Consider the following 72089-nt stretch of genomic DNA (forward strand, 5'->3'; position numbering starts at 1 on the left):
TTATTTATATGCAAATTTTATGATCATGTAACAAGGTACGCATAAAGTAGAACTATTAGGGCTCGACCGCCGCAAGTCAGCTGTCTGTAAACCTAAGGGAAATCAACCTGTTACAGTTTTTAAAATCAGCCTGAAGTCTAAACCTGACCTAATCATGCCAATAAATTATAAATAAACAAGGATGACAACATCCATAAAAGCGAAGCACTGAAACGGTAGGACAAACGGACATTAACACTTGTATAGTGTCTGAACTGAATAATCAGAATATAAAAGTATGATAGTCGAAGAAAATTTGTAAGTAAAATTGTTGAAAAACTGCTTGATACAGGATAACGTTTATGGACATACTTACATTCTTAGGACTTGATTATAGAGTTGCTTCGCTTATATTATCGTTCTTTGTTGTCCCATGAATCAATATACCAAAAATCAGATCAAACGGATATTTAGATCACATAAAATTTTTAAAAGCGAAGCTTTTCTATAATTAGGGTCGGTCCGTCCGTCCGTCCGAGATAGATAGCTTTTATTCGTTAATTTAGGCATGTTAGAATTGCCCTATCGATTTCAAACTTTGCATGATGATTCCTGTAGTTTTTAGGTACGATTTAGAAAGCGTAGCAACTCTATAATCATTACCAGAATGTCCGTATGTCCATTTTAAACATGTTGATTTTTCTACTTTTTTAACAACAAATTTTCAAGTGTTCTAATTATCCGTTTGATCTGATTTTTGGTATATTGATTCCTGGGACAACAAAGAACAATATTATAAGCGAAGCAACTCTATAATCAAGTCCAAAAATGTAAGTATGTCCATAAACATTATCCTGCTTCAAGCAGTTTATCAACAAATTTACTTACCATTTTTGCTTCGAATCTTATACTTTATATTCTGATTATTCAGTTTAGACACTATACAAGTGTTAATGTCCGTTTGTACTACCGTTTCAGTGCTTCGCTTTTATGGATGTTGTCATCCTTGTTTTGTTAAAAAGTAGAAAAATCAACTGCTTAAACTGAACGTAGGAACATTCTGGTAATGATTATAGATTTGCTACGCTTTCTAAATCGTACCCAACTACTAGAGGAATCATCATGCAAAGTTTGAAATCGATAGGACAATTCTAACATGCCTAAATTAACGAATAAATGCTATCTATCTCGGACGGACTGACCATAATTATAGAAAATCTTCGCTTTTAAAAATTATCATGGTATCCAAACGAGTTTAATTTTGAGGTTTACTCGCAGCTGTCGTGCGGCTGCCGAACACTCATAATTATCCTGAATGCACTACAAAGCCTTTTTACTTTTTATGCTAATATAACGGTTGCCTCCCTAGCTCCTAGGAGCTCTGACTAATTTAGAGAATATCCAGTCCTTCAATCCCTTCCAACGAACAAGCTTATATTGCTTGATTCACTTCTATAAGAGACAAAATGAATTGAAAATGATTGCTAAAATCGAAAAATATACTAACTTTAAAATAGAAATAGTCTTAAATTTTATATTTTAGATTAAGACTAAACATTGGAAAAATTTTCCAGAATGGCTCAAAACTGATTAAAATACATTAGATGGGGAAGCTGTCCTGGGCCATACTGAAAAATCATGTATCGTAACGTATTATAGACAAATTTGCACGAAAAGTAAATGAAAATCATAAAATCATTACTTTTTTTACTGGCTCAGGACTGACCTCTACGGGTCAGCAAAAATGGTATTAATCCTGTAATTTTCATTTCTATACCTGCGGAAATATTCAGCTTTCAATCTTAAAAACTCAAGTTACCATCAAAATGTCTGAGACAGACAGTCGGACATTATAATGTAGCTTTGCTTCTAGAATTTGGATTAATTTTATCGTTCTTGTTGGTATGACCATAAGGTTTGCATATATAGAAGTGATTATACTGTATATTTTAAAAGGGGAGTATTTGTTTTAATTTTTTAAGCTATGTTTGTGATTATGATTTTTCTTAAAGAGAACAACATGCTTTTGCTTCCTTTAAAACTGCGGAGCCCTATCTTTGAAGGGTTCTATTCCACTTAATTGGATAGCAGCCATTTTATTATTGTATGTGCTTTTTTCTAAGCTAGGGGGTACCAGGCAGGATCTAAAATTAATATTGTTACTTTTTTGTTTTGATATGGTGTAATAAGTTTTAAAAACACAAAAACTACTTAGTAACCCTTTAATTATGTGCATTTTTGTACTATATTACTTGTTCTTTTGTTTAGAAACAAATATCCGCAGGTGGTTGGGGTGATAAATACTACACATTTTATTAGGCTCTTGTGCGGTTTCCCTTGATGTGCCTAGTCGAGCATTAGCCCCCCCCCCCCCATCGCCCCCTCGTCTTACTCGCCTTATATTGAAGTGAGTTGTCTTGTAGTTTTTCGTGTGTTTTGTTTTGCTTTAGGTCAGGTAAGGTTAGGTTAGTTTGTGTACAGGGTAGCAGAAGATGATTAAGGTCCCCTCAACAGATTATGACGTCATACGATAAAATAACCAATGAGAGGCCAGCATATTTTATCACTTAAAGAAAAATTACCCCCACTGTCTTAATTTTCAACCTATTTAAGAAATAGGGGGGGGGGGGTAGAGGGCCGCTCGCTAGCCACTTTAAGGGATATCGCCGGCTCTTTTGTGTTCTTAGTTTATGGTGTAATTGGAAATAAAGTACAGATTTGACCATAACTCTGGTTTAATCCCAGGGAGGGTGGGAACATTGGACTGCAAAATTTACACACTAATTGTTATCTTATTCTTTGGCTTAAAAACTTATAGATCTTGATTGATTGGTAGAAACATCAAACAAGCATTGTTTTTTAATTAGTTGAGCTACTCATGAACGGTTTTAATCCTTGTTTAGTTATTAAGATACATACTCTCTCTAAATCAGCCAATAGAAAAATAGTGGGAAAAAAACATATATAATAAGTCAGCTAATAACCGTTGAATTTCTTAGGATGAAGTTAGTTAGCGGGAAATTACCTCGTCAAGAAATATCGTCGCTCGTATTATTGAAATATATGGTAAATAACAAAAGTTTTTATCTGCCAAAGTTTCCTTTTGAGATTTGGCGAATAGTGAGGTCAGTTTGACCATCTAGATCTACTAAATCTATTTTATTTTGAGAGTAAATAATAATACCCAAAGTACTTATTACTCAGAAACAAAACTATGTTGTATCACGCCCTCCAAAAGTGTAAATTTCATATATTGCTTAGAAACAAGGATGGCCACATAGCAGAGCATAAAAAAGTTACAAAAAATACAAAAAAAAATGATTATATGCAGATGTTAAGTGGAATAAATTTATGGAAAACATGCACGAAACCTTTCAAATGTATTTTGATATTTATATTTTTGTAGCTTGACTGACAGACAGACGGACCAATTAAATCATAAACTTGATTAATTAATAACAAAGTAAATCATAAAATAGCTGTACTACTAAAATACTATATTACAGATTAGTCATTTCTAATTAAAAAAAAATATTCTATAACATTTTGATATTATTCATTAGAAAGTATTAATTTGCTACTATGCTAAATTGCTAAGAAATTAAAAGAGAGGTACAATTAGAGTAGTAAGAGGTAACTTAAAATGTCGGTGCTTATTAATCAAACATATTTCTTGACAACCGACCCCCATCCCCTGTATCTGTAGCGTAAAATCTCGCTATCTGCTCAACTGATATGCTACTCTTTTACAGTGAAGCTTCTTATAGGTCCAGTGAAGCTTGATAACTCTTTTGGTCGAACCTACCGCTACGAAAAACGTACTAGGGTAAACAAGTCTATGTTTTTTATTAGTTTAGAACGTAATTGAAAATGTCGAATGGCTTGGGGAAAAAAGTAAGTTAGATTATATTATCTTGTAGTTACTTTAAACTGTACCTCTATTGTGATGATAATAATCTTGGAAATTGTCCAAGGTATGCGCTGCGCGCGTGTCAGCTTGTGTTAGCGTGCGTGTTTGTGTGTGTGTGTGTATATTCGTGTGACTAAGCATGCGTGTCAACTTTGCATCCTGTGCATGTGTGTGTGTTCTAACTTCTGTGAATAAGTTTGTGTATGTGTGTGAGTGTGTATGTATGTGTGTGTGTTTTCTGTGAATGAGTGTGCGTGTGTGAGTGTGCATGCGTGCGTGAGTTTTTACTGCTTAAGAATTTAGTAGTAATATTCATTCTCATAGCGGTCAACCTATACTCGAGAAAAACAAATCAGCTGATTTTATTTATTTATAAATAATAATTGTTAAAATAAATAACAAAGTTATATTTGTTTAAAAGTGTAATTTTTACGTATTCAAAGTGAGTGGAAAAATGGTAAAACTTCCGAATGACGAGCGGACAGTTATAGTTGCAATAGGTAATTTTTGCTTTGGATAGTCCTTTTACTTGCCAATATTGGCTTGGATAGTCCTTTTTTTGCTAAATTTGGCTTGGATAGTCCTTTTTCTAGCTAAATTTTAAATTTGGATTGCTAAATTTTTAAGATGGACAGTTTTTAGGAACGTAGCTACTCTATATTATTACTAGCGGGTTCGCCCCTAGCCTCTAGGGGCTTTGACCCAAGAGGTAATTAAAAAAAATTAGGATCCTCATCTTCATCATATTATAATTATACATCATCAAAAAAAAGAAAAAAACATGAGGGGGAAATTTTCATTTGTGGGGGGGTTAGGGGTGTCCCACCCCCCAAGAAAATAGCTTAAAACCACCACAGGACCGATAGGTATATATTCTGAAGAGTAGAATCCAATCGGTTCAGTGGTTACCGAGATCTTAAGCTTCAGACGGACGGACGGACGGACAGACAGACAGACATCAAGCTACTTTGTATTATAGATTATAGATTATAGATTATCAACTAGCGTCAGCGCTTTTTCATCTAGGAGAGAGTACAGTAAAATAGCCCAAATCCGTCTAAAGATTTAAGTTTAATATAAAGTAGTCTAAACATTTCCGGGGACCTATGTAAAGATTCATTAAAATGGAGAACTTAATTAGTTTAGTGCTTACCGAGATTTTAGTGAATTAAAAAATTATAATAGAAACATAGTTCAACAAATAAGACAGTCTGACGAACAAACGAATTTTTTTTTCGGTTGGGGGGGGGGGGCATTTTCTATTGGGAGAATGGAGATTCGTTCCCGAGCCCAAAGTTAAATTGGTCATTACTTTGTGCGGGTTGAACATAAGCAGGTTTTTTCTAGGGAAGGATTGTTAGCCCCACCCAAACCCCCTGGACTGGGGGAAGTGACCAGAATTTAGTCTGGCATCTACCCTGGGACCTTTCCAGCACAGTAGGACTCTTCTGGTGTAGCTCCTAGGGTCATTGATGCACGGTGCAGGATGGACGGCGTGCACGTACCTGGTCTCCCATCCCAGAGTGGAGATACCCTTCCCTAAAATAGTTTAAAACCTTCCCTGGACCTATAAGAAGCGTCACTGTAAAGAAGATCCATATCGCTTCAGCGGTTATCGAGATCCTTCGCTACAAACAAAAAAGCTTACTACTTTATATAATAAGATTGAGCTTTGCTTTCATGTATGTTGTCAATCTTGTATACTGTAGAAAACAGGTGCAACTTGTAATCTAACTTCAATCATCGCCCAAACAATGAGTAATACTCTGTTATTTTTAATTATTTTCTTTTAAATCATATCCTTATATAATAAAGTAACAGAATGTATATCTGTGTGTCTCTAGCACAAGATCTTGCTAACCACTGAACCGATATTGTTCTCCTTTACAGTAAAGCTTTTTATAGAGGTAGAGGGTAAAAGCAACAACTTTTTAACCTTCATCGTAGGGGTCGATATACCTTCCCCCAACTTCCCGCAAGTGCTCGAATCCTAGAATTGGGGCGTAGTCTTTACATAAAATAGAAAGTAGTAAGGTTTTTATATAGTCCGTTAAGTCCATCTAATCAATAAACCGATTCAGTTCTCTATATCAAAGATGCTTTACATAGGTCTTATAGAGTTATTTAAAGTGTTAGGTGCGGTTTTATGCTATGTTTTTGCTCCTAGTTGCTAGCTAACTAAAATACTGTATAAGCTATCTCTAATAGCAACTTATGAATTCTTGTTTTTAAACATTTAAAATTTTGCCTAAACTATTCTTGTTTTCCGAAAACTTCCAAGTTTGATCAAAATTAAATTCTTAATTGTGTTTGTTTGACTTTTACAAAGCATTAAATAGAAAACAAGGTTACTCAAAAACAAGGAAGACAATATCCATAAAAGCAAAACTCTAAAATTAGACAGTATGAGAAATGAACATTCTTGCATTTTTAGATACTTCTCTTATAGTATTATACCTTTTTATCCTAGGAGTCAATATTCTAAAAAAGGGACTGCCGTATGTACAGACACTAATTAAAGAAAAGATTCGCTTTTAACAAGGATAATAAATAGCGCACCATTCATAAGCCTACGATTTTTAAAATAGAATATTTTTTAGTAAGAATAATACATTTTTGGCAAATTGTTAATATTAGATCAAGTTTAATTTTTGGCATTAAAAAACTAGACATTCTAAATCCTTTATCAACCAAGGAATAATAAATATATCTAGTTTACTTTTCTAAAGTGTTCACATTTTTAGGAGTGAATAGGTATTATTACAATTATTTGGTATAGTCCCTTTCATGACAACGCCTCTTAGGGGGCGTTTTATCGTATTTTCACAGTAGCTTTTCCCCTATTTCTGGCCCCTGTGTGGGGGGGGGGGGCTCTATCCATTCGGGGCCAATTGCCTAACCCTGCAAGGCAATCACCTAACTTAACCTAACCTAACCTAAAATGGCCTATCAAAAGCTACTTTGAAAATATGACGAAACGCTCCTTAAGAGGCGTTGCCACGAAAGGGACTATGCCCGAATTATTTTTTTTTCTTAAATTTCATATCCTATAATTCCTGAAATTTAGGATATATTGTTTTAACAAACAACAATTACTAATCTAAATTCCTTTAACACATTTCAAACAAAATTCAAGCGTCTAGAATTTAGGAATAGGTAAATGAAAAATAGATATTATGTATGTCCATTACATGCATGGCACTAAATAGTATTAGCTGACAACAGTGTGCTTGGTTCAGATATTTTATCTACCTAATAAAAACTGTGCCCCATGCATATAGTGGCTATGTATTCGGAGGGATTTATTATAGGGCAGAAAAATAGCCTAAAACCATCCCAGGACCCATATGAAGCTGACCTAAACTAGATAACCCAATCAGTTCAGTAGTACAAGTTTTGAGCCTTCGGCCATTTGGGGCTAATACAACTGAGATTAAGCTTATAATTTTTAATTTCACTATCTGCGGAAAACTGTCTATAATACGTTGCGATAAATAACTTTTCTTTCTCCCTGATGATTTCTTTATTGGCCTGCCTGAAATGTTAAATTGATATTTAAGATTGAAAACGTCTACATCATTAATTATGTGCGTGAGATTTTTAAAGCGAAGCTTTTCTTACATCTTTAATCTGTCTGTTAGTATTGATGTAAGAGTATTTGAATCAAAATGTATTTTTGTGATTTACTGATAATACCTACAAATTTTATTAATAATACAATTTAACAGGCAAAAGTTAATACTGAAATTTATTTTTGCCATCCTATTTTAAAAGTTAAAAAAAATAAAATAAGGGGGGGAGGCGTAATGACATTTAAACTTAAACCGTGAGAAAAATGGTCTAAATATTGAGCTAGACACTTGAAACTTGGTACATAAGCCTAGTCCTATAGGGACTACATCTAAATTGCAAAAAAATCAATTTTTTTTATTTTCAGGTTGGGTTAGGTAAGAAAAACCCTGCGGAAATGGGTGAAAATGGGGTTTTTAGGCCTTTATAGACCAAAAACTTGATGTACAAACTTAATTTAATTGTTTTTTATAAGGTTTTTTCCCTTGAATACACTGTGTCTACACAAGGACATTATTTAAGTTTATTCAGCAAGTCGAGGACCGACCACAGCGGGCTAGGTGGGTGGCTCGCAGGAGTAAAGTGCATTTTTTCTAAAGTTTGTTTGTCATATTTCAAATATAGGTTTTTTGAGTTTTGGTCCCAAACTTGCTGAATCATCTTAAATAATGTCCTTATGAATAGATATTTTAGATATTTAAGAAAAAAACTTAAGAAAACACAATCAAAAGAGAGTTTTACTTTAAATTACACCAAAAAAGGCCAAAAAATCCCATTTCCGCAGGGTTTTCTTACCTAACCTTAAAATAAAAATTTTTGATTTTTTTTTCATTTAGATGTAGTATCTATAGGACTAGGCTTATGTACCAAGTTTCAAGTGTCTAGCTCAATATTTACACCATTTTGCTCACGGTTTAAGTTTAAATGTCAGTACGCCCCCCCCCCCCCCACCCCCCTTTAATTTTAAAAAGTAACAGGATGTTTTTTTTGTGTTACTAACCACTGGATCGATATAGTACTCCTTTACAGTGTAGCTTCTCTATGGTTCTGGAAAGGCTCTTAAATATTTTAGCTTAGGATACCTCCTGCTCCACCCTCCCAAGATAAATCGCCCCTAGTGAAATAACTAAAATAACTCCCCGTATAAAAATCTATTCTTTTTCTTCGCTTTGTTGTCATCCTTGTATTTTCCTGATACAACTAGCCGTCTACTATATAGAAGAGTTTAAAATTAGAAATGACATAAACGAGTGCAGCACATTGCACACAATCATTTGGATAATTCCTTTTTTTGCACCATTTGACCACTCTTCCCACCCTCCCCTATTTTTTTTTTGTCCAGTTTTTTTATTAACAAAGTTCTGTTCTTATAGAGGATAAAATTAAACAACTATCAACCTATTAAAAGGGTATAGTCCACTGAAAAAAGAAAAAAAATCCTGAAATATATTTTAATCAACTCATGATCGGATCAGATCAAAACATCCTGCTAAGATTTGAAAGAAAATATAAACTCTTATCTAACTTTCTATAATAGCAAAGAAAAATGAAAATTTATGGCTCACTTTTTGTTTGAAAAGCATTGGACATACTATACTTTTTAAAAAGAATGAATAGAGTGGCTTCGCTTGTGAAAGAATTCTCAGCTGTACGTACATACGTCACTTCATGGCTGATTCCGCAACAAACATATTTAAAAGAAGGATGTGCATTCACTTCTGCAAATTCACATTAGCAAGTATTTAGAACTAGGGGCGGGACATTCCCTTTAAACCATAATCTAGGGATGTAAGATTTGGAGGAGATATTTAGGAGATTTGCTGAGATATTTAGGGATGAGAATACTCATAAAAGTATTTGAACCCCCCTTCCCCTTAATTTCAGAGTTCAGAATTATTACAACAAAACAAAAACTTCTACCTTTCCCAAAACTTTAATATAAAATATTTTACTGAATTGCAAAGACATACAAGAAAAAGAATATTTGCCTTAAGTTGAACAAGATAAATGTGGCAGAATTTTAACCTTAAGCAAAGAGAATTAGTCTTATGCGCATATTTATCTATCTATCTATCTATCTATCTATCTATCTATCTATCTATCTATCTATCTATCTATCTATCTATCTATCTATCTATCTATCTATCTATCTATCTATCTATCTATCTATCTATCTATCTATCTATCTATCTATCTATCTATCTATCTATCTATCTATCTATCTATCTATCTATCTATCTATCTATCTATCTATCTATCTATCTATCTATCTATCTATCTATCTATCTATCTATCTATCTATCTATCTATCTATCTATCTATCTATCTATCTATCTATCTATCTATCTATCTATCTATCTATCTATCTATCTATCTATCTATCTATCTATCTATCTATCTATCTATCTATCTATCTATCTATCTATCTATCTATCTATCTATAGAATTTTAACCTTAAGCAAAGAGAATTAGTCTTATGCGCATATTTATCTATCTACCTTATATCCATCTATCTATCTAAAGAATTTTAACATTAGTCAAGGAGAATTATTCTTATGCGCATATCTATCTATCTAACTTTAGATTTTTAACCTTAAGCATATTTATCTATCTATCTATCTATAGAATTATAATTATTCCTATAAACATATGTATCTATCTATCTATAGAATTTTAACCTTAGGCATATTTATCTATCTATCTATCTATAGAATTATGATTATTCCTATAAACATATTTATCTATCTATCTATCTATAGAATTATGATTATTCCTATAAACATATTTATCTATCTATCTATCTATCTATAGAATTATAATTATTCCTATAAACATATGTATCTATCTATCTATAGAATTTTAACCTTAAGCATTTTTATCTATCTATCTATCTATAGAATTATAATTATTCCTATAGAATTATAATTTTTCTTATAAACATATGTATCTATCTATCTATGGAATTTTAAACTTAGGCATATTTATCTATCTATCTATCTATAGAATTTTAACCTTAGGCATATTTATCTATCTATTTATCTATAGAATTTTAACCTTAGGCATATTTATCTATCTATCTATCTATAAAATTATAATTATGCCTATAAACATATGTATCTATCTATCTATAGAATTTTAACTCTAAGAAAGGAGAATTAGTCTTATGCGCATATTTATCTATCTACCTAGATCCATCGATAGAATTTTAATATTAGGCATATTTATCTATCTATCTACCTATAGATTTATGATTATTCCTATAAACATATGTATCTATCTATATATAGAATTTTAACTCTAAGCAAGGAGAATTATTCTTATGCGCATATTTAGAAGCTCAGCTATTCTATGAGTTAACATGACTGTCCTACTGTCTTTCAAGGCAGTTAAGTTCTTTTCTTGTTCTCTTTTTCTTTCGTTCACTCTCTCTCCCTCTCTCTCTCTCTCTCTCTCTCTCTCTCTCTCTCTCTCTCTCTCTCTCTCTCTCTCTTTCTATCTTTCTCTTTTTTAGTGTTCTTCTTTCTCTTTCTCTGTCTTTCACTCTTTTTCTCTAACCCTTTCACTTACTCTATCTGTATTTCTCATTATTTCTATATATTTAGATATCTCTCAATTTCTCTTTCTTCTCTCTATCTTTGGAATATAATTTAAAATAAATTTATGCACAAAACTTTGCATTCCAAAACTGTGTTGCAATTTGTAAATTCTATGTTTTTTAGAGATTTTTTTAAAAACACAAATGGTAAGCAACATCCATAAAAGCACAGATCAATAGACTAGGACAAACTAACATTCGTTGAAAAATTGCTTATTGATAAGAACATCTTAGATTTAAATCTATATATCTTTATAAAAAAAAACAGTAAGCTTCAATGCAGTAATTTAACTTAATAATTTCAGGTGAATCTGGAAGTGGAAAGTCCAACCTACTCAACCTAATCCTAAATACTCCTGGGGAACACAATGATTTCTTCCCGGAGGGTGACGGAGCAGAGGCATGTACTCTGGAGCCTGCAGAGGACAGTGGCTGCTGGCGGGGGGATCCTTCCAGACAGGTATAAAAAATCATTTATACAAAGGTAAAATAATGTGTATCTGTCTGCCTGTCTGTAGCAAAGGAACAGGAACTGCTAGACCGTTATGGTTCTCCTACGATAAAGCTTTTAGGCCCAGGACAGGTTAATAACTATTTTAGAGGAGGGTACTTTTACCCTGCCGAGAGAAATCAGCCATTGAAAAATGCCCCCCCGGCATTTTTTATATCACTGTTTTAAAAATAAAATTTAAAGGAATAGTCTACTTATCTCATTGATATTCCCCCCCCCCTCTCTCTTTCCGCCAAGTTCCCATAGAGGCCTCTTAGAGAAGCTTAGTCATTAAAAAATATATTTAAAAATACTAAATTGACAACTTTTAACAACTTTAAAACTAGCCAACTCTTTAAAAGAAAAAGACAATTTTAGCTTTAAAATATTTTAGGTTACGGTGTTTGACACCCCTGGGCTGGGATCAGACGATATTGAAGACGACCTTCACAACCTCAGACAAATTCTTAATCTGGTTAAAGATCTCAGGAACTTAAAAACAGTCATAATAATTTTTACAATTATTTCAAAGCACACCAAATATACAATTGCGATACTCCAATGCCTACTATGTGATATTACATTGAATAACATCCAACAGACAAGTAATTTTTTATTGTACGACTATTGTCCTAACAATGCAAGGTTACAAGTTGCGCCTGTTGACGGGCTAAGGAATTCTCACTACCCTTACTTTTAGAGCCCCGCAGATATTTATTTTGGATCATTCATTTTGTTTTCTTTTCAGAGTTTATTTTGTAATAATATTTGAATTTCTTGATAATGACTCACTTGCTTAAAATTAACTTGACTGAATTCTTTATTTGTAAAATTAAAGACGAGGAAAGCAGATAAATTGCTTAAAACCACCCCAAGACTTAAAATCTAGAAATTAAATGGACTTAAGCCATCCTGATATCTATGTTAAGCTCTCCCAAATTAAAGAACTCAATTGGTTCCTTAGTCATCGAAACCTAAAGCTTCAAACAAAAACCTTACTACTTATACACTATACACTACTTATATACTAAGAATGTCATATTTTCTAATTTCTAGGTTTCCTATAAACAATATTATTCTTGTTGTATACTTTACTTGATAGAAATTGCGCAACTAAAGTGCAGCACTTTTTATTTTTAAACTTTGAAATTCATGTTTTCTTTTGCTAGCGTCAGAAAAATTAAAGGTCAAAAAAATATTTCGGTGTGCGTTCATATTCGCTCATGACTTACATTATCAAATTACCATGTCTGCATATTATTACAACAGCACAAATTATTCCTACTCCTATGATTTACTTTCACTAGTATATTCTTATCACAAGCATATTAAAGTAAAAAAAACATTCATGGCGGTCAGACTGCCTTTAGGCAGCTTTTTATGAATACCACATATCTTTTGTGTTTGTAGTCTTATGATCATTAAGATCCTTGTGGATAAAAGTATCAGAATTAAATTTCACCTCATTTTTAGCGTTTTTTGTGTTTATAATTAAAGGAAAAAGTAGCTTTATCTTATCTCAATCATATTTTTGGGAGAAAAAGTATCAAAATAAGGTTTCAATGCCTTCTGGAATTTTTTTTATCCTTTATATTTAAGAATTCCCTACATGTGGATGGTGTCATGTTGAGCATTCAATAAAATGCGGATTTGGTAAATTCGGAATTGATTACATGCGGAAATGATTGCACACTATATATTTCTGACATTATCTTTTACTAAAGCTTCTTCCTAAATTAATATACAACTTTAACTTTTTTTAAAATGAATTTTTGTAGCGCAGCTTCTCCATAATACTTGTATGTTGTACATTTCCCCATTGAATCATATGTGTATGAATATTTTTTATGCAAAAAAAGAAGATTTTTTTATCTCATTTGTTACATTTACGCTACATACAGGATATAGCTTTTCTTCTTTTTACACTACTTTAACCTTACATAAAAGTAACATTATTTCTGTGAGTTTGTCTTTTAAACCGCTGAACTAATATGGTTCTCCTTTACAATGCAGCTTCTTATGGATTTTGGGCGGTTAGTTATATTGGGTAATGAGTACATCGCCGCAGGGGTTAGGCATAGTAAAAGTGTTTTAAGATAATTTATTTCAAGGTAAACATGAAAAAACTATTAATTTAGTACATATTAAAAGTAACAAATTACTCTCCCACATAAAAGTGATTGGGGGTAATTGCTCTACAGACAATTTAAGGGATAGCACTTTTATTGTATTAATAAAATTTAATATCATTGACGTAATGATCCTTGTTTTCACATATTTTCTTTGTTTAAATAATCGATTTATTATTATTTGGATGTTGCATCAGATTTTCATATACTCTGATAAAGTGATACTCGCAGCTGGCTTAAATATATAGATAAACCCCCATACCCCCCTTACCTATTTCCCTTCTCTCCTACAGGATGACGATGAATAAATGAGGTATGGACAACAAATTTTCCCCTGTCAATATATCCACGTATATAATATATCCATTTTAAAAATATTTGAAATGTCAAGTAAATATGCAATTTTGAGGTTTTCTATATCATGCACTTTATGGGATGTGCAAATAAAAATTTGCAGTTAAAGATCATGTGCAATATTATTCACTGCTCTTATGAAGTTGTTTTCAGCTATAGAAAAGATATCAAGTAGAAAAATTATTTAGTATCAATTTAGTATCATGTATTAGTATGTCAAAATGTCAACAAAAAACGTGGAGTGAGGGGACATTGAACTGTGAATTACACTGGTATCCATAGTTTAATAAGCATGTTATCTTATTCGTTGGGTATATTTTAATTTAGATTGGTTGGTTCCAAACATTTAAATTTAAATTTTAAAATCATAAACCAGTAAATTTCATCTACAGTAGAAATAATTTTGCTTATCATCATTGGAGATGTATATACATTTATCTTCCATTGTTTTATCCCTTAAGATCCATGCAAAAAAATGACTATCCACTTTTAGATTAATTAAAAAATTTGTATAATTTAAAAGTAAAATTTAGCTAAAAAAAATTCTAGCAATTTTTGTCAAGAAGGAGTTGTTATATTCAGTTTTTTTGCTTTAGTGATTTTTTCTTTAGATGCATTTCCGCTTTTAAGCTTATGAAAATCATTATATGATGTGATCTTTCTTAACACTGAAAACCCCTTTCTGATAGCAGTGTATTTGCAATGCCATTGTGTTAAAGTGCCAAAATTTCTAAATTTCAAGTTCAGGCAAACGGTACCCTACCCCCCACTGTTTATTTTGTCAGTAAAAGAATCATATGTTTATATTCAAAAGTAGCGCAGCAAAATTTAGAAATTTAGTGATGACTGCGTAGACACTATAGAATTTACTCAGGCTGTATTCTTACCTGTAACATCAGTGAGGTTGGTACTGTTGTACCAATAATTTCTCGTGCACCCAAAGTTTATAACCGATATTTCAACGAATGATTAAATCTACAGAAGGGGTATTTTTGTTAATAATCAATGAGTTTGCATAGCAATGTTTGTATAACGGTCTAACATATCTCAATGATGGAGCAGATGGGTTAAACATTAAAGTAATATAATAGTTATTTCTCGCATCGTATTATAAACGGCTTTCCGCGGAAATAGAATGTACAATTTTGAGATTAAAACTAGTTTTTTTAGCCTCGAGGTTCCGAAGGAACCGGCTAAAAAACCTGGTTTTAATCTTATGATTGCACATTTTTATATTCGTAGAAAGCTGGATATAATACGATGCTAGACATAGTTTTTTCGTATGGATGAGAACCAGTTCCTATCCACCGGATTCGACTGAATACGAGAAAATCTATTCGTTAAACATTTAAAGAATCAACTTAAACAAGTTAAATATTAGCTGCGCTCTAAAGAGTTATGTCAGCAAGCAGCAACAAAACAAAACAGTGAAGTTACAGGTTCGCTTACATTAATTTACTAAAGTTATACTATGTGTCACAAAGGTACGTTTCAAAGGCATGCGGGAGGATCGTTCAGGATATGTGTATAATTCTTTTGTGTATATTCCCTAACCAAAAGACATGTTTTTTTTTCTTCAATTAACATCAATTTCGATTTAAAGCAGGTGTCAGGAACATAAGAGGGAGGTCAGGTGCACTTCCCCTAGGCAAAGCCATATTTTCTAATAAAATGAGAAAACCCGTTAGAATCTATAGGGTAGTAAAATAGCCTAAAACATCCCGAAACTAAAATTTGAAACAATATTGATTTAAATCATCCCGGGACCTATGTAATTCTCGATGCTATCACATTTCTAAATTATGTATAATTCTCGAATAATGTTTCAATATGATGTACAAATATCTAAATTAATTATGTCGGTCGTGTTTACAAGGTTAAAGAGATCATGTTAAATATTTTCTTTTAAATTTTTGACAAGAGACCGTTTTAACTAAAACATACCCTTTTCACATTTTTTAAAGTTTATATTATTTCAATTAATCGATGAAATACTAATACTTGCAATTAAAGTGAAAATCTTTGACTGTTTTTAATGTTTATAATTTCTTAGTTATATCAACTGTATCCTAATTGTTGTCAAGAGTGGAACATCCAGGTTTATTTTATTTTTATAAGCATTTTAGGTTTTGACAGAAATTTTCATTTTATAATGGTGAAAATGATCTTGACTGGGATCTTAATGAATTGGACCATAAAATGATTCACCAATGATTGGTTGAAAAGTTAATCCCTACAATTAGGAACCAACCAATCAAAATTCATTGAAAGTATGCAAAGTTTTGAACTAGCAAATAAGATAAAGTGGTTATACAATTTTAGGTATTGCAGTGTAATTTCTAACTTAACCTGACCTAAAGTAAAATATAAGTAAAAATTATTTTTAATTTTGTTCCAAAATCATGGGGATGTGGTAGGGGGGTTACGATGCTCAACAAGACACTTTATAGGAAAATGCCAAAAAATAATTCGTTTTTCTAGATTTTTGTCACAGCACCAGAAAATGTTTGAAAATCTAGAGAAAGTATTCGGCTCCGCTGTCTGGGCAAATGTTGTTCTTGATCTCTCTTGGACCTGTTCCCCTAGGCATGCTTGATTATCACAGGCTTATTGTAAGCCTTGTTTTATCTTAATATGTAAATAAATCAGCAGAAAGAATTTTGACAGTGTCCTTCATATTGCAGAAAAACATATTTCAATGCTTCTTTTAATTTAAATTATGTTAGGTTTGATGATAAGAGGGGGGGGAGGTGGTTAAGTGGTCAAGAAATAATTAATTAATCAATCATAATATTAGAGATAAAAAGAATTTTGAGAAATGGGTTGAAAAGTTGAGAGAAAAATTTCCAGAAGCTAAAGAACATCCGTTACATACGGTAAGCTCTAAACTAAAGTGCTATTCTAAGGGATCTAAAGGGATAAGACAATAACCGATAAATTGATGTATGTTCCCATTGATGATACACAAAATTACCCATCCTATAGATTACAATTAGTGGTTAAAACGTGTGGACACTTAACCAATCAAAATTCTAGAAAAGTCCACAAAGTTGATAACCAACTAATAAGAAAATACATCAGGAGATTTTTTTGTGTATTTCTGAACCAAATAATGTGCATGAATAGATTATAGTCAATCCTACAGCAAACCCTTTGATTTTATGACCAGTAACATGGTAATGAATTTCAACTGATTTTGGCCAAGGCATTCCCCTTTTTCTAACTGGCTACTTTACTGCGCTTTGATCCCTACCCCTTCGAATTCAGATACTCAAGATGCTAGGGGCGAATGCGCTAGTTGGCATATAAGGCATTAAAAAATCAACGCCCTTTACTAAGCAATAATTTAACAAAACTGGATTGAATCTTGTAATTTTTCATTTTAATATCCGCGGAAAGCTGTCTATAAAAATATGCGACAAATAACTATTGTATAATTACATTTCAGGTATATATAGATACACTGGACCGTGAGTTTGACACACTAGAGGAGTTGTGGAAGCTTATAAATGAGATGGATAGATACAGCTTTCATGGCAGACAATGTCAAGATAATAATAATAATAAACCTATTGAGAGTCCAGGTATATTATCTTTACTAGCGCAGCTAATCTGTAAATAGGGTATATTAGCATGCCTGTACATCATATGTAAATGTAATATACACTCTTTGCCATGGAATACAGGGTGCCATTTTAAAATACATCAATATACAGGGTGCCCCTTTTATAGAGCACACATCATACAATGAGATACAAGTTGGGCAATTTAAACACAAATGACACAGATTGCACTAAATAGCTAACCATAGGTGTAGAGGCTTTTCTTAATCTAGAAATTAAAATTCTAGTTTAAAAGTTCCAACTTTGCATATCAATTAATAATGCCCGTTTAAAAGACAAAGCATTTCAACAACAATCTTGTTTATGTTAATTGGCTTTCAAACAAAAAACTTCCATTCTATTTATATTTCAGATATATCTATTACCTCCTACGATTCAGCAGGATCACTGGCATCTGGAAGCCTTTCTCAGGAACCTATAATTTATTTTATTTGAACATACAGCAAATATAAAATGTTTTAAGGAAAGCTTTCTAGGTAGAGAATGACTGCATTGGATTTAATTAACCCACTTGTAATGTATACATCTAAATAAATACATTATTGGTATCAGAGTTTACAAGATCTACGGTCAGCTAGAAACCACAATTCAAGTTGGAGCGAAGGAGGTAGTAGATCTAGTAGTGCGCGGCATCATAGCGGTCCCGTAGACCGACTTTCCAGGCACAGTGCAGGCAGAGAGAGTGTGTCACGTGACAGTGTGAGCAGAGACATGTTATCCACGCGCCACAGCGCTAGCAGAGAAATTATGTCGTCACGTGACAGTGTGAGCAGAGACATGTTATCCACGCGCCACAGTGCTAGCAGAGAAATATTGTATCAGCATAGTAATAGCAGAGATATTTTAAACAGAAGCAATGAACTTTTATCAAGGAAAAAACTGTTTTAAAATATTTCCTAAAATAATTTATGCCATAAATATTTAAAAATAATTTAAAATTGTTATGATCAGTCAATAAATCAGGAATCAGTCCATTTTCCAGTATAGTAAACCTATAACATAGAATTATCTGTTTGTAATGGCTTAGATAATCAAATTTTGCTTTTAATGGAAGGTGCTTTGAGCTGTAACCCTCTTTAAGACCCTTGGATAGAAGATGTCATAAAACAGTAAAAAATTGTAGACACAGTGCAAGCAGGGAATTATTATCTTCTCCAATCTCAAGAACAGAGACACCAAGTTATAGGACAGAAACCCCGTCATCCAGAATTAGTTTGAAAGTTGACAACCTTGATCTCCTGGGGCTCCCACCAATGCTACCATCCAGGTAACGTGGAAGGAGGGAGGGGATATTAGATTGTAAATTGTACTGGTACCCAACGTTATACAACATTCAATGGCCTCAAAACTTTGATTAACTTAATTTAATTTTAATTGGTTATTTCAAACTAGAATTGTATAAACTTTTCAACAAATGATTTTAATTTTATCAAAGGGTTAGTTTTGTTTACCATCATTTATTGTCTTAACCCTGGTAATGTGCCATCTTGACATTTTATACTTTATTACTAGTGGGATGTTCTATGTAAGTATGATCAGAAAGATCTCAAAAAATCAATTGGTAAACAATTTTCAGGATAGTTTATTTTCTGACCTAGAAGATTTTATCTGACGTAGTTAGTAGGTTTCTACTTTGATAGATATTTAGAAGCATTTGAAATAAATTTGATGTATTTTTAAACAGAGGACTTTTAATTGTCTGAATTATCGAAAAAGCTATTGACATCTCCGTGACCTATATTTTATTTTATGAACATTTATTTGCTTGTTTAACAATTTTATTTGCTACTTAAGATCTCCAACAAGTTTAAGCAGAACCAGACGAACTAGTTATCAACCACCAAGAACACCAGCAACACCAGGTATGACACCCGCAGAAAGTGCTACGTGACTACTGGTTTGAATATTGTCCTTCACGTCGGCATAATAGAGACATTAAATACTATTTGCAGCTTCTAAGTCAGATAGGTGACACATTTAAAGGAACAGGTAGGATGAGTTTGTCTGTAATAAAAAGCAACTCTTGGTGGTTCGAATTGTATTTACTGCATCTAAAACAGATTTGTATATTTGTAAGAATGGAAAGGAAGTTCTTACTTATTGAAACCAGGGCCCTTTGAGACTTTAGGAAGAGAGAAAGAACTTAGTTTTGGGAAATCTTCACTAAAAATATTTACGTCTATCTTGTGCACATTTATTAACAAAAAAGTTGTGAAGCCTTGTGACGTGAAAATAGGGGAAGGCAGCCCAACCTAATTTCTTACTTTACGGGGATCTTAATACGAAAAGTACATTATTAACTTATCTTTACAAACATACTATCGTAAAAAAAACAAGTTATATAGAAGTTGCGCTACTAACACATATTTGACTATTTTGTGTGTAGGTCGACTGCCAAGATCCTTTATGCCAAGTACCACAGCTACGGAAGGTAATACATTTCTTTATTTGAAATTATACAATGAACGCTTTATTTTCAAAAGAGATTAATTGCTTGATGATTTATGAAGCAATAAGGTAAAATTTAGAACGTGTAGCAAATCTATTGCATATTTAAAACCAACTTACTATATACCGGATTTTTTTATTTTGATTCCTAGGATAACAACTTAAAATGTTGAATACCAAGTCCTATTTTTGTTGAGATCAGTACTTTAGTTAAGTGTTCATCTCCTTTTTTTAACTGAACGAATTGTTGAGTTTCGTTTCCTTTATATATGTATGTTATTTAGATTATTTTATATCAAAGTAACTCACAGACAGGCAGACATACATACAGCCAGACAGACAGACAGACAGGCAGACAGACAGACAGACATACAGACATACAGACAGACAGACAGACAGACAGACAGACAGACATACATACATACAGCCAGACAGACAGACAGGCAGGCAGACATACATACAGTCAGACAGACAGCCAGACAGATAGGTAGACTGATAGACATAGATGCAGAGAGACAGACTGTAAACCAACAAACAGATAGACAGACAAGCAAAAAAAAGACGTACAGTCAGAAAGACAGACTGACAGACAGATAGATAGACAGACAGAAAATTAACCCGAATTTATTTAGATTATTCTACATCCAAGTACAATTCACACAGATATAAGCGAAGATCATTTAATACCCATAGAGATACTTCACCAGTTTCCTCCTACTCTTTGAGGTAAATTACTTATTAGTAGCGAAGCTCATATATATTGGGATAACTCTGTACGTTCGTCAGTACGTTACTACATTGAAAATTCCCCATTGTAAAGGAATTAGCAAGATCTTTCGGTACAGACAAACAGATATACATTCTGTTATTTTTCAGCCGACCACTGCTTTATTGTTCTTCTTAATTTTATTATTAAGAGCTTTGCTACTTATTTATGTTTTAATCCTCGTTATTCAGAAATTCCCGTGAAACCTCTCCGTCTGGCTACAGTGGAACTTTTCGTACAGTTGGAATACCTACGTATCTCAGAACCTGTACAGCATATAAACAACCATTTGTTAAGGTAATGTTTTTTTTTTCTAACAGAGCTGGATCTTTAAATCATTTCAATGGTGCGCCAAATTGGGGTGAGCCAACTTTCCACCAATGAGAGCACAGCATTTTACGAAATGCCGCGCTGTGATTGGCTGAAATTCAGCGCACCCCGATTTGGCGCACCATTGAAATGATTTAAAGATCCAGCTCAGACTAAAAACGTTTATTGTTATTTTGTATCTAACTAGCGGCTTCGCCCCTAGCCTCTAGGGGCTTTGCCCCAAGAGGTTTAATCAAACCAATTTTTCGTATTTTAGATTTAAAAGAAAAATTTTAAATTTTTTTTTTTTGGGGGGGGGGATTTTTCATTTTTTGGAGGGGTTTGGGGTGTTCCACCCCCCAAGAAAATAGCTTAAAACCATCACAGGACCAGTAGGTATAATCCCTGAAAAGTAGAGCCCAATCGGTTCAGCGGTTACTGAGATCTTAAGCTTCAGACGGACAGACAGACGGACAGACAGACAGACGGACAGACAGACAGACGGACAGACAGACATCGTTCTACTTTGTATTATAGATAATAGGTTCCAAGAAAATAGCTTTAAACCAGGGAAGGCATTTAGTTGCATATAGGCCCAAAGGATTGTTTTTTTCCTCTTAAAGATAAAAACGAATCATTATTCTAACAGAAAAACAAATTTTTACCTGTACTATATGTCTAAAATAGCTTCAAACCAGGGTATGACAAGTAGGTATTATCCTTTGAAATCGAAGCGGTAAACCTTAGCAGGTAAATAGACATGAAATAGCTTTCTGCTCCTATGCTAAAGATAAGAACTTTTCTCGATTAAAGTCCAGTTACGTAACAAAGAACATAAAGAAATCTGGGAAATATTACATTTGATTACAATTTTCCTGGATAATAGGAATGAGAAAATGGATTTAAAATTCATTGTTTAGGTACTTAAACTAAATCAAATTTACTTCTTTTAACAATTTTTATAAATTTCTTGAAATTCTAGACAATATTTGCAAATTAATTTTTAGGTTGAAAATACTTAAAAGAGTAAAATAAAGTACAAAGTACATACAAGATTTAAATTAGGATCAGACAAATGAAATCACTTGTAAAATAGTTAAACGCTTATCTAATACAGCTTGTATTTTAAAGTAGAAACACATGAATCATTTTTATCTCAAAATAAAGAAAGCTATTTCATTACAAATTTAAATCTATTTGAGTTGTGGGTTATCTCTTTATTTAGTGGATTGAATCCTTGCCAACAATTCAGCATAATAAATATGTTTATTTGACAGTTGGGCTTCGCTTTCATGGATGTTGTCATCCTTGTTTATGCTATTATGACTTCAAAACCAAAGAACAAAAGAGATAAGACAATAGCCGATAAATAGATGTAAACCCCCAAATACTAAAAACAGAATTACCCCATCTTTAGAATACAATTAGTGGTTAAAACTTTTGACACTCAACCTGATGAACCAACCAATCAAAATTCAACCAAAGTTCCCAAAGTTGTTAAGTAAACGGATAAGAAAACATTAGCTAAGCACAAGAGGATCTTGTTTTCCTTGTAGATAATTATTTTTATCTAGGTTATGAGAGAGAGTATGCTAGCAGTGAGCTATGCACAAGAGGATCTTGTTCTCCTTGTAGATAATTATTTTTATCTAGGCTATGAGGGAGAGTAGGCTAGCAGTGAGCTACGCACAAGAGGATCTTGTTCTCCTTGTAGATAATTATTTTTATCTAGGCTATGAGAGAGAGTAGGCTAGCAGTGAGCTACGCACAAGAGGATCTTGTTCTCCTTGTAGATAATTATTTTTATCTAGGCTATGAGAGAGAGTAGGCTAGCAGTGAGCCACGCACAAGAGGATCTTGTTCTCCTTGTAGATAATTATTATTATCTAGGCTATGAGAGAGAGTAGGCTAGCAGTGAGTTACGCACAAGAAAATCTTGTTCTCCTTGTAGATAATTATTTTTATCTAGGCTATGAGAGAGAGTAGGCTAGCAGTGCACAGGTCTCCTTAACAAAACCTTAGATTAAAAAAAATCTCCAAAGAAACGGACAACGGGGCCTTCAAATAGGGCACAGTGGTGGTTAGAATCCGTTGGAGATTAAATCTTAGCTGCTCCTTCTTGCCAGATATTGCAATTTGAAGTTTTTTGGTAAAAATGCCTAAAATTACAAGAATTCCAAGGATATATGCATACATGAACACCTTAATTCATCAAATAAAAAGGTGAGTTTAACATTTGAGGAGTTTAAATGTCTCTGCATATGTAAACTACACAGTCCCTCCCCATTTAGAAAATTTAAAAACTTTAAAAAAAATTTTTTAACAAGAGTAATGAAAAAGGTACAATGTCTAGTTTATAACTTTAAGCTAGAAGCTGTTACCCTGGAACCAGTAGAAAAAACCTCAGTTCAAGTTTACATATAGCTAAAGTTAGTTTTTAAAATACCCACAACCCCCTCCCCCCCTTTAACCCCACCCCTTACAGCCCATAAATTTAAGAGGGAAGAGGGCGGGGGGACAAAGTAATAGTATTATGTTTTACTCAAAACTACTTGAAGTATTGTGAGAAAAATTTATATGTAAGATTCTTAGGCCCCAAGTTTCTGGAAATATTGTTGACTATCCCCCATCCCCCCCCCCCCCTCCTAATGAAATCTAATAGGAAGGGGGTGAAGGGGCAGAGTTCTTTAGATATCACCAAAGAAATATATAAGCTTTAGTACATAAACTTTAGTAGGCATTAAAATCTCTTACAAATATTGCTGCAACCAACCCCCTCTATCTGTTAGAAATAGTGGCTAGTGGCATAGGTAAATAATATTGTGCATCATTTAGAAACCTCTAGAGATATTCAGGGTTATTATTTTAACTTATATAGATCTATATTTACTTTTTAAATATCTATTCCAACTACAACCCTAATATCTATTCCAAATACAATTATTTTGCTGCATAATCTCCTCCAACCTATTGTACTAATAAAAGAAATATTGTCAACCCATTGCTCCTTCCCCAAACATTGAATAGGTAATACATATAGAGCAATTTGGAAATCTAAAAGCTTTATTCCAAAGTTTGCTCCTTAATGCTTTAGTGGTTCCTGAGTAAAACACAGGTGGTAAGATTTTATGGAGGGTAGCTTAAGAGTGAGGGGGAGGGCAAGCAATAATTTAATATCATTTTTATGGGGGTGCAGTGGAGGGAATTGTGCAGCAATATAATTTTTCTGGATGGGGTTGGTTGAAGTTGGGGAAAGGTCAGCAATATTTGTTCAAGTATGAAGTAATTATGGACCTACTAAAGTTTAAATCCAAAAGGGTATTGCTATACTTGCTTCTATTACTTAATTGGAGGGGGGGGGGGAGGGAGATTGTAAAGCAATACGGAGGGAAGGGGGGCTTGGAGGGGGGGTTTCAGCAAATTTTGTAAAAGTTGCTTTTGACCTACCAAAGCATATCTCAAAGGTTTGCTTTGCTGCTATAATTCTAGCAGTTTCTTAGTAACACAACAGAGTAGTACTCTTTCAGCTGCAACCCTCCCCCCTTTCTCTCTTTGCAAAATGTTATGTTTTTGATTAATGAGGGGAGGGGAAGAGGTCAGCAATATATGTAAAAGTGCTTTGGGTCCTACAACAATACAAATCCAAAAGCTTATATATATCTAATAGTTTTTAAAAACATATTAGAATGATCTTCTGCCCCCCCCCCCCTCCATTATGTTAGGACAAAGGGGAGGGGGGGAAAAGGTGGTCAACATAATTTCTACAAACTTTTGGCCTAAAAACCTTACATAAAAATTTTTCCCACTATACTTCAATTAGTTTTTGAGAAACATTATAGCATTACTATGCTTCCCCCCTCCCTCCACCCTAAAGTTTGTAGGTTGTGAGAGTATGGGGGGGGGGGGGGGGGGGAGCAATATAACTAAAAGTAACTTGGGCCATATGTAAACTTCAACTGAAGTGTTTTCTTCTGGTTCCAGTGTAACAGCCTTTAGGATAAAGTTGTAAATTAGACAAACCTCTTTAAGCTTATAGTACCATATTTATTACTTTTATTGAAGTTAAAAACATCATTTAAAGTAGTAGAAATTGTTTTGAATGGGGATGTAGTGTGTAGTTTACATATGAAGAGATATCTTAACTCTTCAAATGTTAAAATCACCCGTTTTATTTGATGAATTAAGGTGTTCATGTATGCATATATCCTTGGAATCCTTGCAATTTTAGGCATTTTTACCACAAAACTTCAAATTGCAATATCTGGCAAGAAGGAGCAGCTAAGATTTAATCTCCAACGGATTCTAACCACCACTGTGCCCTATTTGAAGTCCCTGTTGTCCGTTTCTTTGGAGATTTTTTTTAATCTAAGGTTTTGTTAAGGAGACCTGTGAGTGGGCTGAGCACAAGAGCATCTTGTTTTCCTTGTAGATAATTATTTTTATCTAGGCTATGAGAGAGAGTAGGCTAGCAGTGAGCTACGCACAAGGGGATCTTGTTATCCTTGTAGATAATTATTTTTATCTAGGCTATGAGAGAAAGTAGGCTAGCAGTGAGCTACGAACAAGAGTATCTTGTTTTATTTGTAGATAATAATTTTTATCTAAGCTATGAGAGAGAGTAGACTAGCAGTGAGCTACGCACAAGAGGATCTTGTTTTCCTTGTAGATAATAATTATTATCTAGGCTATGAGAGAGAGTAGGCTTGCAGTGAGTTACGCACAAGAGGATCGTGTCCTCCTTGAAAATTCTGATGCCATTCCCTACCCAGATGAAGAAAAACTTGATAAAATATTCAGGTAATAAGTTGACACGTAAAATCATTATTATATAGTAGCTTGGCTCCTAATTTGAAAATTTACAGAGTTTAATCTTCCATACTACAATCAAAAAATATAATCATGATTTTCTTGGCTCCTATTTAAGATATATTTTTGAATTTTTTATAAAAATTCCCTATATCCATTAATGGTTAACATTATATTAATCATTAACTGCGGGGTTTTTGCACAATCTAAACTTAACTTTTATTTAAAATCCCAGAAGGCCTAGACCTAATGTAGTTACATAGAGAATGTATAAACTTACCATCCCCATGGGGCTTATGACTAATTTAAACCTAACTTATATAATTAGAATCCTAGCAGGGCTAGACTTGATGTGCATACCTGGTGAATGTATAGATATGCCACCTCTGCCAGGCCACTTGGTAGACTTGAAACCCCAAGAGTACAATAACATTGAGCCTAGCAAACATCAGGTTAGGTTTTTTTTGCCAGTGTAACGTCCATAAGCTATTCTGCTTGCCGTCTTATCTGTGTAAACATCTGTGACGGTTAGCTCTGGTCGATATAGGCATGTTAGAATTGTCCTTTTGAATTAAGACTTTTAATTATGATTCTTTATACAATGAGGTACAACTTAAAAAGCGCAGCAAGTATATAATCTTTAGTAAAAAATTTGTAAGTTCGTCATTTAAAAGCATCTCTATAACTATGTCTTAAAATGTAGGTATGTCCATAGTTAATTATGCTGTAGTTATTTAAGTTGAATATTAGATAGTCGTTTACTATTAGGGGCACTTAAGGAGTCGGGGAGTTTAATTACCTACCCCAATAGGAGAACTATGTCGGTTCAGTGGTTAGAGAGATCCTATGGTACAAACAAACAGATTGACATCCCGTTCCTTTATTATAAGGAAAAAAAACTATCCAGTTAGAAATCTTTCTCAACCCAATTTAAAAGGAAAAAGTCTACTTCATCATTCCGAAATATATTTCAAGTAAAAATATACTCATTATCAAACGCATCTCTTAGTGAAATGAATCAAGCAATTAAAGTAAGCTCGGTCAGTTTATTTTTAATAAGGATTTGTTTATGTTAACTATGAATCGAGCTTCATTACATATGTATGTTGTCATCCTTGTTAATAGGAAAATTTGATTGTTTTTAAATTTCAGGATGAAATATTCATATCTGTTGGCATGGGGGATGAGGAAAACCTGGAAGGGGATGCCTATCACCCCATGGACGAATTTAACCCTCCAGAGTCGGAAAAAATCAAGGCGAAACCCTTTAAGGAAGAGAAAACTGTTTTGGAGAAACCTGATTCTATAATTTGTAAGGTAAGACATTGTAATAGTAATAGTTATTTATTGCATCGGATTATATACGGCTTCCCGCGGATATTCATAGAAAAAATAGTAATATTAAAACCAGTTTTGTTAGCCCCGAGTTGCAGAAGGCCATTGCTAACAACACTGGTATTGATTTCATGATTTTTATTTTAATATTAGTGGTATATTGTCTGTAATACGATGCTATACATGATTTTTATTTTGGCTTAACGCTGGCTCTAATCCAGCGGATATTAATCGGTTTCGAAGCCATACTGAAAAAAAAATCAGAAACGCCTTTACCTCTCCTAATTAAAAAGTCTGTAAATTTGCAATTTCAACAGTCATGTTGACATATGGCAACAAATGTACGTGGTCATAGCTGACATAATATCGACAAACCGTTATTCTAAACACATTTGACTACATTTTATATTGATATGATGACAAGGAATGTACTGGATAAACGGACAAAGTGAGTTGTAAAGCAGATGTTCAGCTGTCAAATAAAAAAAGAAAAGAAATAGAGAGAGTGTTAGAATATGTAAAGACCCGAAGAAATTCACGAAACCTTTAAAAAATAAGGTTTTATCCCTTTTTAAGCATGACAGACAGACGGACAGACAAAACAATGGATAGACTAGATGCACACATGTCATAGGAATGTTAACTGAAAATTTCAGCTGTCTATCTTCAATAACAGCCAAGAACAGGACAATGTTTCCCATAGCGTTACGGACACTCTGACGGACAGACAAAGTGTATTATAGCTTAACAGGCTATTTAATGTTTCAGAATCCTATGAACTACGTAAAGAAGGCATTGTTACCCAAAGTGAAATACCATTGGGACAAGGGTTTCAGGCAGGCATCATCTGGAGCTTGGGAGAAGGTTCCTGTTGTTAAAATGAAGGTAGGTTTAGAGGAGGTTTTAGGCTATTTTCACTATTGGGACATCGTAAAAATCAGAACCTTCCCACTTCTCTCCCCATCATCGACTAGAGTCTTTGTTGCATTTATGGGATCACTTATTAAACATACGAACATTCAAATATTAGCAAAATTGCATTTATATATAGCTTTATTCAGACGCCCGAACAAAAACTCAGTTTAAATCTATCCTAAAATACATTTATAAAGATTATAGAGATGCTTCGCTTACAATATTTTTCTAACTTTGTAAATATTGTTTAGATAAAATATCCAGAAGAAGATTTAGAGATACTCCCAACATTTGTCAGGTACTGAATATTTATACAACACAAGAATGGCGTCAACATTCATATTCAGTTATTTACTCAGTAATAAGATGTATGTGTGTCTATATGTATTTATGCAATTTGTCTGTCTTTGTGTCTCTCAGTCACTCCATCTTAAAAATACCTATTCATCTATATGTCTATCCATCTATCTATCTAGTATCGAAGGAGGCAGGTGGTGTGAAACAAAGAGGTTTAGAATGGAGGGCCACAAGGCTAAGTGCAAACTAAAGGCTTCCGAGGTGAGATATCAAAGCTTTATTGTTCTACAAACCCACAAATAGGTATACTATTGTAGTAAAATATTTGTGGTTTTGATAGTGTATGTATACTGTATATGTGCATTTGTATAATGTAATTAGCCCATTTATGTCAATTTAGATTAGCAAACTTTAAAAAAAAAACTAGATTAAAAATTTGCATTTTTAACTTGTAAATCAAAACAATTTCTAAAGCATTAGTATTAGCAAAGTATTACAGCCTGCCCATAACTACATTTATTACATCTTACCTTTCTTTTTAATTTTAGTTTATTTTTTGAGATGTAGAGCAACCCCCACCCTTCCTTCAAAAGAAAATATACCTCCCCCCCCCCCCCCGGCCCCCCCCTCTCCCCCATTTAAGAGTTTGCACATTATTTTTATTAACATTTTTAAAATTGTAAGAAGCAAAGCTTTTATATAAATCACCCTTTACTGTCTCTCTCTCTTTTTTTTCTTTTATCCCCTTTTGTTCTCTCCTTCTCACCTTTACTTCTCATTATTTTTCCCCTTCTTATAATTTCAAAAAACTTCATAACTAATGGATGTGATAGTCCTTGTTTTAATATTTTATTATTTTAAGGGCCCCGAGTTTAGTATCCGAGTTATCCCCCTGGATAAAGACCTTAAACAGGCAGAGTATATTTACACTGGATCTAACATACGAATGAATGTAGGATATACGTGGATATAGTGACCAGGGAAAATTTGACTTCAATTTAGCTTGCTAACATGAAATTCGTTTATAGTAAATTCATTCACCCTATAAGAGAAGAGGGGATGGGAAGGAAGGAATGTATAAGGGTATCGGTATTTGAGCCAAAAGGGAGCTTCACTAGACCCCATTTTAGTCATTTCCAACCAAAATTTTGATATTTCTACGTACATAAAATTGGGGTATGTGTGTGTGGGGGGGGGGGGGTTGATATTACCACATGGTATCTAATAAACTAGCCCCCCCCCCCCACCATTCCGGAATTGAGTCCAGCAAAGATCCTACTAAATATACTGCTAAAAATACAACAGGAGTACCAGATACCAGAGTTTTTACTCACAATATATCCGGGACCTCTACCCAATAAACAAGAACAGCCAGAGACCAAAGCAGATGGAAAGCCGAGCAAACCAAGCAAGGATGAAAAGTCTACAAAGGAGGGTGGGGGAGAGGATATTAAGTGGATTAAAGGAGAAATAAGACTTTCTGTTCCAGAGTAAAACAGAATAAATACTATATTAGTTACCAATTGCATCGTATTATAGACAGTTTTCCGCAGATTAAAAAATAAAATAAAAAATAAGATAAATTCCTGTTTTGTTGGCAATGATGATTTTTATTTATTATTCGTAAAATTGTCTAAAATACAATACATGATTTCTCACTAAGTTGGTGAAATAACAGCATGAAAGCTTACAGGACAGACAAAGACGTTATGTAAACATTTAGGTAGCTTCAAATAAAAATGATTTAGATTATGATAGTCATTTATTGCATCATATTATAGACAGCTTTTTGCGGATATTAATAAGAAAATTTAAGAAATAAGTCAAAGGCTTAAAAACTGGTATTACTTTATTGATTTTCATTTCAAAATTCGTTGAAAATTGTCTATAATACGATACGGTACATGATTTTTCAGTATGGCTTGAACTGTTTCTATTGTAATCCAGCGTATATTTATCGGTTTCGAAGCCATACTGAAATAATATTATAATAATAAATAATATTAATATAGTATTTGTTAAATGTGTGGTAATACGACACCCATACGGACAGGCCCAATACAGAGTTGCTTCGCTGTGACTTATGATAACAAACCCACCGCACTAATCCTATTATATCACTATCCATCTCATGACCGCTGTTAACCCCGCACCCGGCGGTCAAACTAAGCCTGCCTAAATGTGGGGAGGGGACTTGAACATGCAATTATCACGAGTCCATCATGCACTTATATAATCGGGAGGCACTGCCTCCCCTTTTACCACCGCTGCCCCCACAGCCTGTCTACCGTCGGGCGCTAAGCCCTAGCGCCCCACACCCCCTTCAAACCTAACTATTGTCATATTTTTGTTGTATATATATAGTAACCATAACTTGTAAATATTATTCAGTTTAAATATATAATTCTGTATGATTGAATCCTGCTTGTTTGTTTGGTAGAATACTTAAAGGCTAGGGCCCGTTGAATCCGAACTCGTTACCCCGTGGGCCGAGTACGCTCGGCTTACCAGAACTTGGTGTCAGCTGTGAGATCGAGCCTTACAGAACTAGCCTATTCTACCTCTGATTGGACCCTTTGGCAAGTAAGGGGACAATCAGCCGCCAACTGAGAAGCCAACTGACCCGTGAGACGGCCTTTTTAGGTCGAATTTCCATCATTTTGAACGCAATATGTGGGCCTCTGGCCTACGGCAAGCAGATTTAGCCTGCTAAAAGCGCCAGTTAAGACGCTTTGTCCGTGTCATATAGGAGTAGCGCTAGGTGCGCAGCCACGGCAATCGGACAATTTAGCTCAGACGGCTACAAAACTGAGTCTAAATTGGCAAGTGTAGCTGGGACAAGCCCCAGGACACCCAGGCCAAACCTACGAGACAGACAGCTGTGTGCTGGTCTCCCTAAGAAGGCAATGTGTGGCTGCGAAGCTTCAGCACACAAGTAAGCCCTACCACTGCGACGGATAGCAGATTTTGAGCCACAGGCACGGCAGGACGGGACATTCCCTGCCGCTGTCTCCCAGGATTCGAACCCGAGGCGCTGTAGGACGGGCCATTCCCTGCCGCCATTTGTCGGGATTCGAACCAGCGGCGCTGTAGGACGGGTCATTCCCTACCGCCGTCACTCTGAACCTTGCAGGACGGACATTCCCTGCTGCCAGTGCTTCCAGAATCACACCTAGAGCTCCTAGTGATAACAACACATCATTGTGTATAGAAAGTCAACCAAGTGATAAAAATAAATATAAAATTGTTGACCAAGTGATAATTAATAAGCTCTAGTGATTCGAAGCTACAGTCTAAGCCACCATGGTAAGCGATACCACCATAGCTGCGGTGCGGCCACCACCAAAGTTTCTGCCAACCCCAGCCGAACGAGAGGCCCCCTTGTCTCAAGGGCAGGACCTCCACTTCCCCTGCCATATCAGGGTGAGGTTTCCTACTCCTGACCCTGCCCAGCATGTACAGGTTGATGCCATGGTTGATTCTGGCAACCGTGTACCAGGGTCTGCTGTAATTTCTGAGCACCTCATGCACGCAATGGGCGTGCAACGCATGTTGATTCCGGACAACACCCAGATCCTGACTGCTAATGAGGAAGGCCAGCCCCTCCAGGTAATTGGAAAATTAAAAGAGTTATATATGGCAGTTTCACACACTCTTATACTCCATCTATACCACGTGACTGTGGTCCGAAATCTCTCCCACCCTCTTAACTTGGGTGGGTATTTTCTCAAGGAGTTCGGAACTAGGCTCTGTTTCGACATGCAACCACCTTGCTTGTGGGCGCGTGGGGAGTTTATCCCACTCCGTGGCGTCCCCATTGACCGGGAGACAGCCGAGAGAGAGCTAAGCTATGAGGGGCCTCTGCCAGGCCCCCTGCCTGAGCAGCCGCGTGTGGTTGAGAAAGGCACACACTGGGTGGACGCTGAGCTCAACGCACACAAGGGCGCTAACCTGCTAGCCATGGGGTTGCCCCCAGTGCCCAAGGTGCCAAGGGAGAGCCTGCCAACAACGTTTCCTGAGATTGCCAGCCCTCCAGAACCAATCTTCTCCTCCGACATTTTTATCAACGGCCAGCCGTGTCCACCGGGCCCCCTCTACCTGGGACCTCCAGCCAGTCCACCAGCCAAGCCCGAGTCCAGACCCGTCAAGTCGCAGTCTGATGTACCCGGAGCCACACTCAACTCTCAGGCCCCAGCCTCTCCCGGCACCGTGCCCGTCAAGTCGCGGCCGGACGCCCACGGAGCCAAAGCTGGACCCAGCATTTTGGCCTCTCCCAGCACCGAGCCCGTCAAATCGTGGCCGGACGCCCCCGGAGCCAAGCCTGGCTCCGACACGTCAGCCTCTCCAGAAGCCGAGCCCGTCAAGTCGCGGCCGGTGGGTCCCGGAGCCAAGGCTGACCCCTCACCAGCCACGTATAGGCTGAGCGCTGTCACTCCAACTGACGGTCAACCACCCCAGCTCCGCACAGCCAAGCGGGTGGTCCTGCCTGGCCGCGGGGTCATGGCAGTCCCTGTTGAGCTAGTAGGCCATCGCACCAAGGATGCCATTCAACTAGCTGCCCCAGAACAGAGGTTTGGGGAGGACCTTGTTATTCCAGAGGGCCTGTATGCCCACAGACCTGGCTCTGCCACTGTGTTTAGAGTACTGGTGGTCAATGAGGGGGAGGTGCCCCTCTTGCTGGATGCTGGCCTCCCAGTGGCAGGAGAGCTGGTCAAACCTGACATTCTGGAAGTCTCTGATACGCCTCCCCCGCGTCTCCACTCGGTCCAAGAACCTGCTGAGCCTATAGACATGCAAGAGTTGTGGGAGGCCTTGGAGATGGAAGACAATGAGTTCCTACGCAAGGACCCCTTACTCAAGAAGGAGGTCTGGACTACGTTGTCAGAGTACAGAGACGTCTTCTCCAATTCTACCCCCGGCTGCACAGATGTGGTTGAATTGCAGCTGCGCCTCAAGCCAGGGACCCAGCCGATCCGCCAGAGATTTAGGGATCTGAACCCGCGGCAAGAGGCTGAACTGGAGAAACAACTGGACACTTGGCTGCAGGAAGGAGTCATAGAGCCGTCGGACTCCGCCTGGAGCAGCCCCCTGGTGCCCATCAAGAAGAAGGACGGGAGCACCCGCTGGGCCGTCGACTACAGGGCCCTCAACAAGTGTCTGGAGCTGGACAGCTACCCCCTGCCTAGGATCCAGCAATTGGTGGAACGAGCTGGCGGGCACCGTGTCTACAGTGCTCTAGACGCGGTGGCCGCATACTACACCATCCGTGTGTCTGAGGATAGCCGGCCCTGCACCGCCTTCACCACCCCCAGGGGCTTGTATCAATGGAAAAGGATGCCCTTTGGCCTGGCTACGGCACCGTCTGTCTATTCCAGGTTTATTGCAGGGGTCCTAAACCCACTAGGCACAGCCAACCTCCAGTCATACCTTGACGACGTCCTGACCTTCCACCAGGATACCTGGGCCCACCTGGCCAGGCTCCGAGAGGTCTTGGAAGCCCACCGCAGGGGAGGGATCCGCCTCAAGCCAGCCAAGACCAAGTTGTTCCGGTCCAAGGTGGATTATCTGGGTCACACCCTCAGCCGAGAGGGGATAGCCATGCAAGAGGACTATATTGACCGCATCTTGGACTGGCCAGCCCCTAGCACCCCCAAGGATTTGCTGGCGTTGCTGGGCTTCTTTGGATACTACCGCCTGTTCATCCCAGAGTATGCAGACCTCACATATGAGATGAATCGGCAGAAGACGGCCAAGGCCCTAACCTGGACACCTGAGATGGAAGCCCAGCTGCTGCAACTCAAGGACAAGTTCCGACAGGCCCCCATCCGAGCGCCGCCCAGGTTTGATTTACCAGCAGTGTTCCAGCTCACCACAGATTTCAGCAGCCGCGCCCTCTCTGCCATACTGAGTCAATGCCAGGAGGGCAAGGAGAGGCTGATTGCCGCCGTGGGGCGCAAGACAACCGACCCTGAGACGCGCTACCCGTCCTGGAAGGGAGAGATGGCCGCCATTATCTATGGGATCCGAAAATTCCACGGCATCTTGTCCTACCGCAGCTTCCAGATCAACACTGATTCCTCTGCCCTGCTACAGATGAAATCACTGAACACATCCACAGGGATGGTGGCCCGCTGGCAGGAGGAGCTAGCGGCCTTAGACTTTACCGTCTGCCACAGGCCTGGCACCCAGAATACCAACGCCGACGCCCTCAGCCGCCGGGAAGATGCCAACATGCCAACGGCTAGCGCCGAAGAATTAGCAGAGCAGGCTGAGTATATCCACAACCTGGCCCAGCTAGGGGAGCCCGCAGCTAGCCGGCCTCCTGCCGCCCGACTGGACTCAGCTAGAGTATTGGAAGCCCAGACACAGGACCCCCTCCTGCTCCGTGTCCGCCAATGGGTGGCTGATGGCAAGGCCCCAACCAAGGCTGAGCTGCGTGGCAAGGAACGAGACGAGCAGCAGTACGCCAGCCGCTTCTCAGCCCTGGGCCTTGACGAACATGGCTGCCTCACCACCACTGACCAGACTCTGACGGGAGAGAGGACAAGATACCTGCTGCCTTCGGCCCTCCAGCAGGATGCGTTCTTTCTAGCCCATGGGACCCCCATGGCTGGGCACTTTGGGATGGACGCAACTATCGCCCGCGTTGCCATGCACTTCTGGTGGCCCAACCTAGCCCGTGACGTCCGCCTGATGGTACAAACCTGCCCTGAGTGTGTCCAGAAAGTTACCAAGGAGAGGCTGAAGCAGGGGATTCACGTGCCCTCCCGCCAGGGGTATCCACAGCAAGTCCTATTCATCGACCTGGTGGGGCCACTGCCAGAGACTCCAGCTGGGAACCGCTACATCCTCACCTGCCAAGATGGATTTAGCCGGTTTGTCAGCCTCTACGCCATCCCCAACAAGCGCACCCTCACGGTGGCTGAAGCCCTGTTGCACCGCCACCTGGCCACGTTCGGATGCCCCCTGAAGATCCATTCCGACAATGGAATGGAATTTACCGGCCAGGTATTCCAGGAACTGGCCTCCCGTCTTGAGATTGGCCTGACACATCCACCACCCTACAATCCGCAGTCCAACCGAGTGGAGAGGTTTCATAGGACGCTCAACACAGGCATGCGCCTGTTCCTAGACAGAGACGATAACAACTGGGAGCCCCACCTGCCTGCCATCGCCTTTGCCTACAACACCAAGGCCTGTAGATCCACTGGTGTGACCCCGTTCCTGGCCTTCTTTGGGAGAGAGGCCAAACTTCCGGTGGACATGGTGCTACGGCTGCCAGAGACCGAATATGCTTCAGTTCCAGCCAACGTCCAAGCTCTGTTGCAGCGCTACTATGCAGTTTATGATGCCATCCAGCAGAAGGAGGAGGGAGCCATCAGGAGGAGCGCGGCAGCTTACGAAGGCACGGCCAAGTATGAGGTTGGAGACTTGGTCTGGTACCTGGCCCCTCGCCTGGTGCCAGGAAAGGCAGCCAAGATTACCAAGAGATGGACTGGCCCCTGGAAAGTAGTGAGGAAAGCTACAGAAGTCCATTATGTCATCAAACCTGCCTCTCCAGTAGCCAGGATCTCAGAAGTTACCGCGCATGTAGGCCGACTGCGCAAATACACTGGAGATGTGACTGCCCACCAGATCCCAGAGGACATCCAAGTTGACGTGGACGGCGACGAGGATGCCACCGAGCTGCCAGTTGGAGCGGCGGCGCCCGCAGCTAGCAACCCAGGAGAGTTCCCAGTGCACCAGCCAGCCGCAGCCGCCCCACAGCCTAGCGGCCAAGATCGTGACCCAGTGGAGGAAAACCTGCAGGAGCAACCCAACGAACCACCGCCGCCGCCGCCTGCTCCAGAGCCACTCAGAGATGCCATCTGGAACCCTGACGCAGACATGGAGAACCTGCCAGCCAGCAGCGGACCTGTAGGAGGAGAGCCAGCCACTGCGATGGAAGAAGCCGCCCCAGAAGAAGAAGAAGAAGAAGCCATGTGCCCCCTGCTGATGACAGCCATCCCCATCCGGGTAGGAGCTAGGAGGCCAAGCAACCTGAACCAAGCAGGCGCCCCCATGGAGTTCTATGCGCCCTTTGCCATCACCATTCCACCCTTGGGAACCACCAGAATCTGCCTAGGCCTCCGTGTCCAGTTACCAGCCGAGACAGAACTGATCCTGCAGACGAGGCAAAATTTCCAGCGGCGAGGCCTGGCCGTGGCCAACCCACGCCTAGAAGCCAACCAGGAGCTGACAATGCTGATCACCAACCACAGTCAGACCGAGCAACGAGTGTCCCGAGGAGCCTGTGTAGCCCGAGCTGTCCTCCATCGAGCTGTGCCCCAGGAACTGCCTGTCCGGCGCATGAGCCGGCTGTCGTATCCCCAGGTTCAAGGCCTGGTGTCTCAAGAGCCACGCAACCCTTGAAGGGGAGGTTGTGGTAATACGACACCCATACGGACAGGCCCAATACAGAGTTGCTTCGCTGTGACTTATGATAACAAACCCACCGCACTAATCCTATTATATCACTATCCATCTCATGACCGCTGTTAACCCCGCACCCGGCGGTCAAACTAAGCCTGCCTAAATGTGGGGAGGGGACTTGAACATGCAATTATCACGAGTCCATCATGCACTTATATAATCGGGAGGCACTGCCTCCCCTTTTACCACCGCTGCCCCCACAGCCTGTCTACCGTCGAGCGCTAAGCCCTAGCGCCCCACACCCCCTTCAAACCTAACTATTGTCATATTTTTGTTGTATATATATAGTAACCATAACTTGTAAATATTATTCAGTTTAAATATATAATTCTGTATGATTGAATCCTGCTTGTTTGTTTGGTAGAATACTTAAAGGCTAGGGCCCGTTGAATCCGAACTCGTTACCCCGTGGGCCGAGTACGCTCGGCTTACCAGAAATGCATAAATTAGATTTGAATTTAGTTCAAAATATGTAAAAATAAAAATTTGTAAATGAATAAAAAAAGTCTGTGATATGTTATAAAATTGTAAAAATTTAAATAAAAATTAAAATCAAAAATGTGTATTATTTTTATAAGCGAAGCTTTTACAATGAGGTAGGTTAATTTTTTTTATAGTACATATAATATACTTTTTATCTGCTTTTTAGAACAATTATTCCTATGACAACAAGGCAGAATATTTTGTTTTGATTTTTAAATTATTATTCTGCTTATTGAACTTTGACACTCTACAATTGTTAGTGTTTGTTTGCCCTACCGTCTGATTTTAGAGGTTCTATTTTATGGATGTTGTCAACCTTGTTTTTTTTTAAGTTAAACAGAATTTGTCAAAGATAGGTGGGTGGAGAATTCACATCCCTAATAAATACACACAAAAGTAGATTTTTTAGACCAACTTCTATTAAAGAAAATTTTGAGGGGGTAATCTAGTGTACTTTTATTATTGTTTTTTTGGGGGGGGAGGGGAGGCAAAATGAGATGTTTCAAATTTTGATGGGGATGGGCCCCCACCTTAGACGTCTATGGTGCACGCCCCTAATTATTGTCAGAAAATTAGAAATTAGGCATGAAAGCCGTAAAGAACATTATAAATCATTAACCAGGATTCAAATTTCATTCTTCTACAGTTTTTACATTTACATTATTTTTATCTTTGCTCTTTAAGACACTACTGTAATTTTTTAACGTGTGAAAAATTTGATAGTTTTATCAAGAGATGACATTCAAGTTAATTTTAATTGTCAAAGAATTTTTCTTAACCTTTAATAATTGTACTCGTTACCCTGGATTAACCCACTTATTAATAAACAAGGATGACAACATCCATAAGTAGCGAAGCACAAAAAATTGTGGATTGGAAAACGTAGAAGTAGATTTAAATTGTTTTTATTAAAATCAAGAATAGATTTATTGGAGAAAATAAACACGAAACCTTGTTTTATTTTGTATGATGAAGACGGTTAAAGTAAATTACATACTAGATGCACATAACAATGGGAAAAAATATTTTGAAACTGTTAATGCAAAAAGGTTTTAAAAAGGACTGACTGTCATTGTTGGTTTCTTCAAACGACAGGAAATTTAATTTTGATATCTTTAACTGAAAAAATTTCGAAAATCGGACCATAAACACCAAAGATATGTGGAAAATGTGAAAAATATAAAAATAGCCAAAAACCTGCAAAAAGAAAGTCTGACTGTCATTGTTGTTTTCTTCAAATGACGGGAAATTTAATTTTGATATCTTTAACTGAAAAAATTTTGAAAATCGGACCATAAACACCAAAGATATGGGGAAAATTTGGAAAATATAAAAATAGCCTAAAACCTGCTAAAAAGCAGTCCGACCGCCATTGATGTTTTATAGTTAATTGTGCTCCTTAATGATGAGAATGTTGTCAAAAAATTTCAGCTCTCTATCTTATATAGGAGCCGAGAAAATCTCGTTTCCCCCAATTCATTAATTACGGACGGACATATATTCTACATTGATCAGAACATAACCAGAACACCCAAAAGAGTTATTTTGAAACAAGGATGACAACATCCATAAGTAGCGAAGCACAAAAAATCGTAGATTGGAATACGTACAAGTAGATTAAAAGGGTATTCATTAAAATCAAGAATAGATTTATTGGATAAAATAAACATGAAAACTTGTTTTATTATGTATGATGACGATGGTCAAAGTAAATTACATAAAAGATGCTCATAAAAATGGGAAAATTTATTTTGATACTGATATCCCAAAAAAGTTTGAAAATTGGATTAAAAAAAACAAAGATATGGGGAAATATGTAAAACATATTAATATAGCCAAAAACCTGAATAAAGGCATCCTTGCCGCCATAGTTGTTTTCTTAAAACAACAGAAAATTTAATTATTATCACCTTAACTTAAAAAAATAGGAAAAATAGACCATATACACTGAAGATATGGAGAAAAGTGTGAAAAATATAAAAATAGCCTAAAACCTGCTAAAAATGCAGTCTGGCCGTCATGTTTGTTTTCTTTAAAAGACGGGAAATTTAATTTTGATATCTATAATTGAAATTTTTTTGAAAATCAGGCCTAACTTTAAAAAATTAGGAAAAATAGACCATATACACTGAAGATATGGAGAAAAATGTGAAAAATATAAAAATAGCCTAAAACCTGCTAAAAAGGCAGTCTGGCCGTCATGTTTGTTTTCTTTAAAAGACGGGAAATTTAATTTTGATATCTATAATTGAAAAAATTTTGAAAATCAGTCCTTAATCACTGAAGATATGGAGAAAATTGTGAAAAATATAAAAATAGCCTAAAACCTGCTAAAAAGGCAGTCTGGCCTTTATGGATGTTTCTTTAAACGATGGGAAATTTAATTTTGATATCTATAACTGAAAAAATTTTGAAAATCGGACCATAAACACTGAAGATATGGAGAAAAATGTGAAAAATATAAAAATAGCCTAAAACCTGCTAAAAAGCGGTCCGACCGCCAATGGTGTTTTATAGTCAATTGTGCTCCTTAATGATGAGAATGTTGTCAAAAAATTTCAGCATTCTATCTTTTATAGGAGCTGAGTAAATCCCATTTCCCCCATAGCGTTACGGACGGACGGACTGACTGACGGACGGACGGACTGACTGACGGACGGACAAAGTGAATTATAGAGTAGCTTCGCTACTAAAAAAAGGGCAGTTTTTCTTGTGTTTGTGTTTCACATCAGGCTTGGATAGGTTATAATTTGAACAAGGTAGCCCTTCAGGGGTAAGGCATACAAAACTTAAACTCTTCTTCCCTTATTTAATTTATTTACAAACCCTTAAAATAGAATATCTCACCAAAAAGTATATATTTTTTTAGATAATGAAAAAATGACGAGGAATTAAAATATTCATATCATGATTTACCGGCTAATACTTACATTTTGCATAAAGGTAAATTTAGATTACAAAGTAACTAGCGGCTGGGCCCCTAGCACCTAGGGTTCTATTTTCGAAAAATAGCCCGAAGAATATCAAGACTTAAATATAAAGTAACATAGCCTAAAACCATCCTAGGATCTAAGTAAAGCTTTCCTATGTGGAGAACCTAATCGATAAAATTAAAATATTAAGATACATACAAAGTTATCTAACTACTTTATATAATACTAGTGAATGCGCCCGTGGAAATATATATTAATTTAAATCTATAAAAATCGTTAAATATCTATCCCTGCTCCTTGTAAAGATATTCCCCATTTACAAATATGCATCTCCCTACCCAGAATAGCTATTTCTCGCATCGTATTATAAACGGCTTTCCGCGAATATAGAATGTACAAATATGAGATTAAAACTAGTTTTTTTTAGCCCCTGGGTGCCGAAGGCACCGGCCAAAAAACTGGTTTTAATCTCATAATTGTACATTTTTATATTCGTAGAAAGCTGGATATAATACGATGCTAGACATAGTTTTTTCGTATGGATGAGAACCGGTTCCTATCCACCGGATTCGAATGAATACGAGAAAACAACTTTCTTTCTATTTTACTTGTTAATCTAGTAATTTTTTTGTAATGTATGAGAAAGGTTGTTAAACTTTACAAAGTGGAAAGGCATAAAATATTTAGAACAATACAGGCAATCAAATATTGCACCTATTTTTAGTAAATATTTTGCTTGCTAGGTGTCTAATTTATTTTTAATTTTCATATATGTTAAAATGCTAACTATTTTCATTTCTTTTTATGAAAAAACCCAATAGCATATTTTTATTAGTGTCAAAGTTGAAAATTAATTTTAAATAGGTATTATAATAATTTTAGGGAAAAAAATTAAAAGATTCTATTATAATATATATAACTAGCGGCTTCGCCTCTAGCCTCTTGGGGCTGTGCCCTAAGAGATAATTAATAAAAAAAAGTATTACTGGTGCTTGGTCTAATGTGTTCCCAAGAAAATTATTTTTTTTTGGGGTGGGGGGGTCCCACCCCCCAAGAAAATAGCTTAAAACCACCACAGGACCAATAGGTATATACCCTGAAAAGTAGAATCCGATCGGTTCAGTGGTTACCGAGATCTTAAGGGACGGAAAGACAGACAGAATCTCTCCTTTTAGAGAAGGCTCAAAGAGGTCAGAATTATAGCCTAAAACCAACTAACCCAAGCTTTATAAAAATCTTTTCCTAAAAAAATATTCATAATAATTTGTAACAGCATAGACGTCCAAGGGGGGGGGGTAATGGGGCGATTACCCCCCCCCCCAAACGAATTTGGGGGTGCCTACGGCACCCCCCAAATTTTTTTTCATTTTACCCCCCCCCCATTTAAAATTTACCCCCCCCAAACAATTTTGGGGGGGGGTAAATACCCCCCCAAAATAAAAAATCTTTAACAAAAAAAATTTTTGCGCGCTTCGCGCGCATTTTTAATACTAAATTCTTAATAATATTTAAATTACCCCCCCCAAAAAATTTTACCCCGGGGGTAAATTTTTGGGGGGTTAAACAAATTTTACCCCTGCCAACAGATTTCAGGGGGGGTAATTAAAAAAAATATTCATAATAATTTGTAACACCATAGACGTCCAAGGGGGGGGGGGTAATGGGGCGATTACCCCCCCCCCCCCAAACGAATTTGGGGGTCCCAAATTTTTTTTCATTTTACCCCCCCCCCCATTTAAAATTTACCCCTACCCTGGGGGTGCCTACTGCACCCCCAACGATTTAAGAGGAGGTATTTACCCCCCCCAAACAATTTTGGGGGGGTAAATACCCCCCCAAAATAAAAAGCTTGAACGCCCCCGTGTAACAGTATTTCGCTAGATGTACGTTTAGCTTCAGACAAAAAAAAACCTTACTACTTTATATTCTAGAATGAAATAAGACATATTCTAATTGCTATTGACACATGCTGCCCTGTTTATTATCGCGGCCAATATTTTAGATAGTTATTTGTGATTTGGATCCAGGAGAAAATAAATATCAACCATCCAGGTTTAGTTTTTTTCTGTCATAAATAATTCAACAAATGGCAGTTTTGCATTTAAATAGCGAGCATAGCACGCTGATAAATTTTGGTAAGACATTTTTTTTAGAGGGGAATATAATCCCTTCACCCCCAAAAAAACAACTTTGATTTGCCAATTTATTGTGAAAATGAAACTTCGGCTGCTTGAGTAAAAATGGTCACTCTGTATTATTTCTAAGAGTTAGATTGCCTTACCTAAAGTCAGGGTTTAAAGCCTTTAATCCTAAAAGGATAAAACAATAGATAATAAATTGATTTACATCCCAAATGATGATTCGCAAAATCAGCCCTCCTGTATTAACATTTTTGGTTAAAAAGATTGACCACTAATAGGTTGAACGAACCCAGAAGATTGAATAAATGTGCCAAAATCTTTAAGCCAACCAATGAGAGAGCATGAATAGAATTTGATATGCCATTTTTATAATTTAAAGTCTAATGTTCCCTTCCTTCCTGCTAAACACAGAAATTCTGATTTCTAGGTATGATGAAAAGCCTAACACTTCTTTACATAATAATCCAATTCAAAATAGAAGTAAAACTTTTCTTCTAGATCAAAGGTTGGTATCTTATGAATTGTACATTTGATATACAATTAAGATTACCCCCTACTTTTAAATACGTTTTGAATTTTTTTGAAGAATTGTTTTAAAAATTTTATTCAAAAGGGAGGTTTAAAATATAAGTACGAATGTAGAAATAGAAAATTAATTGGATGTTTCCCTAGTACCTAGTCGAGCAAACAAAATTACACCCCATTTACTTTTTAGTTATGACATATGACACGGGTTAGGTTAGTGTGTTTCATTCTAAGTCAGTATAGGTTATAATGGGTGAAGGGTAGCCTGCAAGGTTGGGGCACCTCAGTTAAAGGCCCCAGGTTAGGCATAAAGTAAATACACTAACACCCCCCCAAATCTCTTATTTTCAATTTATTAAATGTGCTAGCTACGCACTTAAAGGGAACCCTACAATAGATGAAAGACAGGCTGATTAGCAAATATTTATGCTGTTGTTTTCATCCTAATTATTAAAATAATTCCTTATCTTTAAACATCATATGTTTAAGCATGAGTCAACATTTGAACCTGGTTCATAAACCTCCCTCTAAACCTACAACTTCTGAGTCTCTAAATTTGTTGCCTATGCCAAGTGCCTGGCAACCAGGCTGGCAACACAAAGCATTGCCACCTACTCCTAAACAAGAGCAACAAAAAACAATGGAGCATATTCCATTATTACCAACTCATCCGCCATCTTTGAACCAAAATGAAATTAAAACAAAGCTACCAAATCATTCATCTTATTCAAACCCTAATGGAATCAAACCTCAGCCACCAACCCATGCACCTACAAAGGACCACACTGAAAAACTAATGTTGCCAACACATGAAGTTATATACCATAATAAGTTGCCAACTGATCCACCTCATGTAAATCAAAAAGGCAACAATAAAATGGTCCCAAATCAAAAACCATCTTCAAGCATAAATAAAAACCTTCCACCAATTCATGAACTTTCAGAAGATCATAACAATATAAAAACAACTCACAAATTACCAGCAGATCAAAATAGCATTAAAGCAACACATGAACATCCTGAAGCACCCACAAAACCAAGCAACCTCAAGCCCACGCCTCCACCAAATGTTATGTCTGTTAATCACAGTGAAAATAAAACTTCAATAATTCCTCATAAACCATCTTTTCAAAATTCTGGAGATGATATGCTACCATCACATCCACCCACTTCAAGCCAAATTGTGATTAAACCTGTGTTGCCTAAATATGAAGCACCCCAAGAACACAAAGTTCACAACGGGATGGGACCTATGTTACCAAATGACAATGAAAGATTAGAACCAAAATATTCCAGAGGACTGCCAAATCATGAAGGTGCAAATGAAATTAATAAATCAACAACTGTACCTTCAAATTTTCCAAAAAATTATGATGATAAACCATCTAAATCCAATGGTAAACCTGACAATGACTATGAACATAACAGAGTAAACTTACATCCACCTGCAAGTCCTTACAATTTTTTAGAAAAGAGCTCTGAGTCTATCATCAAGCAAAATAATTCTTCTCCAGTAAATAATTATTCTTTGGTTCAGAGCAACAATAATGAGCATGAAAAACAAGAGGTAAAAGAACATCAAAGTAAAATTGAAATTGAAGTAAATGAGTTTAAGATTGATAATCTATTAAATGATCTTATTTCAAATAATGATACTATAGCAGACAGAAAATTTAACACTATAAAATCTTCAATCAAACATGATGATGAACATTCCATAAATCAACCAACAACAGAAAAAGATATTGTTAATCAAAAAGAAAAAGCAACCTATGAAAAATACACAAATGAAAATAAAACTACTTCAAATTTACTAATGGTTGATAGCAAAGAAGATAACATCAGTAAATTTCCTAGTCTTACAAATGAAAACCCTCATACAGAAATAAACATCCAAAACAAAGCAATCAATGCTAATGCAGTTAAAGATCCAAAGATACCACAAAATAACAATTCACCAAATGGAGAAAATCTTTCAAATACCTATAATTCAGCCGTTGCTTCAAATACAAGTGTTTCATTTCCACCGAAAGAAGGTAAAAATATTTTTCCTATGTTTATTAATCAGATTTGACTGTAAAGTATTTGGTTATTCTTATATCTCGCTCTCATTTGTCCCTTATTTTCTAATTCATATTTTTAATTTTTTATCAAACTTTCAGAATACTATTTTAAATGATCGAAATAAATCAAATTGTTATGCTTTTTTGCGAACACTGTCAGATTTGAAATATATACATACATACATATATAGTAATTACAAAATATGACACTTTATTGACGGACACCCTGTCATACTTGATCAAGTATATGATATACATACATTTAGGAATTACAAAATATGATACTTTATTGACGGACACCCTGTCATATTTAGTATACAATATGATTATGCATATATTTAGGAATTACAAAATATGATAGTTTATTTAAGCACACCCTGTCATATTTGATTAAGTATACAATATAAATACATATAGGAATTACAAAATATAACACTTAGTTTATGGACACCCTGTCATATACATATGTTTAGAAATTCAAAATATGATGCTTTATTTAAGCACACCCTGTCATATTTGATCAAGTATACAATATGCATATATTTAGGAATGACAAAATATGATACTTTATTGACGGACATCCTGTCATATTTGGTCTAGTAATATGCATATATTTAGGAATGACAAAATATGATACTTTATTGACGGACACCCTGTCATATTTGAAAAGCAAGGATATCAAATTACAAAACCAGGTAAATTAAAAAAATTGCGTCACGTCAGTGATTTACAAATCACATTTATACATCCGTTTTAATCCTTAATTAAGAATACTATATATAATAAAGTACCTGGATTTCTTTCTGTGTCTGTTTGTCCGTTACAATCTCGTGAACGGCTACGCTTATCTTCCATATTTTACATGGGGCTAATAAAGGGTTTAGGCTATTATCTAAATCATCCCCCATCAAATAAAAAAAGATAATAATGAAATTTATTTGTACTAGGATTTTAGATGTGGACAAAACGAATTGTATCTGTTAGATAAGGTAACAAATTAACAGATGATTATTTGTCATAACAAAAAAAGAAATCCAATAAAATCAGAAAAAAACAAAACTTATTTTTTTAAAGCTTTCTGTCTTCAATAGCAGCCGAGAAAATCAACCTTAGCGTTACAGACTGCCGGAATAACGGAGAACCAAAGTGAATTATTTATAGAGTGCTTTACTACAATCAAGGACATCCATAAGTAGCAAAGCACAAAAAAATTGTGGATGGGAATACGTAGCTGTAGATTTAAAGTGTATTTATTAAAATCAAGAATAGATTTATTGATGAAAATAAACACGAAACCTTGTTTTATTTTGTATGATGAAGACGGTTACAGTAAATTACATACTAGATGCACATAACAATGGGAAAAAATATTTTGAAACTGTTAATGCAAAAAAGTTTTAAAATTGGACCAAAAATACCAAAGATATGGGGAAATATGTCAAACATAGCCAAAAACCTGCTAAAAGGCAGTTTGGCCGCCATTGTTTCTTTTCTTAAAACGCCAGAAATTTAATTTTAATATCTTAAACTGAAAATTTTTGAAAATTGAACCAAAAACACCAAAGATATGGGTAAAAAAGTGAAAAATATAAAAATAGCCAAAAACCTGCAAAAAGGCAGTCTGACTGTCATTGTTGTTTTCTTCAAACGACAAGAAATTTAATTTTGATATCTTTAACTGAAAAAATTTTGAAAATCGGACCATAAACACCAAAGATATGGGGAAAAATGTGAAAAATATAAAAATAGCCAAAAAACCTGCAAAAAGGCAGTCTGACCGTAATTGTTGTTTTCTTTAAATGACGGGAAATTTGATTTTAATATCTTTAACTGAAAAATTTTTGAAAATCAGACCATAAACACCAAAGATATGGGGAAAATTTGGAAAATAAAAAAAATAGCCTAAAACCTGCTACAAAGTCCGACCGCCATTGATGTTTTATAGTTAATTGTGCTCCTTAAGGATGGAAATGTTGTCAAAAAATTCAGCCTTCTATCTTTTATAGGAGCCGAGAAAATCACGTTTCCCCCAATTCATTAATCACGGACGGACGGACGGACGGACAGACGGACGGACGGACAGACGGTCGGACGGACATTGTGAATTATAAAGTAGCTTCGCTGCTAAAAACTTATTCTGTTTTAGGATAAAATGGTTTTACTAAGCTCTGGCTCTTTAGTGCATGAAATAACAGGTAGTATAAACAACTTTTTGTTAGCATTACTGCCTGGAAAACCGACAAAGAGTAACTTTATGCAAGTACAAATTTATTTTGATTGAATGAGTCTTTAAGTCAGGGGAAAGAACCAGGGATAAGGGATGGGAAACGTAGCAAAATATTATTTCAGGCCTATATCATTACTATCAGAGTTCATAGTTCGCTGTCGGGGGGGGGGGGGACTCAAATTTTCAAAATTGAAAAAAAAATTCTAAGAGGATAATACCAGTTGATGTGATCGAGCAACACATGTTTATATTTTAATTGTTATTAGTTTAGAAGCAGAAATTTATTTGTATTTGAATGTTTTTTATGATGCGCACTTTGCCCCGTTTTTTTATATTGGCTGCCTCCAATTGCCTATTGGTTGGTACAAAACAAGCCAAAATTACCGAACACTATTGATTTAGAGCGGTGGCCAATAGGAGCCTGCCTCCAATGAAGTCATTTAATTAGGAAATGATAAATGTTGCATTATCCCTTTCGAAACCAGGCCGGGACCTAATTTATGGCCAGGTTTCCTATCCCTTATTCCTGGAAAGAACATTTATAGAGATGCTTTATAAACTTTGAAATAAATGATTTTCAATAGTTTTAAATTGTAACTGCATAGACTTGAGAAATTTTGAAGATAACCTCCTTCTACAAATAAAGAATCAAGAGTCAATTATTGACACTCTAAAATCAAGGTAGAGGATTTTTCAACATATATTAATTTTAATTTACTAAACTGATTACGTAGGGGGAGAAAGTAACTCAAAAATTAGCCACGTGACGTCATAAAAAAAGATGGAGTATCCATTTTTTTTCTATACCACTATTCCTCTCATCTCCCTCATTTTTATGACGTCACGTGTCGGATTTTTGAGTGACTTTCTCCAATTACAAAATTTTCACTAAATGTACTAATGCAATTTCTGTGTATGTAAAGAAATTTGAACAATCCTATTATACGACGTCTGAATACATCAATCACTACTTAACCGATTAAGTTCAAAAAGGTCCTGGGATGGTTTTAGACTATTTTTTCAATCTTCGATTTAATGACCCAAAGGTGCTTAGGGCACAGCCACAAGTGTAGTATAAGGGATGTAAAAGTCTATTTAGTCTAATTTGACCTAAAACCTATCTATATTAATACTTTAAAATATAATATTTTAAAATCATCTATTTTTTAAGATTAGATGTTCAAGAAAATGAGGTATATTAATTTTTTTATGAAAAATTACTTCAATTAGGTTTTTTGTCTGTCTGTTTGAATTATATGTGTATTTCTCTTCAGAGATGGGTTTTTTCTCGACATTTTTTACGCTATGAATAACAAGCGCGGCATTCGCAAAAACTAAACAGAGTATACAACTTAAGAATTCAAAATTTTAAAATTATTATTTTAGCCATTTGTATAATGTCTAATATAGCTCTAAAAAGATATATTAATTAATATGCAGCAAAAATGGATTTAAGATAATTTGTTTTTCTTTTAAAAAGGCTGTACCAACAAAAGCGAAATAATTAAATAAATAGTTGTATACTCTGTCTAGATTTCGCGAATGCCGCGCTTGTTATTCATAGCGTAAAAATTGTCGAGAAAAAACGCGGCATCTTTTAAAAACCCATCTCAGAGGTCTTTTGTAGCATGATTGATAGACTAACGGACCAAGTACCTTGTATACTGGATTGCACTCAAATGGCAACCGAAAAAATTATATTTCTCCAATAGCTGTACTTTATACCTTAATTTGTCTGTCCTTCAGTCAGTCCATAACATATAATCTAACTCACTTTGTCCGTTTGTCCATTTTATGATTTTTTGTGCTTCGCTACTTATGGATGTTGTCAATCTTGTTTAATATTTGAAGAATAGGAAAATGCAGGATGTGACAAAATCATTGAAATCAAACGAGGATTCTATGAGAAGAGAAATTAGGGAAAAATATAATCACATAATATAGAGAATGTTATAAGGGATTTAATGGAGAAGAAAATTAACCCCAATTGTATATATACTAAATTACCCTTCTGTAGATAGATATTATTAGTTGTAAAACTGACCACATTTTTAATTTAGTTTTAAAAAGAACAAGGATGATAACATCCATAAAAGCGAAGCACTGAAACGGTAGGACAAACGGACATAAACACTTATATAGTGTCAGAACTGAATAATCAGAATATAAATGTATAAGAGTTGAAGCAAAATTGTAAGTAAATTTGTTGAAAAATTGCTTTATACAGAATAATGTTTATGAACATACTTACATATTTAGAACTTGATTATAGAGTTGCTTCGCTTATAACATTATACTTTGTTGTCCCAGGAATCAATATACCAAAAATCAGATCAATCGGATAATTAGATCACATAAAAATTTGTTGTTAAAAAAGTAAAAAAATCAACATGTTTAAAATGGACGTACGGACATTTTTGTAATGATTATAGAGTTGCTACGCTTTCTAAATCGTACCTAACTACTAAAGGAATCACCATGCAAAATTTGAAATCGATAGGACAATTCTAACATGCCTAAATTAACGAAAAAAGCTATCCGTTACGGACGGACGTACTGACGGACCGACCCTAATTATAGAAAAGCTTCGCTTTTAAAAATATGAACAAAATTAACGGGGAATTATTTTTTTCGAGAGGCGATATCTCTAGGGAGGTAGGTGGTACACTCCCCAAAATAGTTTTAAACTTTCCCAGGACCTATAAAAGCTACATTGTATAATAACCATATCAGTTTATCTGTTAGCGAGTTCCTTCGGTACACAAGACAGACAAACATCCTTTTACTTTTATAAAACGATTATATTTTTAATAAAATTAGTATAACCCAAGATTTGTTAAAAACTGCCCGACATTCTACAGAAGAAGAAATTAATAGAAATTTAGAATTGGAAAAAAAGATTAATTTCTATGAAGTAAAATTACAACAGAAAACTTCTGAAATCTCGAGAAAGGTAATATAAAAGTATCTTAAGGGATAAGACAATGGACGATAAATTGAAATATGTCCCCAATAATGATAAACAAAATTACCTCTACTTTAGGTTTTAATTATTTGTTTTAAAGTTTAAACCTACTTCATAGTTTGGAACTAATAATAGTTATTTCTCGCATCGTATTATAATCGGCTTTACGCGGATATAGAATGTACAATTATGAGGCACCGGCTAAAAAAACTGGTTTTAATCTTATGATTGTACATTTTAATATTCGTAGAAAGCTGGATATAATACGAGACATAGTTTTTTCGTATGGATAAGGACCGGTTCCTTATCACCGGATTCGAATGAATACGAGAAATTAAAATTAAATAATGAACCCAAAGTTTTTTAGCTAACGAATTAGATAAAGTGGTTACAGAACTGGGTGCTAGCGTAATTTACTGTATATCCCCTTCTTCCATTGGTAAAAGGACAATTTATTGGGCAAAAAATAATACTGACTAAACCAAAGAATTTCTAATTAATATATTTTGTTAAGGATTTGAGAATTAAAGAATTGGAGACGGACCTAAATAACGGGGCAACATCTTACAGAGCCAACCAGATCAAGTAAGTGTTTATTTATAGAGAAGCTTTGCTCATATATATTTACGTCGTCTGTCCGTCCCCATTATACTTCTACACTACATTTAATAGGTTTCGTGATTTTTTTGTACTTATTACAGTATTTTTGAATCTACTATGTTCATAATTATTCTTTTCTTTAGTAGAGGTGCTACTCAATAATTTGAAAAGTCCGTCCGTCTGTAAGAAACTATAGATCGTATATTTTAGGCTGCTATTCAAAATAGAGTCGGAAATATATACTCAGCCTATTCTCTACGTCTGTAAAAAAAAAAGTAACAAGCCCTTTTCACTCCACAGGGGGGAGCATAGGCCGCTGACAATTCGTCAGTGTTTCTGTAACAATGTGGCTTATGGATATGGGATAGAGTTGTCAGCTCTAAGCCCTATGATTGCGGTGTAAAGCGTCCATTTGCCATCAGACAACCAACCCTTTGATTGCACGACCTTTGTCTGAGAAGTCCTAACTGTGCATGGTAGTGAGTTGCGCCTGTTTTGGGCCAAGGCATTCCCCCTACTCTAACTATTTATGTCGCGCACCTGACATAGCAGCAGTAGGAACCATTTTTAACGTCTTTAGTTATGACGCGGTGTCGGACCGAGATTCGAACCTATCACCTTCCCGACGACGAGCGGATGCGCTACAAGTTGAGCCACGGTCGCGGGTTCTCTACGTCTGTACTTTTACATTTATTGTCAAATTTATGTAATTTCCAATATTCTCTACGCTGCTTTTTAAAAAAAACTTACAGCGCTTGATTGTATAGACTTTGCTTGCATAGAAACTGTTATCCTTGTTATACTTTTCAGGGAAGATTTACAAAGATGTGAGAGTTTGTTGGAGACAGAAAAAAGATTAAAATCTTCTTTGGAAGACACAATTTATAAACTTATAGAAGATAGGGTAATTTATATTTATTTGATGTTGAATCATTGTAACGCAGCTACTCTATAACTAAGATATGTCCATCCGTACGTCACTCAACCACAATTTGAAAATACTCGGATACGCTTAAACTAACTTAATAAGTGTTTTTTTATATGTTTTCAATAAAGAATTATTTGTGCTTTCCCCCAAACCTAAGTATGTTCGACAGAACCCCCCTCACCCTTATTTTCAAATTTGGGAAGAAAATATTTTTTTACACTGTATTTTTAACACTATGTTTTCCTTAAGCCGGCTTAATCAGCCAGGTGGCTGAAAATAACACGAAATCATAGTGCACTATAGTAAGTTTATTAAGTAAACCTACAATCTGAAAAATATGTCTTAATTTGTAAAATACATTTTATTTATACTTAGCCAATGGAGGGTTCAAATTTGTATGGGAAGGATATCATGAACATGGTAAATATGTCAGCAAAAAGTTGCCCTGACAATTCTCTCCTTAAAAATCAACTTTCAGACCAGGTAACCTTTCATTAGTAGCAAAGCTACTCTGTAAGTGTTCGTGGCTGTTTTTTCTTTCTGTCTGTCGGTCCTTCTGTCTGTACCACTTTCCTTCCTTTTTCCTTCCCCTCCACTTTGCTTCCTTTTTCCTTCACCTCCCCTTCACTTTTCGTGTCTTCCCTCCCCCTTTTATTAAAGATTCCCAGATCACCTTCTCTATAACTGACTCTCTGCTTTGAAAATGTTTCATCTGAAATAAAAAAAGTTAAAATCATTATAAAAATTGTACATCTTGAGGTTGAACATTATAAAATTAATTTTTTAAGGATACAAAAATAAATCTGTTAAAGAGACAAAATCTTGACCTCACAAGGTAAATTTCAAAATATTACGGCTCAGTTTTAGTTGCAAAAAAATAATGATTGAGAATAGGCGGTATTAATTTTTTTGAGGATCGTCAAGATTTCCTCCCACATAATAAACAAAAAAAACCGGGGAGAGCCATATCGTCTCAGCAGTTGGCGAGATCTTTTGATACAGAAACACAGACAGTCACTAGAGACCTCTAGGGGCTTGATTCCTACATTTATTTTAAACCCTAAAATTAATAGCCTAAAACCTTCCCTTTAACAATCTCCCAAAAAATTGTTGTTTGAATTATTTTTTTTTAGAAATGCCAATTATTTCAACGACATTGTAATTGGAAAAGATAACATGCTATTAGCTTTACAGGTAAATTTAAATAACGCAGCTTTTATATACAACTTTGTCCGACAATCCGACCGATCAATTGTAAAGCAACGTCAGTAATATTAGTAAAAAATTACCAAACACGCATGAATATATATTAATCAGTTTATCGTCCATTGTCTTATCCCTATACATATGATTACTAACCATATAATTATTGATATTTTTTAACAACTAGGACCAAGTAAGAGACTTATTGGCACATGATGTCTCCTCAATACAGGTAAATTTTTCAAAATATTCTTCGAGAAGACTACATAACATATCAACCGCCCCCCCCCCCCCCCGCCTTTGGGATGCTGTCATTTGGTTATTTCCTACAAAGGGCCTGTCGAGCACTGAATCCCCCCCTACAATATTTTTGATTAAAAATAATGTGGTAGCTAGTTCTTTCCCCTATATCTAACATTTGCCTATAGGGCCCTTACTCTGTGGGGCTACCCAGTACCTATAATAACTAAACCTAAAGTAATAAACAATCAAACGATTAACGAACCCCTTTGAAGCTACAAAACAGTGGAAAAATTATTTTCTGTTGTAAATATTTCTTAATTTGTAGACCTGTATTCGAAAAGATGAGTTGATAAAAGTTCAATATGAATCAATAGCAAGCTTGAAAAGTTTGTCTTTCTGTCAGGATAAATATGCACAGGTATTATCTATAAATCATAAGTACACAAAAATGTCTATAAGTAGCACAGCAACATTTGACTATCAATTACACTGGTACCCAAAGTTGTATAACCAGGTTATCAAGTACACAATATTAGGTATCGTTGTTATAAAACTATTGTAATTTGCGATACGATACATGATGTTCTATTATAGCACAGTTATGGAACCCGACGACAAAGATTTTTTTATCCAATCTTGACAAGTGAGGTATTTTTGGAAAGAGGAATATTTATAGAAAACGCCTATGAAAATTAGAAAATCCGCAGAAATCATATTTGCAAGTTATTTGCAAAAATCTCCAATGTTAATTTGCAAAATTAATTTCATGCCTTAAATGACTTTTTTAAAAAGAAATCTTTTTATGAAATGTGTTTATCTATAAGTTTAGAACATACTTAAGGCAAAAAAAATTTCTTTAGTGTTACTTTTTTCACCTTATATATGAAAAAAACAGTTTCTCACATTTTATGATATAAAAAGGTGGAACAAAAAATATGTTTTTTCTTGTTGTAAACACAATAATTGGCATAAAATCTATCATCCTAAATGTAAAAATCCGATATAGAATCCTTTTTAGAGCAAAAATAGTGCAAAAAGTAACCAAGACATTTTTGCAAAGTATGAAAATCTGAAGAAAATAGTTCTTTTTGCTTTTGATATACATATCAGATAAATGTATATAAAATTAGTAATCAAAAACTATAAAACAAGTTATAACTTTTTCAACCCTATCATTGATTAAAATGCACTTTTAGGTTTACTTATTACCAAAGTAGCACATAAAAAACTCTTTTTATTAAGTTATTAAACAAAATAAATTCAAATCAACAATTAGGCGTTTTTTATAATGCAGTAGACCATTTTGTAGTTGGTTTTTTGGCATTTATTTTTTTTTAATTACATCATAAAAAGGGTTTTTATGCACTACTTCGGTAATTCTTAAACCTGACAGTGCAATTTAATCAATGACAGTGTTGAAAAAACTTATAACATGTTTTATAGTTTTTAATCACTAATTTTATATACATTTATCTGATATGTATATCAAAAGCAAAAAGAACTTTTTTCTTCAGATTTTCATACTTTGCAAAAATGTCTTGGTTACTTTTTGCACTATATTAGCTCTAAAAAAGGATTCTATATCTGATTTTTACATTTAGGATGATAGATTTTATGCCAATTATTGTGTTTACATCAAGAAAAATCATATTTTTTGTTTCTATACCTTTTTTTAATATAAAATGTGAGAAACTGCTTTTTTCATATATAAGGTGAAAAAAGTAACACTAAAGAAATTTTTTTTGCCCTAAGTATGTTCTAAACTTATAAATAAACACATTTCATAAAAAGATTTTTTCTAAACAAGTCATTTAAGGCATGAAATTAATTTTGCAAATTAGCATTGCAGATTTTTGCAAATAACTTGCAATTATAATTTCTGCGGATTTTCTAATTTTCATAGGCGTTTTCTATATATATTCCTCTTTCCAATAATACCTCACTTGTCAAGATTGGATAAAAAAATCTTTGTCGTTGAGATTCGATAACTGTGATAGCTCAGAACCTGTTTTAATTCAATAAATTTTCTTGTAGGCAAGAGATACTGCTCTAAATATATTGAGAGAAACTATTTACAAAATGATGGAAAAAATTCCAGCTTGCGGGTAATGTAGATTTTTAGTGCTTTAATTCACTAACAGTACTAAGAGACCAAATATCACCCCACCCCCCACCCCCCAAATTTAAATAAATTGAAAATGATTTGGGTAGTTTTTTCTTTGATAGGGGCCAATCCCTAAACTGTTTTGGCTAACCTGTACCAAATTTCTTTTTAAGTTGGTGGGAGTATTTCTAATTACTGACATTCTAGGGTAATTCCTCTTTTATAAAAACAATCGATATGTATTATTACTTGAATGTTGCACTAGATTTTCATGACTCTGATAATGCTCGCAGTTGGCTGAAATAACGGTACCCTCTATCCACTCCTTTTACCTCAACCCCTCCCCTCCTACTGCATGACCGAACGAATAAATTAGGTCTATATTAGCCAGCTAACTTAACGACAAATTTTCCTCTGTCAATATATCCACGAATATCATGTATCCATTTTAGAAATGTAGCCATGTCTGGACTGAAAGGAGAACTCAACGCAATGAAAGATGTGATAGAGCCACTGAAGAAGATGGTTGATAAGCTTCACAATAATGTGGATAATCAGATGAAGTTGGCTGGGCAACAGGGGCATAACAAAGATGTTATTGAGTCTATGAAAGAGGTTTTTAGTAGTAAAGCTTCTCTTTAATTCACTTTGTCTGTCCGTCCGTTTTTCGTTTAGTCTGTTAGTTAGTAACTGCTGATTTTTAAAGATTTTAAAGATATCACTTACCAAAGATCATCTATCATACAACTTACCTGGTTCGTCGGTATGGCAGTCATGCTAGAATGGAAACATATATATATATTTTATATAAAGATTAAACTTTCTACATTAAACATGTCCTTCTCTCTCTTTTTTATGACAACTGAATGTCACCTCAATATCTCACTTTCTCTGTTTGTCCATCCATGCTATTTTGTTTTGATGCATATGGATGTTGCATAGACGTACAAGGGGGGGGGGGTAATGGGGCGATTACCCCCCCCCCATTTAAAATTTACCCCTACCCCCAACCATTTAGGAGGGGGTATTTACCTCCCCAAAAAAACAATTTTTGGGGGGTAAATACCCCCCCCCCAAAATAAAAAATCTCTAATAAAAAAAAAATTTGCGCGCTTCGCGCGCATTTTTAATACTAAATATTTAATAAAATTTATATTACCCCCCCCCCAAAAATTTTACCCCGAGGGTAAATTTTGGAGGGGGGGAAACTTAATTTACCCCTGCCAACAGATTTCAGGGAGGGTAATCCCCCCCCCCCCAATCAAATTTTACCCCCGGGGTAAAAATTTTGGGGGGGGGTAAAAATTGGACGTCTATGGGATGTTGTCATCCTTTTTAAAACAATTTTGAGTTCCGAATCTACTCTCCAAATTAATCAATCATGGCAGTCTGGCTGATTATGACAATTCTTTTGTTTTCTGCCCTGTTGCTTAAGACCGTGTCCTAACTTATGTGATTTTGTTTTAACCCATTCTGAAAATTATTGTAAAGATTTACCTCGCAAACTTTAATCCACTCTTAAAATAACTTACATATCCTGATTTAGATATTGAATAACCAGCAAGCAGCCCTGGATAAATGCCAGAGAGAAAATAGAGATATATTAAATCAGAAAAATATATCCACGGTAATTTTCAATTTACTAATTCATGACTCAATTTTAAAATTCAAATACTAGGGAAAAAAGATAAAAAGACTTAAATATTCCTTTATATCTCATTAAACTTGCAAATTTTAAAAGAAATTGTCTATTGACTATTTTAAATAAACGTACGGAATTATTTCATAAGATTTAAATTTTGAGATAAAAGTTCTTTTTATCAACTGCTTAATTGTAAAAATTAAATTCACATCAGATTTATTTTCAGAAATCTGATTCCCCACCAAACACTTGAGAAAAGAAGAAAGTTCAATCAAACAAATAATATTTGTAATACTATGACAAACTGACAATCAAATATGACACTGTGACAAACACAGATGACAAATGACATGACAAAATGATGGCTTTTGTGACATGACAACTAGACAGACACATAAAACGATGACAAATATTGACTAACTTAAAGACTTTCACCACCGCCCCCCCCTTCCCTTCTTTTCTCAAAAATACTCTATTTTAATTAATTAAAATTACTGGAGGGAGGGCACATTGGACTGTAAATTACACTGGTACCCAATTTTTCAAACCTTTTACTTTGGCCCAATATTTTTATGTTTGGGTATCTAGAAAAGTTGTTATTTTGATTATTATCTTTAGAGATTGTTATTAACTTATCGTCCATTGTCTTATCCCTTTAGATCCCTGAATAAAATTACTAATTATATATCCCTTATATAATGACGATAGAAGACTTGTAGACAAAAATCCCTAAGACAAATGACAAAACAGTGCTTGGTAGACGCATCAAGCTGCAATAAAAAAAAACAGACATTGCTGCCTATTTTTCCATGAATCCATTCAGCAGCAGCGGGTGTTATATGATGAAAAACTGAAGAAAAAAAAGATAAAAGGAAGCAATTGCTTTTTAAACTTTAGAATATTTTTTTTTTACACTATTAACTAAAGACTCAGACGAAAGACTTATAAAATATAATGAAAATTATACTAAAAATATATATTGTAATCTATTTATGACTTTACAGACTAATAAATATGACGAATAACAGATATCATTTCTTTTGGGAATAATCACGGAACCTTTCAAATTAGTTGAAATAAACAAGCAAACTTTAATCCCAATGTAAAAGCAAAAGGATCTATTTTTGTTTGTCTTTCAGTCTGTGCTAAAGGATCTCGCTTATCGCTGATCCGATAGGGTTCTCCTAGCTTTTCTAGGTCCTGAGAAGGTTTATAGCTAATTTTGGGGGAGCGTTTGTATATCTTTATGTTTATGTAGCCTAAGATCTCGATAACTACTTGACTGATATGGTTATCCTTTGCAGGGAAGCTCTTTATAGTTCCAGGGAAGGTTAATAAATATTTTGGAGGAGGGTACCTTCATCTTACCAAGATAAATAGCTTCTGGAGAAAAAATACACCCCCCCCCCAAAAAAAAAAAAAAAAAAAACGTTCATTTTCTTTTTTAAAAACTAAAATAGAAAGTGGAAGGTCGACTTAATTTCTAACAATCTAACAATTATTGTTATTAATTGACTGACCGACAGACAGACCTAAATACTAGTATAGTAGTTTTAAATTCAGCTGGCTAATAAAAACTTTCAAAAGAAGTTTAGAATTAGAGTTGCTCTAAAAAGCCTAACATTTAAGAAGATTATTTTGTTTACTTTAAAAACAAGAAATATGATATTACCAGTAGCGAAACATTCATCAATGCCTTTATATTTTTGTTTTATTTAAACATTATATATTGTTTTTAACTGTGTGCTTTCGATAGATATAAATGTATATTGACTTTCTATATTATTTTTAAAAATCAAAGCGACTTCATAGTGTTGTGGCCCCTATAAACTGATATGACTGTCCAATTTGCTAAGCCTTCAACATGTAAACAAGTAGAGCAAATTATAGAGTGTCTTCTACGCTCCTGAAAAGGATTATGCTTAAGTTCTAGCTTTCTAAACATTATAGGTATAAATTATTGGGTTATGTAGTTCACTTTTTTTTGGCTTTTGCTTTTTTTATTTAACAGTGGAACCCTCCATTTAAATTATTATTATCCTTGCTTGGACCTGGAGTTTCAGTGTAAAGCTGAACCATATTGATCCACCGTTTAGCAAGAAACTTGGCTACAGACAGACAGACATCCTGTTACTTTTATATTATAGGATAATAAATAGGGCAAAATTAAATCTTTATGGTAACCTAAAGTCTCCTTGCAGCCATTCAATGCAAAAATTAGCTACGAACGACTGCGAATTTTCAAAACAAAATATGAGGTAAGGGAAAGTCAACCATTAAATATAGAATTTGTTTTTTTTAAAATAGGCACTACTACAGGATACCTACTGCAGAATTTGTTAAAAAATAATAGGCACTGCTACATGCTACCTTCTGCTAAAGCCTACCTAAAAAAATGGGGTGGGAGCTTTTTTTGTTTTTTTTTGTGGGTTTAGGGTGTCCCACCCCCCAAGAAAATAGCCTAAAACCACCACATGACCAGTAGGTATATTCCCTGAAGAGTAGAATCCGATCGGTTCAGTGGTTACCGAGATCTTAAGGGACAGACAGACAGACGGACGGACAGACAGACATCATTCTACTTTGTATTATATATGTATTTTCTTCAGTTCTCAACACTACAGGATCAGTATGTATAATCCCTAGTATGAGAAGCACAAATTTGCCAGTTCAGTGATAACCAAAATCTTAAGCTTCAGGTGGTTAGCAGACGGACATCGAACTACTTGTATTATAAAGAAACCTATGTATAAATTTAGGTTAATTATAAACACTGATTAATGAATTAAAGTTTCGAATAAGAAATTAACTCTTTCTGTTCTCTATGTTATTTATTTCTAAATTCAAAACAAAACTAGAACAAAAATACGCAAAAACCAAGTACTATTGAATCATTATCAGGCAAATGCACTCTACTATTATGATCTAATTGATTTGACTCTAATAACATATATTGCTCTAATTAAGTACGTCTAAGCTTTTTTATTTAGGGGGGGGGGTAAATAATATTTTAAAAATGGGGGCACCCTCAAATTCATTTCGAGGGGGGGTATCTTTATATCTTACAGGCAAGGACGTCTAAGCTTTTTTTATTTTAGGGGTCAAAATTAAAAATCAAAAAAATTTGGGGGTGCCTGACGACCAATAGTTTGATGGATCCTATCAGATTTATAGAACACGTTATCGTGTTTAAAAAAGTTGTTGAGTAATATTGAATGACCTTTCTTAATCATAAAAACTTTTTGATGAGCTCATACCCTAAAAAAATAAGGATAATTTCATCCAAGGGGCGTGTGAGTGAATTCGTGTGTGGGTGTTTGTGTGTGTGTGTGTGTGTAAAGGTGTATTATCTTAACTTCTGTCTAGCTAGACTTGCAGAAAGCAGCTACCTTTAATCAGGGAGAGAAGGGACATTGAACTGCAAATTATACTGGTTCCCAATGTTTTATGATAGTTTTAAACTATTTTATTTAATCTTCATACTTGCAGTGTTAAACTTTTTCAAACAGAAGGAATAATTTTGTATATCCGCATTGGGGATATACATCAATTTATCGACTTGTCCATTGTCTTATCCCTTAAGATCCCTGACATATAGTACATCAGGGATTTAGACATTGGACAATTTCAGATAATTTATCTTTTCCAAATAATAGAAATAAAAAATACTTGAGCTAAAAGTTTGGAGTAAGATTAATAAAAAATGCTTTTATGTAAATTTTGAATAACCGTGCATGAATGTTTCTAGATTCTACTACTTAAAAGTTACATGATGTTTATTTGTCTGTGTGTGTGTAGTTAATTATCTCGCTAATAGCTAGACTGATATAATTCTTCTTTACATTGAAGCTTCTCAAAGGTTCAGGGTAAGTGTATGACATTTTAGAAAAGGTTACCTCCAACCCCCCGAAGATAAATATCTAAGGATAAAATATAACAAAACTAAAAAATATCTTTCCCCAAGTGCCTCTGTAGGCCTCTAGGGGCAATGGGCATATCGCTTGTTTAAAGCAAATAGGTTATTTTGGTTGTCGATTAGGATCTCTGTCCCTCACCTTAGTAAATTGGATGTTCTTGTTTGGTAAATTGTTTACTAGTTGACTGTTGTTACTCTAAAAAATGTGAGATGAAATAAGATCATGTAAAATTTACAACTGATGTTGCAAACATTAAATAATTTCAACCTCTAATTGATATACCCAATACACCCTTACAATACTCATAAATACACACACATACAAACATTGAAATACACACACACACACACACATACACTTACACACACATGCACACACACTGACTTAAACACAGATAGGTGTCGGCATAGTAATCTGGATGCTAGCCAAGGAGTGATATAGGAGCAGCCTTAGAAAAATAAGGGAGGCTGAAAAACTAGGCTCTAGAAGAATAGCATCATTCAATTAAGCAAAAAAAAAGATAGCAAAAAATAATTCTGTGTACTAAAGTAACATGATGGCTAGATCCATATTTAGACTATTTATAGGGAAGTTTTACATTGGCCCAGAGAGAGTTTATAATTAGATTGCCCCCCCCCCCTCAAAAAAAATTATTTGATAACAATAAGAAATATATTGGGGGTACTACACACCAACTCGCAGTTTGTTATTTTTATTTTAAAGTATCATTTAATGTAAATAAAAAATCTCCCAGAAAAGTTGTAAAAATCTGGGAAATTTTATTGCATTTATTTTGAGTAATCGTGGCCACACCTCTAGGAGAAGGAGGGAAAGGTAGGCATAAGCTCGAGAATTTACTGTCCTTTCTAGATATATACAGCATTACACTTTCTGATCTCTGCATTTTTAGAAATTACAAAAAATATTATACTGTTCTACCAGTCATAATATTGGTATTTCCTATTTATGGTAATCATAACATAGTCTTAACACCTAGAATCATGCAGTAAATAAATATTGAGCTTTTATTTTCGTTTTTTCTAATAAGCGATTATCTTTTCTTTTATTAATGATAGCTGTATGAACTTTTTTTGTGATTTTCTTGGTAAACAAAGACACACAGAGACCCTGTTACTTTATTATAAGGATAACTCACTCTAGTGGCACTTAAGGTAAAGTCGACCTTTTTTTTTTGGGGGGGGGGTCCAGGGGCACTTTCTCTTGGGAGTGTAGAAGCACTTCTCCCCAAAAAGAGTTATAAACCTTCTCTGGACCAAAAGAAGCTTCGCTGCAAAGGAGAACCATATCGTTTCAGTGGTTAGTGAGATGTTTACAAACTTTAGACATCCTGTTACTTTTATATAAGAATAACAAGGGCGTTTTGTAAAGTTTGAAAATAAAGACATATAGCAAGGCGCATATAAATATTGAATAATTATATTTCTAGCTTATATTGTAGGGATAGGAGGAGAGAGCACCTAGAGGGAAAAGAGGATAGCACCTATAGGAGAGGAAAGAACACCTATAGCTAAATATTTATAAACAGCCTCCGTACACCCAGTTGTGAGATTCATCCCCTTAAAGATACACATCCCGAATTAGTTAACTGGAAACACAACTTTTTAAAAAGTAAGTTTTTTAAAAATTATAATTATATCTATTAATAGATTGCATAAATTTATAATTTGTTATTAATAAAAGTACGTGAAAGTGAAGTTAGGTAACATGATATTTTATATATACGAAAGAATCTATTTTTATAGATGCACGACTTTCTTCTAAAGTTACTCATATAAGTGTAGGAAAGGACAGGGGGGATTTAAATGATAACTACTTGGATTTTACTATTTTTATACAGTATCCTCTACAGAGAAGCTTCTTATAGGTTCAGTAAAGGTTTATAACAATTATAAGGGAGATTACCCCACCCTCCCAAGAGAAATCGCCACTGGAAAAAATAATGACGATCCCCCTCCCTCCCCCCACAAAGAAATTTGCCTTTTTTTTAACTAACAGTGAAAGTGGATGATCGACTTACCGAACCCTTCTATTTTCTCAATAGTTTGGAAAAGATATTATTTTGAATATCTTTTTCTCTTTAAAAGATGCATCTAATCTATTTTAAGATGTTTTAATATACGCCGTTGTTTTAATAGGTAATGAAATATACCTGAAATAAGTATGATGTATTCTATAACAGAGAACCAGGACTTATATTTTTAAAAGCGAAGCTTTTCTTTAATTAGGGTTGGTCCGTCCGTAACGGATAGCTTTTTTCGTTAATTTAGGCATGTTAGAATTGTCCTATCGATTTCAAACTTTCCATGGTGATTCCTTTAATAGTTAAGTATGATTTAGAAAGCGTATCAACTCTATAATCATTACCAGAATGTCCGTACGTCCATTTTAAACATGTTGATTTTAAAAATTTTTAACAAAAATATTTTATGAAATCTAATTATCCGATTGATCTGATTTTTGGTATATTGATTCCTGGGACAACAAAGTATACTGTTATAAGAGAAGCAACTCTATAATCAAGTCCTAAAAATGTAAGTATGTCCAGTCCATAAACATTATCCTGTATCAAGCAGTTTTTCAATTTTTCAATTTACTTACAATTTTGCTTCAAATCTTATACATTTATATTCTGATTATTCAATTCTGACACTATACAAGTGTTAATGTCCGTTTGTCCTACAGTTTCAGAGCTTCGCTTTTATGGATGTTGTCATCCTTGTTCTTTACATTGTTACTTGTAATTAAATCTTTAATATCAAGAAAAGTTTTTTTTATGTTGTAGAAAAGTTATATAATTAAAATTTGAAATTAGCTCCTTTTAATCATGTGATTCAAGTATATTCTTAACCAAATGAAATTATAAATTTAGTGATCCCAGAAATTTTGGTAGTGTAGTAACTTTTTTTTCATATCCGTGAAACTTAAAAAGCCTTTTATTTATACCCTTCCCCTGCAGCACTTATGTATAATCATTATGACAAAGGACCAAACAGTTGACAGCTAGGTTTGCGTTAAATTTCAACTATACTATGCCTGAAAAAATTATACCTGATACCTGAAATTTTAATAAATAATCCTTTTTTTCTAATTTAGATGGCGGTTAAAATGGAGGGGGCCAGCCCTCCTGTCTTTGAACAAATCTTTAGAAACGCCAGATTTGCTCAGGGTGGGAATGCTTTGTTTGAAGGCAAGGTGGCAGGTTCGCCCAAACCACAGGTAGGCAAAATTTTCAAAACACTTATACAGATAGTGATTAGATAGTCTTCTTATTTCTATCTTTAAAGATTTTTTTAAAAGATGGCTTCAATACTCATAACACTCTAAGCTCTCACATTTATTGGCTTAAAAACTTTGATTAAATCCTTATTTGGTTGAAAAACCTTAAAGTGTCCAAACTTTTTAACCATTATTTAGATGAACTCAAATAACGAGGATAAGTTTCATAGTTGCTACGCATATAAAATTATGTCTATATTTAGGTTGTATGGACACGACAAGGTCTTCAGATGAAATATAATGATAATTACTAATTATAGAGTTGCTGCGCATATAATATTATGTCTATATTTAGGTTGTATGGACACGACAAGGTCTTCAGATGAAATCCAATGATAAGCATCAGATGAATTATGATGAAAACTCGGGAAAGGTAAGACGCAGTGTTGAATAGTAGGTGACAATGGTCTTTAAATTACACTGGTACCCAAAGTTTTGTAAACACGTTATAGGTTAAATCTAGCAGTGTTGACAAATTTTAAAATCTATTTTGTTTATTATCATTGAAAATATACCTACATAATTTTTTCTCCCATTGTCTTACTCCTTAAGATCTCTGAGAAACACGACAATTTACCTACAACTCAAAGTAGACCACAAACAATGTCTTATGCTTCATAGACGTCCAAGAGGGGGGAGGGGTGACTGTTTACTCCCTTAAACTTCATTAGGATTGTAACTTCGTACAACGGCTTGAAACTTTTTAATTTAATGCAGAAAATATGGAGATGGGGGGGGGGGTGGACCATATCGGTTCAGAGGTTAACAAGCTAATTCGCAACACACACACAGTTAGACAGACATCCTGTTACTTTAATATAATGATGGTCGCCCAGCTATTGTTAAAACTAAATACATTTGTAATTCATGAAAACATAAATAAAAAGTGAAATGACATGTCCTTGTGCTTTTTTCAGTGCAATTTTCTTTGAAATTTGTTCTGTCAAAAAAAAATTCTGAAGAATATTCATTGTCATCTATGTCAGGGCCAGCTATTTACAAAGATAATTATTTTGAGAAATAAATGTTAAATAAGACAGTAGCGGATAAAATTTCTTTTATTTTTAAGAAAATTATATTTTTCATGTTGTTGTGTTCCATAAATCGCAAGGATGCATTAATTCAATGGCATTCCTATGAAAACTATTTTTTTTTTAAAGATCTTAGCTTACATTATGAATAGTCTTATTTAAAAAACAGGAATATGCTTTTTACCTTTTTACCCCCCAAAAGGTCTTTAATGCCAGTTACACTTTTTGACATCATTAGCAAATTTTTCACCTTTTCTTGCTAAAACCATTAGAAAATAATTTCCTGTCATTCAATGCAGAAATAAGATGAATATTGCTTAAGTTGTAGAATATATATGTTTGTCTGTCTATATGAAACTGTAAGTATCCTTTCTTGGCAAATTTTTCATTGCGATTTTAATTTCTTTTTACTTAAAGTATCAGAAAAATGCATAGATTCTATAGACATGGAGTTTCTGTATGTCAGTATTTATTCATTTTGAAAAGGCATCAGTTTTCATGAGAACTAATCTTGTTTAAATTATTTTTAGGTATCTTTGTTAATCAAGAGTATTGGGCCAGGGGATGAAGGAGAATATACTTGTACTGCACTCAATCCTTATGGAGAGGTAGGACAATACATTTATTACCCTTAATGGTAAATCAGGCATAATAGTGGATTAATAGTCATTCAGATACAATTCGGGATGTATTATTTTTGATGGTCAATCATTCATAATAATGGATTTATTACCTAAGATAGCGAATTAGTAGAAACATTGCAACTCTAGATGGTCAATTAGACGCTTATGGAATTAATTATCTAAAGATGCTTAAATAGCAACAATAATGTATTTCTACCACAGTTGGTCAATTAGATCAAATTATGACGTAATTTATATTCTTTTGCCAACCAAAATGTAGAATTTATGTTCAATTGTCTTATCTCTGTAACCCTGATTAGTTTATATGATTTGTTAGCTGCTTGCAATAAGACATTAAATTATGACAGTATATTCTCTTACCTAAGTAATTAAAATGCAAATGAAATAATAATTGTTGCATTAGCTCTTCCTCTTTCAACAGCAAACAATTAAAATTATGTTGTCATACAAAAGTATGCCTCCTAAGATTATTAAAATGGGCTGAATTAATAACAGTTGCACTTTCTCTTTTCCCCAAATAGACCAAATAACAAAATGTTGAATTTTTCTTGTCATATCCCTTTAGTTTATATATTGTTAGCAGCTTACAATCAATCTTTTGGCAACATAAACTAAGATTATGACGCCATTTATATTCGTTCCCCCAGTAATTAAAAAACAGCAGAAATAAGAATAGTTGCATTGTTAGTAGCTTGCAATAAAAACACAATTCAAAATATGATTATGACATCATTAAGATTCTTTCCCCTCATTTTTTAAAAAACAGCTAAAATAAAAACAGTTGCACTATCTCTATCCCCCGAAATAGACAAACAATCCAGACGCTGAATTTATGTTCAATCGTGCTATTCCTGTATCTCTGTTTAGTTTATATTGTTAGCAGCATGCAATCAATCTTTTGGCAACATAAATTAAGATTATGACGTCATTTATATTCGTTCTCACAGTAATTAAAAAAAACAGCTGAAATGATTGCACTTTCTCTATCCCCCAATTAGACCAAACAATTAAGATGTTGCATTCATCTTCAATCATCTCATCCCTGATTCCCTGTTTAGTTTATATATTGTTAGCAGCTTGCAATCAATCTTTTGGCAACAGACACTTTTTTCACTCATCATTTATTTTCAAATGTTAACATCTAACCTTTTCACAAGATGGTGTGCTTGCATTTCAGCACAATTTTATTTAACAACTATAGATTTAGCAATAGTGGGAATTAGGGTTGGGCCGGATATCCGGTGTGGCCGGATATCCGGCCATTTTCAATATCCGGCCGGATACCGGATATTGAAAAAATCCGGCCGGATATCCGGCTCTATAATTTTTTATACTTTACACCAAAAATCTCTGTTTTTTTAAATCTTAAATGGCTATAATTTTCTTATTATTGAAGCTAGAAGAACTTTTTTCTGAATAAGTTTAACTTTATGTAAATTTATATAAGATTTCTGAAGAAAAAAAAAATTTTTACTACTTTAATATCTAGTAATTTGGCCGGTTATCCGGCCGGATATCCGGTAATTTGGCCGGATAACCGGATATTTGCCGGATATCCGGCGTTGGCCGGATATCCGGCCGGTTACCGGATATCCGGCATTTTAAATCAGCCGGATATCCGGTATCCGGCCAAAAAAGTATCCGGCCCAACCCTAGTGGGAATACAACTACTAATAAGGGGTAGGAGCTATTTTCATTGGAAATGTAATTTTTAATCTAAAGAACTTGCTTTTTACCCTTAAGAATAATTTAATTTTTGCTTTTTATTTAGCTTTTGCTAAAGTTTAAAAAGTTTTATTTGTAACTTTACTTTTGCAAGTAGCAAGGGAATAAATGAGAGAGGAAGTCTATTAAAGAAAAGCATATAGAACACTATACGCCTACTAGTGGCCACTAGGGGCAAATGGAGGGGGAATTCTACATCCAGTTTTTAAAGAAAATAGTAAAATTATATTGGGGGGGGGGGGGTGCGATTTTGCTTGGGAGGTTGTAGGTACCCTCCCCAAAAAAGTTTTAAAAGTTGTTAATAACAGTTATCCTTCCTTTCCAGAGAATTTTAACATAATAAATCTAAAAATATAAACATTAAACTAGCTTTTTATTTGTCTATCTTTTTAAGCATCTGAAAATCGTTTGCACTTTAAATTATCTTTTTTTTTTCACCTTCCAGGGTTTCAATTATGCATTCTATCCTACTGTATAGTATGTTACTATTATATATAGTATCTTAACCAGTGGCATGCATAGCGATTTACAAGGGGGTGTTAAATCATTAGGGGGTGAAAAAAGGGCATTCCTTATTTCAATTTTAAAGGGGGTCTTGTAAATAACTTGTTATTTATCTATCAGTCTTTTTATATTGTTTATCTATCTATATTCATTTTCTAGGCTATCTGTACTGTTTATATTTCACCTGAGGCAACTAAACAGGTATTATTAATAAATTTCCATCATTTCATAACTATCACGCATCGTGAGTCCTTAATAGCTTTTCTCGTATTCATTCGAATCCGGCGGATAGGAACCGGTTCTCATCCATACGAAAAAACTATGTCTAGCATCGTATTATATCCAGCTTTCTACGAATATAAAAATGTACAATCATAAGATTAAAACCAGTTTTTTTAGCTAGTGCCTTCGGCACCTCGGGGTAAAAAAACTGGTTTTAATCTTATAATTGTACATTCTATATCCGCGGAATGCTGTTTATAATACGATGCGAGAAATAACTATTATTTCCTAACTCAATATTTATGTTTGTTACATTATAGTTGCCCTGTCAATTCTATTGTTGGCATTCTATCGATATGCAATCTAAAGGGTTTATTTAGACTATATGGCTTTAATAACCAGTGGTCGTGGCTGACACAATATCGACATATCGAAATTCTAATGACTTGATACAATTTTTGTTAGGGTGTCTTTTAAACTTTTTACCTGGATTTTTAAGGTATGACACCTGGCAAAGTGTAAATAAACGGCTTTATGACAAAGCCCAAATTGTGTCAATATGATCCATGTGACGTAATAAAAATAAGTGATTATCCAATGCCATCTCTTTTTTAGAGGTTTTCTTTCCTACTTCTCCTCTCATCTCCCTCATTCTATTACGTCACATGGATTATTTTTGACACAATTTGGGCTTTGTCGGCTTTATGCTTTGATAATCAAAAGCTTGCAAAATTAAAGGATGTATAAAACAATATTTTTTTGTTTTCACAAAATGTACCTTAATGAGCATGACATCCTCCCCTTTTCAAAATATATTTTTTTTAATTATGGGGGTAGTTCTTTGATTATTACTTTAGGTAAGGTTAGTTATATTTGGCACTTGGTATCCCCATAGGGGTGAAACATATTTCAAAACATGGGGGAGGGCATCAGTATTCAACACACTTTTTGTAAGGGCACCTAAATTTTACAGGTTTTCTAAAAATGATCATTGACAATGTTTTTGTTTATAGGTGAAGAAGAGCCGTTCCGGTCATAAGCTGCACAAAAGTAAATCTGGACACGACCAACAGCTCATCATGGCCGAACAACAGCAACAGGCATTTTAATTCAAAATAAATCCGCTTTCATTGATTCGAATAAAAATGGTGTTTTTAAAAGTTTTTACAATTATGTGCAACTGTACAATATTGAAAAGCGAATATTACGATTTACTCAAAACGTAGCTGACTGACGGACAGACGGATATTTCGGTACTAAAATATGGTTGAAACTGATATTTTTCTGAGGAATTATTTTAAAATTTGTTGACAGATGGAACAACAACAACAACATCAAGTGCAGGAATTCTCACAACAATCAGCACAACAACAATCCTTCCAACGTAAGTAATTCTGCGGTTTCCCTCAAAGGGCCTTGTCGAGTACAGAAGTCCCCCTCCCACCCTATGGAGTAATGCATATAAGAAAATACAAATTACCACAGTACGTTATAACATTTAATCAATGTAACTGGGGTGGGGTAGTGGTTCAGTGCTCGTTGGGCACTTTGAGGGGAAAAACAGTAATTCCGAATTCTTAAGCTCCGCAGCCACCGCCTAGCCGGCAACTGCAAAAATATAAAGCTAGATAATTACTATATTAAATAATAGTTATGTATGTCCTTCTGACTGTTTTTCTTCAATGAATCAATTTGTCTGTAAGGCTGCTTTCGCTCTCTTTAACTGTACAGATTCGCTACTATTGTCCGCAAACGTCCTTATTTTAAAGGTAAAAAGATTTGTCAAGATAATTTATCCTATGCAACTTGCATAGCAAATGCAATACTTTTTATTTTGTCTAAATTTATGCATTTAAATATACAAAATATGAAATATAAAGATGAAACAATATTTGTTCTAAAAAGGTTAAGAAACGATGACAACATTCATAAGTAGAAAAGCAATAAATATCTTAAAATTAAAACAATCATTTAAAACAGTAATTCGTCTTAAAACCTAAATAATATTTTTTTGAGGGGTAGGATCGTAATTCTACATTCTTCTGTTATTAAATTAAGGAATTTAGAAAATAGTTTGTTAATGGTTATGAAATAGCTACATAACCCTTTTTCCATTTTTACACTATATAAAAAAAGTTCAAAAATATAAAGATTTTATGACGTTTATTATAATATTAACCATTCAAAAGGCACTAGCAAAGATTTTTATATTGAAATCAAAAAAATTTAATAGAATAAAGATAGAATTAATAAAAATAATTTAATAAGTTACGTATAGAAAGGAATTTTGACAGTGTACCCTGCTTTCCTATCTATGTTGACCGCTGCATGCTAGCTCTGGGTGTTTCAATCAATTGCCCAATATATTTCATGCTATCAAATAATTGATTGCAAAAATTTTACAAAAGCAACGTTAACAAATAATAATATTTTTAGGAAAGATTTTCTTTGTTTTTAATCTACAAAGAAATGTTAATAGTTATTTATCATATTTTCGTAATATTGTGAATGCTAGAAAGGATATTAAAATTGGTCGATGACAAATTAATGCCACGCTGTATCATGGGATGGGGGCGTGATTGAAATGTGTAGTATACTCCTTTGATTAAACTCAATTTACGGGTTTTTATATAATTGCAACGTAGTTATAAGACTTTTGGTAGCAATAAATTGAGACGTTGGGTATCCCTCTAACTGAACCGATTTTTGATTAGTCAACGGTCTAAATTTGTCTCGGCCAGGATATGATTAAAAGCCTAAATCGGCCAAGGAATAGCCGAGTACAATATTTTTAAACTTAAAAAATTAAAAATAAAGAGCTAAATGATTTATTGCGTCTTTCTCTTTTTATCGACAGACGCACTTGGATATATTATTTTCATAATTAATTATATGTATTTCCCATGTTAACGTCACCTTATGTGTAAATTTGGTGAGCTACATTATTGAATAGCGTTGTTAAGTTAGGATGGAAGAATTTTGTAATGAAAGCAAAAGTGGGGTAGAGGATAAGGGATGGGGTAAAACGGGTTATCATAATGTTTTATTTTCTTGACTTTAAGTTAAACTCTATCATTAAAATTATTTCAACAATTTTGGTCATGTGATCAAAATTTGAATTTTCCTTCTACTATTGCCCCCTCTGGGGGCGAAGTAGGTGGAAATTAAAATTTTTGTCACTTGACCTTAATATTGGTGAAATAATTTTGAATGACCTTTCTTGTATAAGCAATATTAATAAAATATGATACTTGGTTTTGTCTCATTCTCTATCTTTTTCTTAAATTCAAAAAAGTCTATCAAAAAATTTACATCATCTAAGGGTGAACAATAAATATCTCTGTCTATTTTTCTCTATATTTCTTCCCCCTCCCCCCTCCCTCACTTTTCTGTCTATTTCCTTCTCTCTCTCCTCCTCTTTTGTACGTTCATTTATACAATAGAGATAACCTAGAGACAGCACAAGGGAATTTTGTTTACATTATGTATCAGCTATAAATTGTTGAATATCTTAGGTTAAAGCTTTCCTTGGGTGAAATATTTGAAGAAAATATTTCTTCCATCATATAATGTGAAGCGTATGACACAACATATAATAAGTTAGTTATAAATAATTTAATTTCTTATAATAAAGTTATCTTTCTAAAAATTATATCATTGCAAAATTTAGTTGCAAATAATGTTGCCTATAGGG

General features: G+C 34.9%; 3 protein-coding genes across 13 annotated transcripts in view; all 3 read left to right on the plus strand.

The window, feature by feature from the left end:
- Nucleotides 1-4196: 4196 nt before the first annotated feature.
- Nucleotides 4197-30026, plus strand: LOC145321928 (uncharacterized). The gene is made up of 22 exons (XM_080163589.1): nucleotides 4197-4389; nucleotides 11360-11514; nucleotides 11939-12031; nucleotides 16079-16125; nucleotides 16509-16613; nucleotides 16825-16903; nucleotides 17476-17611; nucleotides 18003-18057; nucleotides 18199-18520; nucleotides 18772-18917; nucleotides 19445-19512; nucleotides 20037-20081; nucleotides 20731-20824; nucleotides 21056-21161; nucleotides 25858-25970; nucleotides 26308-26431; nucleotides 27132-27296; nucleotides 28083-28199; nucleotides 28481-28527; nucleotides 28706-28787; nucleotides 29389-29439; nucleotides 29832-30026. The coding sequence occupies exons 1-22, from the start codon at nucleotides 4344-4346 to the stop codon at nucleotides 30018-30020; spliced, it is 2385 nt and encodes a 794-aa protein (XP_080019715.1). The 5' UTR covers nucleotides 4197-4343; the 3' UTR covers nucleotides 30021-30026.
- A 10322-nt stretch (nucleotides 30027-40348) lies between these two features.
- Nucleotides 40349-58082, plus strand: LOC145321929 (uncharacterized). Of its 2 annotated transcripts, XM_080163590.1 has the most exons (22): nucleotides 40349-40424; nucleotides 42417-42466; nucleotides 42983-43060; nucleotides 43570-45116; nucleotides 45762-45838; nucleotides 46091-46132; nucleotides 47290-47338; nucleotides 47976-48051; nucleotides 48542-48563; nucleotides 49222-49282; nucleotides 50184-50323; nucleotides 50850-50920; nucleotides 51746-51839; nucleotides 52239-52346; nucleotides 52652-52698; nucleotides 52997-53057; nucleotides 53254-53298; nucleotides 53635-53727; nucleotides 55344-55414; nucleotides 55866-56028; nucleotides 56960-57040; nucleotides 57282-58082. In XM_080163590.1, the coding sequence occupies exons 1-22, from the start codon at nucleotides 40389-40391 to the stop codon at nucleotides 57306-57308; spliced, it is 3039 nt and encodes a 1012-aa protein (XP_080019716.1). In that variant the 5' UTR covers nucleotides 40349-40388; the 3' UTR covers nucleotides 57309-58082. The 2 variants fall into 2 exon arrangements, with proteins under 2 accessions (XP_080019716.1, XP_080019717.1); XM_080163591.1 differs by lacking the exon at nucleotides 42983-43060.
- Nucleotides 58083-62444: 4362 nt separating this feature from the next.
- The window catches only part of sls (sallimus), a 99429-nt gene continuing 89784 nt past the window's right edge, over nucleotides 62445-72089 (plus strand). For all 10 annotated transcript variants that reach the window (XM_080163603.1, XM_080163613.1, XM_080163612.1 and 7 more), the window contains exons 1-7: nucleotides 62445-62601; nucleotides 64087-64209; nucleotides 64565-64642; nucleotides 65831-65908; nucleotides 68333-68374; nucleotides 69409-69495; nucleotides 69710-69779. In XM_080163603.1, coding sequence (XP_080019729.1) covers nucleotides 64087-64209; nucleotides 64565-64642; nucleotides 65831-65908; nucleotides 68333-68374; nucleotides 69409-69495; nucleotides 69710-69779 — 478 coding nt within the window. In that variant the 5' untranslated portion in view covers nucleotides 62445-62601. The remainder of the gene's footprint in view (nucleotides 62602-64086; nucleotides 64210-64564; nucleotides 64643-65830; nucleotides 65909-68332; nucleotides 68375-69408; nucleotides 69496-69709; nucleotides 69780-72089) is intronic.

This window comes from Acartia tonsa, chromosome 6, assembly GCF_053477335.1.
Source record: "Acartia tonsa isolate MP-2025a chromosome 6, ASM5347733v1, whole genome shotgun sequence".
NCBI classification, from domain to species: Eukaryota; Metazoa; Arthropoda; class Copepoda; order Calanoida; family Acartiidae; genus Acartia; species Acartia tonsa.

Bases quoted from the DNA above. Each gene is read 5' to 3' on its own strand.
- LOC145321928 (XM_080163589.1), top strand. From the start codon at position 4,344: ATGGTAAAACTTCCGAATGACGAGCGGACAGTTATAGTTGCAATAG. The intron at 18,521-18,771 runs AGGAAAAAACTG...GTAAAAAATTGT, and splicing joins GAAGCAATGAACTTTTATCA to AGACACAGTGCAAGCAGGGA. The intron at 28,528-28,705 runs GTACTGAATATT...CTATCTATCTAG, and splicing joins ATACTCCCAACATTTGTCAG to TATCGAAGGAGGCAGGTGGT.
- LOC145321929 (XM_080163590.1), top strand. From the start codon at position 40,389: ATGATTTACCGGCTAATACTTACATTTTGCATAAAG. The intron at 42,467-42,982 runs GTTTAGTTTTTT...TCTGATTTCTAG, and splicing joins AATAAATATCAACCATCCAG to GTATGATGAAAAGCCTAACA. The intron at 43,061-43,569 runs GTTGGTATCTTA...CATATGTTTAAG, and splicing joins ACTTTTCTTCTAGATCAAAG to CATGAGTCAACATTTGAACC.